Source organism: Nannobrachium achirus (assembly GCF_963921795.1).
Source record: "Nannobrachium achirus genome assembly, chromosome: 24".
Classification (NCBI taxonomy): domain Eukaryota; kingdom Metazoa; phylum Chordata; class Actinopteri; order Myctophiformes; family Myctophidae; genus Nannobrachium; species Nannobrachium achirus.
The window spans coordinates 47,240,156-47,312,244 of record NC_137831.1 but is presented as its reverse complement, the minus strand read 5'-3'; the positions used below and the strand labels follow the sequence as shown (position 1 = coordinate 47,312,244).

The following is a 72,089-nucleotide window of genomic DNA, read 5'->3' as shown; positions in this document are numbered from 1 at the left end:
GCTTGTAGAGCCGTGGGTGGTCCTGGCTCGTCCTACGCTAGCCAGCGAGCCATTTTACATGGTCCGACGATATATTCCATTAAAATGGTTTAAAATACATTTTTGAGACCCCCAATGTTCACCGAATGTTCAGCCCCGCTTCCGGAACGTTGTCCAGTGTGCCTATCCCGAACAGGTTCGGCTTTTTTAATGAAATAAATAAAATGATCCGAGGCCTTCTGAAGCCTGGGCCTAAATTTTCAATCCAGTGACTGAGATCCGGCCGCCCCCCGGCCGGCCGTTAGCGAGTAACGTCGCCGCGAATCGCCGCCGAATCCAATGAAAAACCACATCTTTGAAGGTCCATATCTCTGGATTGTGTTTTTAGGGAGGCGGCGCGAGGTTTATTTACGGCGAAATCGCCGAAAAATGATCTTTTAAATGAGAAAATGCTAATAGCTATTTTGTAGCCATTTTCATCCGGGACCTTTCCATGACGTGCACGAACGTGAGCACGCGTGTCACTGCAACGTGAGTCCCCGGATGCTAATGCGCTCGCCTATGGGATTTACCCTGGCATTCTTTGGTGCCCTCTAGGGGCTGGCACTGGAAGCGTTAACCACTTTAGCCGTATTCTATACCTAGGCTATTTGAAAATAACCGATCTACAAGCTCACAGAAAACGGTCTGAAACAGTCTGAAGCTCATGTCACAGTGTCATTTGCCCTTCGCTCCCCAGCAACAGCTGACCAGTACAATAAGTAATCTAAGTACAGTCAATTAATTTGATTGGCTTATAATTGCGCATAGCACAATGACATCATAAAAATATTAAAGTGACAGTACCCCTTTAGATGACAGTACCCCTTTAAGTAAATGTTTATGCTATAATACTTTTGTACTTTTAAAGTAAATTTTGAATTCCAGACTTTTACTTGTAACAGAGTATTATTATTTTGCAGTATTGATACTTTTACTTAAGTAAAAAGAAAAAAAGTACTTTTTACACCACTGGACTTTACTGTACCATCCTCAGTGCCCCGCTGCTGGCAGGCCTACATTCTTTTTGATGACGCAATGATGAAAATCTACGTGTGTTCCATGCTTGATTATTAATGTATTATTCATCATTAACCATGGCCCTGGGCGACAGCTAGATTAAGGCTGGAATAACCAACGGGGGATGCTGCCAGTCATAGCAATTTCCTATGTAAGGTCATGAAATATCAAAAGAAAAAAATGAATATGTTTGTAATGTGTTCCCTGGTGATTTATGATGACAAAGGGCTTGGCCAAGAATGGGGTTTTTATTGTGGCGCAGTGCTTCACTTCCTGAAAGCCCAGAACAGTGATAAGCCGTCGCAGAGGAAATGACCTCTGTCATTTTGCTGCTTGAGAGAGACTGCTAGATTCCCTGGTACATTCATTCCAACGGCAGCAGGGCAATAAGGGGCAGGGACATGCTGGGCCCCTGATTCAGCCCGGGGAAAAGAGTTGGAGAGGCCCTCATTGTGCGCTATAGAGAGAGAGATCTCTCTCTATAGCGCTGCTGCTACTCAATGAATTGCCATTTCAGATCATGACAAGTGACAAGCCAGTGGGCCAATTACTGTACATGAGTTATATTTCGTCGTTGTCGGGTGGAAACCTTGTCCAAAAACGTTTGTTTTGTATTTATCATTTAAAAAATGATTTAAACTAGTGAACACAGCCGATCTAGATCTGCTGTTTTCACTACTTTTGTGCAACGGCCTTGTATGATGAAGCAAGGCTTTGCTTTGCGAAAAAACGTATACATTTGAAACTTGGGAGATACGAGGTTTCTGCCCGACAGTGACGATTTACTTTGTTGGCCGCCCAGCCTCCAAAAATGGAACAAAGGCTGACATTTTATTTTAAATGTTTTCCTAACGGGAATGAACCGGCCGTTCGGGAGTTGTCCCACTTTTCCCAATGGCCAGCACGTCCCTGATAAGGGGATTTTATAAGATATTTTACCAATCTGCAAAGTAAATCGTTACCAAGAAATGTCTTCACCAATGTGTTTCTAAAGGTGTGTAATAATATGTACTAAAAGGTTGAAATTCAACTCCCGGGGGAAACTTCATAAAAAACGGATTTGTGTTTGTGTTCCATTAACTTTACTATACAGGAAATATACATTAAAAAAACAACAACATATTCTTTAGGTAGCATGTGAGGGGTCAAACTAGGGGTTTTTCATGATGCTGAATCCATTGCAAGCATTTGTTTTGCACGAAAAACATTCCGTGGGCTAAAAACTGACCCACAAAACTATGCTACTTAAAGCAGATTTATTTTTTGTATATTTCTTTCCTGTATAGTAAAGTTAATGGGACACAAACACAAATCATTTTTTGAAGTAGTGAAAGCGCTTCCAAGGAGTGGCTTTGTGTGTCCCGTGCGTCCAGGATTGAGGATTGGTCAAGCTTCACATGACAATTTGGCCCTCCAGATAAAATCATACATTCATTCAGAGTCCATAAAAATATAGTACTGAAGCACATAGAAAGTATAGATCTAGAACACAGAATGTATAGATCTAGAACACAGATTTTATAGCTCTAGAGGTTTCCCCCAGGAGTTGAATTTCAACCTTTTAGTACATATTATTATTACACTTTAGAAACACATTGGTGAAGAAATGTCTTGGTAACGATTTACTCTACATACGGTTCTAATGTTTAGGTTCAATCTTTTTTGGCTTGAGTTTTGGCTGAATCCAAGTAGGCCTACCCCCTTTAAAAAACATAAATAGTGGTAGGCCTATATGATGCTATGATAAACCCCCCGTTTCAAGAATATAAAATCACAAATAAGAAATGGAGTGAAGAGTTTCAAACGGTGCCTCCTGAGCACTGAGCAGATTTGTGGCCAAAACACAATCTGCTGGCCAAAACATTTCAGTCCAGTTTTCATGTCAATAACTGTAAAACTTTCAAGCAGATTCCCAGCAGGTGCCTGGTACTATGTCATTTGGGGTAGCAACTAGTTTCACACCAATTTCTCCATGTATCAGCATTAACTGGTCGTTCGTAAATGTTTTTTCCCCCTCCTAAAGGTCTTTGCACACTGCTGCGTTTTTCGTTGCGAAATGCGTTTTTCAGGGCAAGGAGAGAGAGAGAGAAGAGAGCAAGGGACCGAGTGGTGCGCGAAACGGGCGGCAGTGTGCAAACGTGACTGACATAACGTGAGGTTGATTTTTTTATTTGCGCGCTCCGAAATTCACTCCGACATTCGGCCCGAAAAACGCAGCAGTGTGCAACGACCATAATTCAATGTTTTTAATTCTTTATTAAACTATGAATAATATTGTGTCTTTTTTTGGGGCATTTTCTTGAGTACCCCCTGCAGTACCTCCGCGTACCCCATTTGAGAAACACTGGTTTAGAATATGAATTCAATTTTAAATGTTGAATAAAAGCATTTTTGAGCGGTGCTAACCGCTCAGAAATGTTCTGGCAACCGCAATGACAGTGTTTAACGTCTGGCTTTGTGTGTATGTCTGTATGAGTGTCTGTATGAGCGAGCACGAGACTGACATCACACAAGACTAATGTCATAGAAAGTATGCACCACAGATGATGTCACAGACAGAACGGCCCATACAAGGAGATATGCATGTGTGTCGTGTTTGATACCATGCAAATTGAGCACCGCGACATACTGTCCAAGATATCCAGCTTAAATAATATAAAAATCAAACCTCGGTTCGAAGTGAAGCGGTGGACAGATAAAACCTCTATTCTGAATGTATTTGGAGAGCTGGTATGACAGTTGGTATAATAGGTTTAAAAAATATATAGATTAAAACACATAGGCCTACATTAAAATAAGAATTTGTAATTAAATAAATACATAAATAAATATAATAATAAATAAATACAATAATAAATAAATACAAAAATAATTACCATTTTCTAATGGAGAAACTTTCTTGTTGCATTTATCATAAGGACAGCATTCATATATGCAATTATCTTGTTTAATCATTATTACTTTTTCAAAAAAGCCTATTCATTCTGGACTGATATTTTACACGTACGGGACAGGAAAAACCTGTTCATTCTGGCCTGGAGTGACCATATATGGACATAAGGTAACATACTTTGTGTTGTTGAAAAACCCTGTTCATTCTGGACTGAGATCACCATATACGGTAATTAAACGGACATTCTGTGGGACAGGAAAAACCTGTTCATTCTGGCCTGGAGTGACCATATATGGACATAAGGTAACATACTTTGTGTTTTTGAAAAACCCTGTTCATTCTGGACTGAGATCACCATATATGGTAATTAAACGGACATTCTGTTTTTGAAAAAGCCTGTTCATTCTGGACTGAAATGACCATATATGGGCGTGATACACACAAAGCCATTCATTGGAAGCGGTTTTCACCGCTTCAAAAACAAGACAGAACTCAAGAAGGGGACTTTCTATTAAACCCATAGGTTACAAGTGTGCAAATGGAGAGTATGTCTGCATCTTCGGTGACGAATTCCCTCCTCCAACCCCTGCAGTTCCTATTGCCCGTCGACCCGGGGAAGAACGACTACGAGATTACACCGAACAGCACTACCACCGGCCTCGTGTCCTATGATGAGAGCGTTAGGGCAACCACACTTGTAATTTCCCAGAATTGCACCTTTCTAGGGTTCCCACACATTTTACCAATACATTTCCAAAACCTTTCCAAAACATTTCCAGAATATTTAACCCAATTTCCAGGACTATAACAATAATTCAGCGCAATAACGAGTCGCTTACTCCTATATGTGCAATGCCCAAAGACAGGCAGTGTAGCAAAAATAAAGCGTGGATCGTGCACGATGGACAAGTCGATTCATGGTAGCAGTAAATGAGTTAACAAAATCAATAACCAAAAACAATGCATAGCCATTTTTTCCAGGACCTTCCAGGACCCTTGATCAATTCCAAAACTTTTCCGGTACTGGAAAAATATTTTTCTAACTTCAAAATATTTCCAGGAATTTCATGACCATGGGAACCCTGTAGGTAGGTAGATAGCTGTGTGTGTTTAAGCCCGTGGCCCAATCAGGGACCAGCACTTCAGGCAACGTCATCATTAACCGCCAATGAGGGACCAGCATTCCTGGTGATGTCAGTGGTGATGTCACTAGTTGGCACCTCGGCAGAGTGCAGTTCTAGTTTATACTTACATATCGTCGTTGTCGGGTGGAAACCTTGTATGTCCAAGACCGTTCGTTTTGTATTCATCATTTTAAAAATGAACTAAACTAGTGAAAATAGCAGATCTACAATCGGCTGTTTTCACTACTTTTGTATGATGAAGCAGGGCTTTAACTTGGTGAAAAAAATCGAACCTCAGTTCGAAGTGAAGCAGTGAATTCTTATTCTATGTGTTCTAGAGCTATGAAATCTGTGTTCTAGATCTATACATTCTATCTTCTAGATCTATACTTTCTATGTGTTTTAGTTCTATATTTTCAGAAATTCTGAATGAATGAATGATTTTGTCTGGAGGGCCAAATTGTCATGTGAAGCTTGACCAATCCTCAATTCTGCATGCACGGGACATACATGGGACAGACAAAGCCACACCTTGGAAGCGGCTTTCACCGCTTCAAAAACGTACAAACTTGAAACTTGGAGATACGAGGTTTCTGCCCGACAGTGACGATTTACCAGACAACTTTATTTTCTTTTCATATCGCGTTCATTTATAGGCAGAGGCAGTAGGAAAGCTAAGAGACTCTCTAACAGAGTGGATTATGAGACAATAGGCCCCTGGACACAGACTTGTAAAAAATGAAAAAAAGGCACTGCCAAAACCAAAAGCAACTATTTTGGCCTGCCAGCTGTCACAGGATGTAGAGCCAGCACTATATCAACTAAAACACATTAACCTGCCTCAATAGGATTTACAGCACACACACAATTAACAGCAACAGCATATTGTCGTTGTCGGGTGGAAACCTTGTATGTCCAAGACCATTCGTTTTGTATTCATCATTTTAAAAAGGAACTCGGTGCGAGGCGTTGTGTGCTCGTAGAGCGGCTGTTTTCACTACTTTTGTGCGACAGCCTTGTATGATGAAGCAGGGCTTAGCTAGGTGAAAAATACGTACAAACTTGAAACTTGGAGATACGAGGTTTCTGCCCGACAGTGACGATATTAACATAAGATATACAATTCCCCCGTCTCAAGTGGATTTGAACAAAATACGCTGCTCTGAACCACAAATAGCCTTGAGGCATTTTTATCCAGCTTCTAATGCTGCTTGCACTTGCTTTTAAAATGTCTCCCCATCACATACTGTAGTGCAGGGGTTCCAAACCTTTTTGTCTCAGGGCACCCCATGAATATTTGTTTTAATCCGAGGCACCCCTACATTATAATTTTCACTTCCAGTCCCAGCACCTAATATTTATAGCATATCGTCGTTGTCGGGTGGAAACCTTGTATGTCCAAAACCGTTCGTTTTGTATTTTTCATCTAGAAAATGTACTAAACTAGTGAAAACAGCAGATCTACAAGCTGTAGATCGGCTGTTTTCACTAGTTTTGTGTGCTTGTAGATCGGCTGTTTTCACTAGTTTTGTGCGACAGTCTTGTATGATGAAGCAGGGCTTTACTTTACCAAAAGACGTACACATTTGAAACTTGGAGATACAAGGTTTCTGCCCGACAGTGACGATATTTTAGTGATTATGTTGTGAGGAAAATGTTGAGATAATAGCCATTTTGGTTAGAACTGACTGAAAATTACTTTTTCAGTCAGTTAAAATGATACTAAATATTTTTTCAAGTGTCCAAATAAATTCCATATATTATCAAATTATCTCGCGGCACCCCTGGACTGCTCTCACAGGCCTCACGGCACCCCAGGGTGCCCCGTCACCCCAGGGTGCCCCGTCACCCACTTTGAAAACCCCTGCTGTAGTTGCAGGTCTACTCCGTCACTTACTTGTCAGTTTCATTGTGCCTTTGGTTCTTGGTGATGTCGCCACTGCACATCTCTCCAATTGGTGAAAAAGCAGGAAATGAAGTGATAGCGCCTGGTCCCCATGGTAACGTGACATTTCATCAATCAGGGCAGGCCAAATATCATCAGTGACCTGTGGTCATGCCTGCCAGGAATGATAAATACAATAAAATATTCAGCAACTATGTAAAGGGTTTCTCACACACTCGCACACGCGCGCACGCACGCACACACACACACACACACACACACACACACACACACACACACACACACACACACACACACACACACACACACACACACACACACACACACACACACACACACACACACACACAGACATTTTCTGGCAACCGCAATGACAGTGTTTATTTTTTCCCATAATTCCTTTCTGCTCCCTGAGGGCACTGAGGAGAGAGGAGTAGTACACCCCATAACTCCAAACATCGTATTCTCTCACCTTTGACAGGGAATTAACCTCAACTAATTTCAGACGTAGTAGTTCCAGCAAAACTTCAACAGGTGTATAAGTGTTGATTTGAGAGCTCACTCATAGAGAAATTGCTACTTATTCCAGGCGTTTCGGGCAGTATTTTTGATGGAATCGTGCACTTTACGATAAAAAGCATGACCTCAAGTAACATGTGAGGGGTCAAACTAGTTTTTTTTTTCGTGATTCTGAATCCAATGCAAGCATTTGTTTTGCATGAAAAACATTCCTTGGGCTAAAAACGGCCCCCATAAAACTATGATTTAGTGATGAGTCATCACTTTTCACAGTTTTGTGGGGGCTGTTTTTCGGAAAGGAATGTTTTTCGTTCAAAACAAATGCTTGCATTGGATTCAGAATCACGAAAAAACACTAGTTTGACTCACATGCTACTTAAAGGACAACTTTGTTTTTTTTACAAGGGTTCATATTCTAGATTGTAATTAGAGAAAAGAAAAAGTGAGTGTTAAAATGTTTTCATTTGCTTCGTTCTATTGTTTTATAGCGTTTACTGTGCTAAAATGTGGGGCATGCGTACGCATGGGGGCATGCGTACAAGTGGCTAAATATGTCTTTTTAGACACAATAAGCCAGCAGTTTCTTTATTGCTATTTACAGTTACACTTCTAGCCCCTAGAAGTTACACTTCTAGCCCCCACTTCTAGCCCCCATCCAACCATGAAAGGTTGCGTTGTATCTTGGGAATGGGCTTATTCTGTGTAAAATGACATATTTAGCCACTTGTATGCATGTCCCCAACCACTGAAATAAGAATCTATAAAACAATAGAAAGAAGTAAATTAAATAATTTTAACACTCATCTTTTATATTCTTTAATTACAATCTAAAATAGGAAGCCTTGTTGTAAAAAACTAAAGTTGTCCTTTAAAGCATATTTATTTTTTGTATTATTTTACTGTAAAGCAAAGTCTATGAGAGCCCAACTTTGATTGGCTCCCACAAGTTTCCCAAGACAAATCTGGGGTGTCCCTATATAACCAAAAATGTTCCATATGGCATGTTCTAACTGCGTTTCAAATTTCATGCTTTTATCATAAAGTGCACGATTTTTGCCCGAAATGCTCGGACTAACTGTATGAGTCTAGGATGGATGGATGGATGTCCCGCAAGCCATTATGGCTGTGTGTGCTAAACTAACTCTAATGGTATTGTGGGTTTTAAGTGAAAGGTGGAGGATCCTGGTGTTAGGGGTTGGAGATTGTGGTACGGCTGAGCTTTCACCAGACATTAACCCCCTCCCCTGAACCAGAACCAGATGGATGTTATCTAAAAGGAAGTGCTGCAATGACATTTATTCATTTTCATGAACTTGTCATTTGTCCAAAACTCTTGTCTACATAAAGGCCAAGATAAACTAGAAATACTATTCCTACGATAGTGTGGGCTCGCATGTAACACCATGTATGGGCACAAAGATCTACCCTTTGGCTGCACCTCATTGGCTAAGGGCCCTGCATTTGTACTGTCGGTACAAAGTGTCTTACGTCATTTTGAGGAGAACATGACTGATAGATTACGTAATTTTGAGGAGAACTTGACTGAGAGTTAACGTAATTTGGAGGAGAACTTGACTGATAGATAAATAATGGAGATAACATACATGTGCTCGCTTTCAACTGAGTACTATTGCTGTGTTGATATGGCGGTGTGATGCTGCATTAACTAGCATTGACTGTTATGTGCACTTCTTTGTTTGGCTCTTTGTTAAGTTGTGCTTTGAGTATAGCTTTTTTGTGTGACGTGTCACTTATGAGCGTTGAATGTTTTGTGGTCAGTTTTTGTATATATTCATCTTTTTTGCAATAGCTTTTCGACACTTTATGTTTATATTCTTCTTTTTTGTGCTTGCTCTTTGGACTGTACACTACAGTACTCTTTTTCTTTTTCTTACTTCTTTGTAACTTGTAACCTTAAACTGCTGTGCTGCCTCTGGGAAACTGAATTTCCCCCGATCTATAAGCTCACAACGATGCAACGCGTTGTGAGCTTGTAGATCTGCTATTTTCAAACATTTCGTACTTTTACTTTTGGTACTTAAAGTCAATTTTGATGCCAACACTTTCATACTTTTACTCAAGTAACTTTTGAATTCTGGACTTTTACTTGTAACGGATTTGCAGTATTGATACTTTTACTTAAGCGATAAACGTGAGTACTTTTTCCACCACTGATGATTGCGGTTGATGTCCACCAAATACTCTAACCAGCAGTTTATTTATTCACTGAGAAAGAGAGAGAGAGAGACAGAGAGAGAGAGAGAGAGAGAGAGAGAGAGAGAGAGAGAGAGAGAGAGAGAGAGAGAGAGAGAGAGAGAGAGAGAGATGAATTGATAGCGAGAGAGAGAGAGTGTGCCGATTGAGATGCACCATTGGGAGTTCACTCGGTGTAATTATGGTGATAACGTTGATTAGCAGACTGAATTCTTTTCCCACACATGAACAGCTGGGATTCGCATGGACACAAATCCCATCCCAATTGGACTCACATCATGATTCCATCTCTCTATTAGCCTACTCCCATATGGTTGCCATCACACAGTATACGTCCTATGTCTGTGTGTGCCACAGAGACACACGCACAGGTGTGCGCGCGCGCACACACACACACACACACACACACACACACACACACACACACACACACACACACACACACACACACACACACACACACACACACACACTAGGGCATTAACGAAAAAGTCGACTCAGTCAACTTCATTACACAAGTCGAATAGCAGATCTACATGCTCACAACGCGATGCGAGGCGTTGTGAGCATGTAGATCGGCTATTTTCACAATTTCTGCCTCTATATATATTTGACAATTTGGACAATGTTTAATTTGCCATTTCAGAGGTATTAAAAAGTCCTTAAATTGGAACTTTAGAAATGCGAAGACACCCTCTGTACACTTAAACTTTAGGTTGATTTGTTTACAGTTGAGTGAGAAAACAATGTTTCACATTAAGTTAATCATCTGGGGACCCCCAGAATAATTGGGGGGTTGTGTGTGATGTGATGACGTCATCAAGCAATAAAGTCGACTTCAACTCAACTTTTTACTGAGTCAAGTCGACTCGCAAAAATCACAAGTCGTTAATGCCTTAACACACGCACGCACGCACGCACGCACGCACGCACACACACACACACACACACACACACACACACACACACACACACACACACACACACACACACACACACACACACACACACACACACACACACACACACACACACACACACACACACACACACACACACACACACACACACACAAAGTGAAATTACATAGTATATAAATTAGTTAAATGACCAACCTAAGTTGATCAAAAGGAACTTTTGTTTTGAAATGACTACTTGGGAATAAATACTAGATAAAATACAAATAAAGTAATGCAAAGGCTATGTTTCACGCAAGTGACAAAAAAAAAAAAAAAGAAAATAGGATACAACTTGTATTCTGAATTTGAGGGACATGCGGATCCCAACCTTTTTTTCCTTTGACAGCTGACATGTTTTTTTCTTTCAGATTTCTTAAAAAAAAACACTACACTCATGTGACAAATAATAAAAAATAGCTGATAAAAGTTTGTAGATAGGCCATTTTTAACAATATTAACAACTAACAATGTTAGTGTGCTCCACAATGAGGTTACATGTGGGAGTTAAAAATGTTGGCCCCAAGCCTCCCCGCCACCCCCACAAGGGAGGCTTGGACCCCGGGAAATTCTACGTGTCATTCCTTTGACTATGAGCGTCGGCAGGTTAGCTACTCACCCGCATCATGGTTACTGAGGTTAGGGTCAGGGTTTGGGTTAGGTTTAGGCATAGAGCGATAGAGGTTAACATTCACCCACATCGGGAGGTTAGCATTTCACCAGGTTAACATTCGTGTCGAAAGAATGAACCGTCAAACAGATGCTATGTCGCAATATCGTCACGCTCCCGTTGGGAAAACACAACAGCACACATTGTAGAAACACATTTTGGGGCGCCCACTGGCCTACTGGTCCAGGTACTTACCACTTAGGCATTGCCACATAGGCATGGATGCCTGGCGGCGTCGCCGGTTCGATTCCCGATCCGGACGACCTCTTCCACATGTCACTCCCCGTCTCTCCCCCCATTTCCTGTCAGTCTCCTGTCCTATCAATAAAGACCTGTCAGTCTCCTGTCCTATCAATAAAGCCATAAAAGCCCCAAAACAAATCTTAAAAAAAACAACAACAAAATAATTAATGGAATTAAAATCTCTAGCATGTGTAGCGTGCACACACTCTCACAGACACACTCAAGGCTTCATTGGCTGCGCTGAAGTCATTTCCGAGAGAAAAGTGGATTGACCGCAAGTATGACGTACATCAGGGCTCTCCTTGTGTGGACCTGTAGTCCTGCATGTGTGCAATTTAGCTAAATGCCTCTCAGTGTGAGTGCAGAGGTGGTCTTGTGCCTATTAGCAGCTCGTTTATTGTTAGCTCGTAGTGCTTAACAGATGATTGGGGCGGAAACTGATCGGTGCTCCTGCTGTTGCTGTGAGACTTTTGAAAGACCTTTTACTGGATGTGCTATTTTGGTAGAAGTTGTAATAATTAACTACTGCTGGTGTTCTGGATACTACACTTTTTGTTTTCTTTTAACATTTAGTGCAGTCAGGAGCACACAGTGGCATGGCCTGTCAATGTTAAAGAGGCAGCGCCATAGTTTTGTACTTTTGTGTCTAGGAGGTTGACAGTACTTCATTAGACCTCCTGGTGTGGTTGTTAAGAGCAATTATGTATTCCCTTTGTATTTGTTTTTTTCTTCCTGGAGGCTGCCACCTTGTGGGTCAAAAGTGCCTGTCCAAAAACACAGATACAATTACATCATAGAATCAACCCCTCCCCTTTTACCATTCACCCAACACAGTGGGTGTGGCTAACTTCAGCTGGGTCACCACCCACCGTGACAACCAGACATACTTAATGAACTGGTGTACTGGTGTAACTAGTATAATCATAATAGCTGATAACCATGTTTTAGAGGGGGGGGGGGGGGGAATCATGGCACCCCATCTTTAATGAGAAAGAAAGGAATGGATTAAAGACTCACAGGGGCCCCTGGGCCAATTATCTTGTAGGGCCCCTTTAATACAGGCTGCTGTTTATGAGGGTTTATGAGGGTAAGTGGTAAATGGTGCATTTATATAGCACTTTTATCCAAGGCGCTTTACATAGATTGTGCATTACATTCACCCATTCAAACACATTCATACACCGATGGCTGAGGAAACCTTCATGCAAGGCACAAACCTACGCACCAGGAGCAACTAGGGGTTCAGAGTCTTACTCAAGGACTCTTCGACATTAACTCGACATTAAGGGTCCCTGGCATATCTTTTACAAATGGGGGTCCGCGGGCTAGTAAGTGTCAATTTGAGGGGGCGCGGTGGCGCAGTGGTTAGCACTTCGCCTCACAGCTAGAAGGTCCTGGGTTCGATTCCTGCCAGGGGATGCTGTGGGCGCTGGGGGCGTGTTCCTCCACCCGCGTCATCAGCGCCCACACCCTAGGTGGGGTTGGCGATAGGGCCTTTCTGTGTGGAGTTTGCATGTTCTCCCCGTGTCTCCTTGGGTATATGCCCTCACACAAAAAACATGCAGTAGTCCTGGTTTCTATACTACCTCCCCCTAGCCAGCCAGGTGCTCCCCAACCTCCCTGGCGCGGCAGGGGAGAGCAAGGGAACCAGGACTACAGATTAGGTACAGTAGTTGGCACCGGGTGAGAAAAATGGGTTGCAAAAATTTTGAAAAAAAAAAAAAATTGGGGTTCATTGACATGAAAACGTTTGAGAACCACTGATCTATAGCATGTGGGCAGGTTAAGGTTGCTTCCTTGATCTAATCAAACACATGGCCTATGCATAATCATCAATCTACCCGCTCATACATTATGCTGAGTCAGTTTTTTCCATGTTACAGTAAATCAGATCATGTTCAGTGCTTACACACACACGCACGCACGCACACACACACACACACACACACACACACACACACACACACACACACACACACACACACACACACACACACACACACACACACACACACACACACACACACACACACACACACACACACACACACACAGAGTAACAAAAACAAAACAAAACAAAACAAAGGTTTCAGTACCTATGCACACACAATACACAACAGCACGGTCCATAGATAGAGAATCTGATGTCATGGTTAAATCCCTTCTAATCATATCCATACATTTCAACATATAGAGACAACTAATGGCCGAGTTTCCCAAAGCGATTTTAGCCCATCGTAGCTCACGCATGGTCATATATAGAGACCAAGCATGTGAGTGACCGTCATGTTCCTGTGTTTACATGGGTTCAGGCAGAGCGACTTAATTACCCCCCTACACCAACATTCAGATTTCACAAAGTGCTTAATAAAGTCTCACTCCTGTCTAAATACGGTACAGCATTCTATAATTACCCGTATCCTCCGTGTTCTTTAATAAGAAGACTTTTTATCCGATCGCGTTCTGTTTTCCCATGTATTTCCTGGCGTTCCCCATGCGCACCAACCCAATTGAGATAAACAGACAGTGATCGCATAAAAAGCCTTCTTATTAAAGAAAACGGAGGATACAGGTAATTATAGAGAGCCATACCGTATTTAGACAGGTGTGAGACTTTCTTAAGCACTTTGTTTGTGAAATCTGAATGTTGGTGTAGTTGTAGGGGGCGAAATAAGTCGCTCTGCCCGAACCCATATAACACGGGAACATGACGGTCGGGGCTTGGTCTCTACGACCATGCGTGAGCTACGATGGGCTAAAATTGCTTTGGGAAACCCGGCCAATATGAGTCGCGCATTAGGTGACAGACTGGCAGTTGGTCTTTTAAGCCAAAGCTGCCATTTCTATCCACGACTTTCCAACGCCCCATAGTGCATTGCGCAGACGCTGTACCGAGCTTCCGGCGCCGCAGCCGAGTGTGATTTACAAGCTCACAATGGTTGCATCTGCGACGCGACGTGAGCTTGTATGTCTGCTGTTAAACCGGAAGTGTGGTCCAAACAGGTCCAAATAATCTCCAGTAAACTCCCGTGGAAACAGGGATCATTTAACCACGCAAATACCGAATGTCTTTGGAAGAGTCCAGGGACGTGCAGAGAATGTTAGAGAGGCAGGGGCTGAAATTTCTAAAAGGGCTTTTTGGTGAAAATATTGAAAATAGCAGACCTCCAAGCTCACAACGCATCACACTGCGACGCGTTGTGAGCTTGGAGGTCGGCCATTTTCAGTACTTGATACAACACTAAACTATAAGCATATAAAAGGCAATGTAGCATACGTACAGCATGGATTTCTACACAGAGGGGGCAATTCTTTCAAAATAAGATGCTGCATTCAAGTTCAGGAGAGTTTGGACAAGGCAATTCTTCAGAACGCTGCCTTCAGGTATGGCATGGAAAGAGGGGCATTTGCATTTCTTTCACCATAGTAAAAACTGCATTCATGGTCTGGAGAGGGCACTTTTTACAGACGGATAAAGGGGCAGGGGCTCAAGCCCCCTTTGATGTCGATGTGTGCACGTGCCTGGAAGAGTTGCCTTTGAATACAAAATTATAATAGAAAATAACACAATGCCTGCATGCTGAAACTAATACAGGCTCATCTGTCATGGTGTAATCTTTTAATAATGCTGGGCTCCTGTGGAAAAATTGGCCCTCTAAATCCAAACACAGACCGTGTGGAGAGTCTGTTCCAACTGTCATGGTTTATTCCAAGCCAATTAGCTCGGCCTGGCTTTTAGTCAAATGTTTCGAGGCCTGTCACTTCCAATTTGAAACAGAATTTGTTCGATACGTAATCAGCCAATCCAGATGTTTCGAAAGGGCAATGGAACCTAAAACTAAAATCTCATACAGCATGTGAGGACAACTTTGTGACCAATTGAACCCCAGTATTCATATTCTGGGGAGGGGCAAATATAGCTATCTACCAAGCTCACCCTATCCACGAGTTTCCTACGCCCCATAGTGCATTGCGCAGACGTCTGCAGCGAGCTTCCGGCGCCGATTTACAAGCTCACAACTGGTTGCATCTGCGACGCAACGTGAGCTTGTATGCTGTTAAACCCGGAAGTTTGGTCTCGATAGTCTCCAGTAAACTCCCGCGGAAACTTGTGGATAGACGGGTTTCTTGTTTACAAACATTGAGACTAAATGCACAGCTGACTGTATCATGTAACAAATTCCTACCAATCCCCAAACCTGTTGTTTTGGGGAGCGCTGGTTTCATTGGCTAATTTTGGTATCGACCCTGCGCACGCATCTAGTTCTTATCAGTGTAACGTGGACCAGAAACCCGTCCATGTCACAACGCAGCACCTTGTGAGCGTGTATATCGGCTATGAGTGAAATGTTGTGGTAAAAACAAAACATTAAAAAGCGAAAGCTCTATATCGTCACTGTCGGGCAGAAACCTCGTATCTCCAAGTCTCAAAAGTTTATTTTTCGTAAATTAAAGCCCTGCTTCATCATACAAGGTTGTCGCACAAAACTAGTGAAAATAGCCGATCTACAAGCACACAGCACCTCGCGCCGCGAGACAGATACAAAAAGTGATAGATACAAAACAAACGGTTTTGGACATACGAGATTTCCACCCGACGACGACGACATTTTGATAGAAATCATTGCTATAGTGTTCAGTAACAGGTCTCCCCGTCTTGTCTCTCCGCCAAGTGGGTCACCAACTTGAGGCAATCAGGAGAGTGTAACCATTTATCAGCTTCATAACGGAAAAAAAAACATTGCATGGATGCACCTGGGACGTACCCTCAGTGATGTAGCCCAAGCTCATCGGGGTTTCAGGTAGGGCTGCAAGCGAACCTTCGGGGATTCGAACGTTCGTTCGTTACGTTGGCAATCGAAGTTCGAAATTAATGGGTTCAGGTTTTTTTCTTTCTTTTTTCTTCTTTTTTTTTTACACGAAAAATAATTATCAGAATGTGATAGGCCTATTCAGAATATCACAGTAGTAGAGATAGCCAAATACAAAATAAGTTAGGCCTACCGGTAAACACTAACAGTTAATGGTGACCGTTATTGCGACCGTAAGGTCGCAGTTTAGTATGAAAACCTCCACCGGCCGTCCGTCGGTCACACGTGCGGTCGACCGCACGTCACACGTGCGGTCGACGTGTGATGAGGTCACGATGAGTCATCTATGCCCAAATATAGATTTCTAGGTCAGATGGCCCATAGAGTTTGTGATGTCAAACCTAGCAACCCAATATAAACAAACCTGATGTCAGACCTGAAGTATCCTTTTATACCCATATATGGAGATACAGAGATCTCCATATATGGGCATATTAGAAAGCCCATATATGGGCATATACGGATGACATCAGGGATATCCATATATGGGCATAAAAGGGACAAGGGCTTACAGTTAAGAGATCTCCATATATGGGCATATCAGAAAGCCCATATATGTTCATATACTGATGACATCAGGAATATCCATATATGGGCATAAAAGGGACAAGGACTTACAGTTAAGAGATCTCCATATATGGGCATAAAGGGACAAGGACTGTTACAGTAGATATAGAGATGTCCATATATGGGCATAAATGAACAAGGACTGACAAACACTGAGATCTCCATATAACCTATGGGAATATAAGGGACGAGGACTGTCAGCTTGTAGACCTATTTTCTAAATATTGTTGTACATTAAAAACTTGAAATGGGTCGTTCTGCATAGTACTTGGGATTTGTTGATGTAAATGTTCACATAGAGTGTAATAATTGGTAAAACAAACTTTTGGCCTATTTGTGGAGATAAGCGACCAACGGTCGCTTATCTCCCGATTAGGGAGTCTTACTGGTAGTAGTTATAAAATGCACCAGAACAGCTTGGAGCGATCAAGGACCGTCCTCCGCTCCAATTCCGCTCCTGTTTGGGGCCGCGAACCATTACAGCGCCTCGCTGACACACGCTTGTTGACAGTAGACTGCTCCGACGCAGCCAGTCACCAAGTCTAATCATCATCCGTGCAACTCCGCTATACATTGAGCCTGTTCGTCAACAAACTGCGCAACATTTTCTCCGATTGGGTTGGATTTTCCAAGTGTTAGCCTAGGTGTTAATGCGGCCACGCATCCACGCGTTTTCAATGGATAAAAGCGCATTTAAAACCTTTCCTACAATGTTTTAGCTGGTTAAAGGTACAGTACGTTCGATGGTTCGAACGTTCGGTTTTTATTCAATTGAACGAACCATCTAAGGTTCGATGGTCCGTTCGGAAAATCCCCCCGAAGTTCGAATCCCTAAAACAGGGCTAGATTACAGCCCTAGTTTCAGGTCTCGCAACATCATACCCCTCATCCAGGTGACGCAGCCGGGGTTGATCAAGTCCCGACTTACGTCCCAGTAGCTACCCACGGTCAGTCCTATTAGGGAAAGAACTACTCTGCCAAAACTAGGAAAGGAAGTCTGGCACTTGGAAGGACTAGGCTCTGTGGATTTACTCCTGTCCGGGCCCCTCCTATGTCTCACCAGGTCCACTCCTGCTCTCACCAGGTCCAGGACATGTGCGTTACACCAGACTTCAGCCCCACTGTGTAATGTTGTGTCCCCCCTGTATGTATTTCTATTATGTCTTTGTCATTGATGTTTTATGTGTGGCTGCAGCAGGGGTGAAAGCCCAAGCGAAATTTCCCTTGTGGACAATAAAGTTTACCTTACCTTACCCCAGACATTTCACTCAGGACTGGTGGATTCTTGAGCCGCAATGGTACCGCAAGCTCCACCTAGGCAACGGCGGTGCTGCAGGCTCCGCTTGCGGCTAGAATGGCCCTCCTAAAGGCCTAACCGTGCGTTTGTAGGGCTTCTTCCTCATGGAAGACACAGGCTATGGGGCTAACCCAACCTGCTCCCGGGTGCCGTCCACATTCCGGCTGTCACCCGTCTCTCCGGTGGTCACCAGACTATTCCTGGTTGTCACGTAGTCTATTCCTATGAGTCAATTTTAGTGTTCCAGTTCCGATTCCTCCTGCTCATTTTGTTGCAGATCTACAAGCTCACAACACTTTGCAAACGGAACAGCTCGTCTTCCTTACACACCTGTCAGTAGGGCTGTCACAATTATGACGATTAATACGTGCGATTAACGATTTAATTGTGTATTTGTCGTTGACAATTACATTTCTGTTTGGCCTTTAGGCTTTGAAGTTGCACCTGGCAATTATGACACATAACCTAAATATACAAAGAATCTACTGACATATATTTGACAACTTTATACTTAAAAAAAGAACATTGATAGTGGAAATAGCCGATCTACAAGCTCACAATGCGTCGCGATGTGACACGTTGTGAGCTTGTAGATCTGCTATTTCCAAAACTTTTTTTTTTCAAGTGTTTGAAACAGTACATTAACCTTTCTCAACATGGAAACGATTATGACGATTATGCGAAGTAATTGCGATTACCTCAAATAATTGCGATTAGACGATAATTAGGGGTGTAACGATACATTTTAATAGCGATTCGATACATATTACGATACATGGTTGACGATACGATACATGGACGATATTGGTTCATTCATGGCGATACGATACGATTCGATTCAATGATTTAAAATCGATATAGTAACTATTTAGCAAAGACATTAAATCTGTGTGAAAGTTGTGGATAGTGCAGGTTTTTAAGGGAAAAATTTATTATTATGGATATAAATAAGTAAACACAGTGATTATCTGCCAAATACATGGACATTGTATATTGACAAACCTGCACCTTGACATGAACCCAGAGATTACACACATGTATCCATAGACCTGTGTAGCTATATGGAAAGGAAAAACAATTAAACCCCTCCTTTTCATGTTTTCTTCTTAAAAATGCTAAATACAATGCACAAGTAGGTAGTATCGATGCAATCGATTCTTTGCACTGCCGATTCGATACGATACAAAATAAAACGATACGATTCGATTTGAGCTGTTTTCTTTTCAATATACTTCGATTTTTTAAGTTAAAAACGATATTTCGGTACAGGTACTATATCGTTACACCCCTAACGATAATGCAATAATTGTGACAGCCCTACCTGTCAGAGCACCTGTCAACTCAATCAGAACAACTCGTCTCTGTCACTGGAGGCAGCCAGGAACCCTGACGCATGGTTTCCACGGTTTGCCTTGGTCATTCTGGAATAGGACACGGAGGATGACCGGAAAATGCAGGATGGCCTTTCCAGGACACTGTGTGTGTGCAGGGGCATCACAAGGGGGGGAAAGTGGGACTGAGTTACTAGGGCCCAAGGTGGAGGGGCCCTAATTATTTTATGCTTTAACTATTGAAAAATAGCAGATATACAAGCTCACAGCGCGGCACCGAGTGCCGCGCTGCGAGCTTGTAGATCTGCTATTTTTGAAAAGTCGTGAAAATCTGTGCAAATCTTTGAATATGTGTTTTGTTTTAAGCGAACATTTGTAACTCAAATTTTGCTTCTGGGGGTCCCTGGAACTAAATATTTTGAGATGGGGGTCCCTGGCCAAATACATATCATTTTGGGGGTCCTTCAAATGAAAAAGTTTGAGCACCACTCACACAGAAACATAGGTTTTTCAAAAAACCTTGGAAGGATTTGAAATATTCAAAGACTTGCACACATTTTCAGGATTTTTCAAAAAATAGCAGATCTACAAGTGGCACTCGGTGCCGTGCTGTGAGCTTGTATATCTGCTATTTTTCAATAGTTAAAACACAAAAATGTGAGTGAATCCTTGTACACAGTGCCCAGAATTTGGTGCGACACCCGTGTGTGAAATGGTGAATAGATCTACTCCAACGCAAAATGTAATCGGTCGTTGCCGTTTTAGGGGCAGTCGTGACATTTCAGGGATAGTTACAAGGGGGAATGAGTTTTATAGCTGTGTTATCAGTTGTGAACGTGCTTTCTGAGGTCTGTGGAATAATTATAAAATGAAACGTGGTTGGTTTTCCAGGATAATTTGTGATATTCATTTTCCAGGTGTTTCCATAGTTGGAAATCCACTTGACAAAGATCAGATTTGGAGGGAACATTTGACAAATGTTCCACAATGTCATAAATCCAGTGTATTGAGGAAATTGTCTCCGGCCAGACTACCAAGCACCTAAGCTCAAAAGAGCATCGCAGCGAAGTGGTTTACTGGTGCCACTTAAAAATCGTCATTCATTTTCCCCATAGACTTTTACAAAAATATTTATAACAATTATGTTAAGCCTAGAACCAGGCCATCCAGGATGGAGGTGAATCATGACCATACAACCTTTGTTTCTATGAAAAGAACATTTTGAAAATCACTAAACTAAGGGTATTTATTAAATGTAGTATATCAAATAATTTATTATTAAAATATATTTTCACATAGGATCAAAGGTTTTATGGTCATGAATCGATTCACTGCAATCCTGGATGGCTTGGTTCTAGGCTTAACATAATTGTTGTAAATATTTTTGTAAAAGTCTATAGGGAAAATGAATGACGATTTTTAAGTGGCACCAGTAAACCACTAACGGGTAACCAATCCGTTCGCCCTCCCGGCCATTCACCCCCCAAAAAAACGGCGACCTCACGCTCACCGCGCTGACCGCACGGTGGGGCGGTTTTTATTTAATCTTTTACTGAGGATAAGATGAGAAATAAGTTTAGGGTTAGACAGTTTAGAGTTACTAGCCCTAAGCCTAACTGTAACCCTAAGTACTTTTACTCCACAAAAATGATTTGAAAACTTACAGAGGTTACGTTTAGGAATACCAAGCAGTGAGGCAGAGACCATGTACCGTAGACACCCAATGCGACGGCTGGGAGGGCGAACAGACTGGTATTCAACCAATGTAACCTGACAGCGTATCGCGGGTTCGAGTCCAGTTCCCGATGACCTTTGTCGAGGTCTTTCCCCGTCTCTCTCCCTCTTTCCAGTCCATCTTCACTGAAAACTATCAATAAAAGGCAGAAAAACCAATGATGTTTGATTACAAATTAAGAAAAGCCATTGTGAATGATACAATAGTATTTTTATTTTATGTCACATATACATACATATATCTCTACTGTCGGGCCGAAACCGCCTAACTCCAAAATGTTCATTTTCGGGAAATGGGGTTTTGACCGAAGGGCTTTTTACTACTTTTCATTGGTTCAATATTATTTTAACCAACATACAGACGTAAAGGGTGTTCAATAGCACATATTTATGAAAAAAAGAGAGGGCCAATCGAGTTAGCTGGTTTGGCAGAAAGTGTGGAGTTAGGTTTTGTCCCAAGCACTTTTTACTACTTTAGATTGGTTCAATATTATTTTAACCAACACTCAGATGTAAAGGGTGTTCAATAGCCCTGATTTATGCCAAAAAAAAAAAAAAAAATCCAAAATGGAGTTAAGAGGTTTTGGCCAGACAGTGACGATATATGTATGTACTGTATAATGCTGAAAGGAAGAACAAAAACAAAACATGTTCTTGTGCACGTCTTACAGCTTGGTCGAGAAGTATCCACAGGTTTACAAAACGTACCTTTCCGGTAAGTCAGAACAAGGCAGCCAACTTTAAATAAGTGTGGTCTATTCTAGACAATACTAAAACTGGAGAGGAGGGAATGAATGCAGCAGAAGACTTTATGAGCACATTTATGAGCTCATGCATCACGGTCAAGTTGAGGATGGCAGCGAGAGGTTTCATGAATCACAACATTATAAAAATAGAACATCTTACCCACTAATCAGGTAAACGATCTACTGACTGCGTGCCAATCATACGTCCAGTATACAGTCCTTGTAAACATCTTTGGAAAACGTGTGTGTGTGTGTGTGTGAGTGATTGTGCGTATGTGTGTGTGTGTGTGAGAGTGAGTGATTGAGTGAAATATGTGTGTGTGTGTGCGCGCGCGTGTGTGCATAATGTGCATGCGACAGATTACAAATACAATACAAAAATATATCCATTGGTATAAAAAACATAAAAAACTAATTCACAGTAGCGACAGCTTTTTTCCCCGGCTCTCTCCATCCCTTGTCTTATACCATGGCTACACGGAGCTGGATATTTCACATATCCCGGTTTTTCAGATATCCACATAGAAAAATATCTAGGTCCACACGGAGCTGGATATTTCATAAATCCCGGTTTTTCAGATATCCACATAGAAAAATATCTAGGTCCACAGACTCCACACGACAAAGATATCTAGGACTAACAAGCACACACACAGTAAAGTCTTCAGAGATATCCGGGTTCCCTGTCTACACAGATCCAGTGAATCGGATATTTTTCTATCTCTCCACTTATTTATCCGGTTTAAAAAATATCCAGCTTCGCGTCCGAAATATCCAGCTTCATGTGGCTGCAAGCCCCAACAGCACAAAAAAAGTCTAGATTCAGAAATATCCAGCTCCGTGTAGCCATGGCCTTATTCTCTCCTCTATATCTGCATGTACATATCTCTCGGTTTACTTTCCAACTCATATCCTGTATAGACGGTGTTTATCCAGACTGTTATAGAAGAGTCATTTTCCAGGATAATTTGATGCCCTCTGTGATATCAAATATTCAGGGGTTTCCATGGTTGGAAATCAACTAAACTCTTTGCGTGCGTGTCACATTCTGGCAGAGAAACTTCAAAATGCTCTGAAATGCTGTTCCTATTTGTCATATTAGTTGAGTCGAATCCGATACTTCCGTGACCGTGGAGAGCAAAGGTCTGTTTCTCAGTGGTTTTGTCAACTATGAAGGTTAAATAACAAATTGAGCTCCCATGAACCTCGCAAAAACGTGGGCAAAAAGTTTGACAGCCGCTGAAAAACAGCCCGACAATACTATGGTTTAGTGATGAGTCATCACTTTTCAGAGTTTTTTGGGGTCCGTTATTAGCCCAAGGAATGTTTTTCATGCAAAACAAATGCTTGCAATGGATTCAGAATAATTTAAAACACCAAGTTTGACCCCTCACATGCTACTTAAAGCAGGGGGGGTATTTTTTCCCTTATAGTATAGTGTATAGTAAGTGAATGAGACCAGGCCTGGAATTTCGTCATTTTAGGGGCAAGGCCACTTGACCTTTGGTGCACAAAGGCCAAATGCAATGGCAGGAAGGCCATCAAATGAAACAAGATTTTAGTCCATTGAAAACATTTGTTGAATTTAAGGGTTAGGGATGATAATCTAATCTGCAGTGAAATATATAAATGATGCTATTTACAATCTGTCACTGGAATGGTTAAAAGATGGGGGACTCGGGGGAGTTAAGATTTCAGAATATCAACAAAAAACACTGGTAGTTACATGACAAGAAAGAGACATCGGTGTCTACGGTCTACATATTGACCAGAAAGAGACAGAGGAGAAAGTGCTACATCAGCTGAGGCATTAAGGCCACTGTGGCCTCAGGTCATGCCATTGGTCTGAGGGGCACAAGGCCAAACTGAGGGGCAACGACGGCCATGGCCTTCATGGCCTCCATGAAATGAGACACAAACTTTCAGCGTCTGTCAAACATTTTGCCCGCATTTCTGCGAGGTTCATGGGAGCTCAATTTGTTATTCAACCCTCGTAGATGACAAAACCACTGAGAAACGGACCTTTGCTCTCCACGGTCACGGGAGTATCGGATTCGACTCAACTAAAACTGCTCAAAGAAATGAAGGGAACAAAATGTTCCCTTCATTCTTTGAGCTTTCTTTGAGCAGTACTACAGTATACTATACTCAAATAAATTCAAATAAATTAAGGGAACATTTTGTTCCCCTCATTTTTTTGAGCAGTATATATATGACAAAGTATGCAGTACTCTATTTAAGTGGATAAACACTTGAACCCTAGAGTCCCAATACTGGGCATGTCATAGTAGGTGAACATTTGGCATTAATAAGCCGCCATTCATCAAAAAATAGCCAATCAACAAGCTCACGACACATCGTGATGGGTTGTTTGTTTAGAGTTTGCAGTGTACATGAAGCCATTTTTGACAAATGGCGTAGCGTAGAGGGAAAACAGGAGCAGACAAAAGTTGTTAAACAAGATCTTTCTCCTGTTCTCATTCTGTGTCCTTCTCAGGGGTGTCACACCAAATTCTGGGCCCTGGGTACAAGGATTCACTCACATTTGCTGCTTTAACTATTGAAAAATAGCAGATATACAAGCTCGCAGCGCGGCACTCGCTTGTAGATCTGCTCATTTTGAAAAATCGTAAAAAATGGTGCGGAGTCTGAATATTTCAACGTTTTTTGGAAAGACCTGCTGAACAGTATGTCTATCTATGTCAGTGGTGCTCAAACTTTTTCATGTGAAGGACCTTCAAAACGATATGTATTTGGCCACGTATGCCCATCTCAAAATATTTAGTTCCAGGGACCCCCCAGAAGCAACATTTGAGTTACAAATATCCGCTTAAAAAAATACATATATTCAAAGACTTGCACACATTTTCACGACTTTTCAAAAATAGCAGACCTACAAGCTCGCAAGTGCCGCGCTGTGAGCTTGTATGTCTGCTATTTTTCAACAGCTAAAGTATAACATAATTAGCGCCCCTTCACCTTGGGCCCCTAGTAACTCAGTCCCACTGTCCCCCCCACTGTGACGCCCCTGGTCCTTCTCCTCCCGTCGGTCACAGCTCAGAGTGCACTGGAGCTGTGGATGGGTCGGACCCCCTGTCGTCTCCCCCTGTACCCTGAAGCACCTCCTCCTCCTCCTCCTCCTGGGTTTTGTCTTCTTTGCCGTCATTTCGTCCCGTGCCCCGCCGCCCCCTTCCCTTCTTCTCCTTGGTCTTCGACGTCCGCTGCTGGGCGTGGCCAGGAGCTTCCTGGTCCATGACCGACAGGAAGTCATAGAACGGAGTCACGGGCGCCCATCGCTCGTCGCCCATCGCTCCTAGAGGTTGAGGGAGATATGGCAATTAATTAATTTAACTCTTTTCTTGATTTTAATACTTATTCATATTAATTGGGTCCAGTGGTTCTCAACCTTTTCAGGCCGCGACCCCCAAAATAATCATATTTGAACTGGGGACCCCCCACCCTGACGAGCACTAAGAGTTGAGGCGTTACATTTTGTATAAAAGGGTTCTATTGTAAAAAATAGCCGATCTACATGCTCTGCTATAGATCTGCTATTTTCACAATTTCTGCCTCTAATATTTGACAATTTGGCCAATGTTTCATTTGGTATTAAAAGCGGTATTAAAAAGTCCTTAAATTGGCACTTTAGAAATGTGCAGATACCCTCTATACACTTAAATGTTATGTTGGTTTTTTACTGTTAAAGGGATATTACACTTTCAAAAAACTTTTTGTCATTGTATGGTCTAATCAGGCTTGTATGAACACCCTGAACAGTTTTTAATTTGCTTCATTCAGTATTAAGATATTTGATGTAAATGTTACCAGCTCCAACACGCCCAGGCCCTCTCCACACACACACTCATTGTAACTTCAAACTCCATTTTAACCATGATAGATTCATTGAAAACACTCATTATTTTTTCTGGTGACTCATAATACCCTCCTAATACGTGAGCAGACCTCAGGCGACCTCAGGCGATTCACAGCAAGGGGAAAAGCAGGCTGTTCCTCCTGAGAAGACTGAGATCGTTTGGGGTGTGCAATAGGATGCTACAGATGTTCTATCAGTCTGTCATGGCAAGTGTCCTCTTTTTTGGTATAACATGTTGGGGTGGCAACAACAGAGCAGGTGACACGTTTAACCTAAACAGACTGGTGAAGAAAGCAGGCTCTGTCGTCGGGTCCTCTCTGCAGGGGGTGGAGGAAGTAACCAGTGTGCGCACAGCGAGGAAGCTGGATTCCATCTTGGAGAACTCCTCCCACCCCCTCCATCTAGAGATCACCAGTTACTGGAGTAAGAGAGGAAACGACCGCTTTACCTACCCAGGACGGAGATGTGAGAGATTAGGAAAATCTTTTGTACCGGCTGCCCTTAAGCTGTACAACGAGACACATAACGGACGCTTGAAAAGGTCTCCCTTCCTAACTTAGACTGACGGAACCTTTGCCGTATTGACATTGACCTCTAAGGAACTATTGCTGTATTGACTTTGACCCAAAAGGACCGTCCAGGAAGAGTGCTCATGTGCGTCTTGCGGTGACACGCTTCCTAGTTTCTTCTTTTTTCGCACTGATTTTTTTTGACTTTGCACTATTAGTTTGTGTTGGTAGTTTCTGAGTATTTTTGCGTTGTTTAACAATGACAGTGAGATACTTGTTTGCACTAACTAGCATTGACTGCTATGGTCTTTTTTGCAAGACACTTTATGTATATATACTTATATATTATTCGCCCCCTCTATTGATGCACCTTCTCTTTATTGGTACTGTACTGCTCTTTTTTTTGTTCTCTTGTTTCTTTCCCTCTTATCTATTTTTTCTTACGTCTCTGTAACTTTGTAAATAACTGTATACTGCTGTGCTACTACTGGACAACTGAATTTCCCCCTTGGGATAATAAAGGTATCTATCTATCTATCTATCTTGTTTTTTCAATAACTTTTTTCATTTATTTTTAATAATTCTTTGGGAAAATGGAAAACATTAAATACAATAATATTTTATTGAAAATAAATGAAAAAAGTTATTGAAAAAACACGGTCTGCTCACATATTAGGAGGGTATTATGAGTCACCAGAAAAAATAATGTGTGTTTTTAATGAATCTATCATGGTTAAAATGGAGTTTGAAGTTACAATGAGTGTGTGTGTGGAGAGGGCCTGGGCGTGTTGGAGCTGGTAACATTTACATCAAATATCTAAATACTGAATGAAGAAAATTAAAAACTGTTCAGGGTGTTCATACAAGCCTGATTAGACCATACAATGACAAAAAGTTTTTTGAAAGTGTAATATCCCTTTAAGTGAGAAAACGATGTTGAACATTACGTTAATCATCTGGGGACCCCCCAAAATAATTTGGGGACCCCCCTGGGGGTCCCAACCCACAGGTTGAGAACCACTGGTGTACAGTATAATGTACACCCATGAATAACTAGAGAAGTGCGCTCCTCTGCTGCGTTGCTGGGCATAGGTCTATAGAGGCCCCTCAACATAGTAAAACATTGTTTCTGTCTGTCTCAACCAGTACATTACTAAATGAAAAAGAGAGAAAACAAATCACATCATTATTGAATGTTGGGTTTATCAACTTCTCATGCTAGTTAATAATGCATACGACTTATATAGCACTTTTCTAGGTACTATAGTTACTGTTCTTCGAGCAAGTGAGTTTATTTGTGTCAAGGCGCCTGTGTGGTTCATAGTTGGAGCAGAGAACACTGCACTTCATGATTCGTGGTATTTTCTGCAAAACAGGCTTTGAAAGCCAACCGTAATGGAATCCGAGTTTGAAGTTCCAATTCTACGTTAAAGTCGGCTCAAACTACCAAGTTACACCAAACAATTGAGTGAGTGGCTTTATTAAAAACTGACTTCAACAGTGAAATCGTTTAAAAGTCGTTTGGTGTTAAGGCCCGGCATAAACAATCTAAGCTTGCCTTGCATAAAAATAAGCCAGTAAGTAGATTGTTGGCAAATACCTAATCTAGCCTACCGGTAAACAAAACACATCTGTGGAGATTTAACAGAGAGAATGAATGGAATGTTGTAAGTAACGGTGACAGATTGGTTTTGGAGTGTCTGGCACATCACAGACCACAAGACGAGTACGAACGAGACCGTGCTGCCGGACAGGGGCGTCACAAGGGGGGGGAAAGTGGGACTGAGTTACTAGGGCCCAAGGTGGAGGGGGGCCTTAACTATTTTATACTTTAGCTATTGAAAAATAGCAGATATACAAGCTCACAGCGCGGCACCGAGTGCCGCGCTGCGAGCTTGTAGATCTGCTATTTTTGAAAAGTCGTGAAAAATGTGTGCAAAATATTTGAATATACTGTATGTGTTTTTTTTAAGCGAACATTTGTAACTCAAATTTTGCTTCTGGAACTAAATATTTTGAGATGGGGGTCCGTGGCCAAATACATATCATTTCGGGGGTCCTTCACATGAAAAAAGTTTGAGCACCACTGACATAGAAACATAGGTTTTTCAAAAAAACTCAGAAGGATTTGAAATATTCAAAGACTTGCACAAATTTTCACGATCTTTCAAAAATAGCCGATCTACAAGCTCACAGTGCGGCACTCGGTGCCGCGCTGTGAGCTTGTATATCTGCTATTCTTCAAAAGTTAAAGCACAAAATGGCAGTGAATCCTTGTACCCAGGGCCCAGAATTTGGTGCGACCCCCCTGCTGCCGGCTTCAGGCCTTCAACTATACTGGTCAAAGTTCAAAACGGTCAAAGGTTCATGACTTAACCCTTAAATTAACTAAACCATCACCATCATCATTATCATCATCAGTAGGCAGCAGCAGCAGCACTTAAGAGACCCTTTTATTATGAGAATTAGAAACCTCTCACGCATTCTTTTCACACGGAGTAATGCCTTCAGGTGACATCATCATAGTTCAAGAGAATCACTGCAGAGTAACTCTGGGAGTGTGCAAACGTACACAAAGGCACATGAGGGTCCATTTGATTACACTCTCAGAGTAGTGATGGGACGATACTCGTTATTATCGTGATGCAAAAAAAAATGCTCACAATAATTGGATCGCAGAGATCATAAAATTGTCCTCCACACTAGGATGAATTAGCGTTTGTTGAGCTGCAAATTCAAATGGGCCTTTAAAGAGCGCATTTGGTGCGCTATTATTTGACTCTACACAAATCGATTCTGCAAAAATAGAAGATCTACAAGCTGATTATCGAGATAATCACAACTATTTTTTGTCACAATAATCGTGACATGTCATTACAAATGGATGAATTAACTAGAGATGGGATGATATGAAAATGTCCTAATCACGATTATTGTGCCAAAAGAAATCGCGAGTTACGATATTATCGTGATAAATCAAAGTCCATAATCCGGGGGCGGAATATTTGCCAACAAATAGCCGATCTACAAGCTCACAACGCGTCGCAAAGACGTTTGATAGAGAGTGAAAAAAGGACTGTATCAAGTAAAAGTACCTTTTACCAATAGACCCTATTCACGGCCCGCCCACGCACGCGCACTCAGCAAATTTCTCAGCAACTTCCTGGTGCTGACGTCAGCTTTGAAGGGTAAACTAACACAGAAATCGCTGGACTTAAAAGCCAACAAATCATTATTTCGAACGGTAAAGTAAATTATAGCGCTTTGTGCCTTTTACTATCTCGTGTTCTTGATCATGCTAGCCATAATTTATACTTCACTATTCGGAAATTGCATTAAATTTGCGATTTCTGTGTTAACTCTATGGGCTTTTAGTAGGGTTTCCCCTTCAACCGTGACGTCAGCACCAGGAAGTTGCGAAACGTGAATTCCGTCAATAGAGGGTTTAAGTGGTACCGGATATGCAGCTCGGCAAATACAAGGTGAATTGATCCCGGTGCATGACGGAGGACGATATCACGATAAAATAAATCTCCACGATACGATTATCGTGAGTGTTTTTTATCGGGATAAACGTTAATATCGCTTATCGTCCCATCCCTAGAATTAACACCAAAGATTTTAGAAACACCTATTGAGAGCTGACTGTGGGTAGGGCTGTCACGATTATGACATTTGACATGACGATTATTTGTCCCTCAAATAATTGCGATTAACAATTTAATTGTGTTTTTGTTGTTGATAATTACATTTCCTTTTGGCTTTTAGGCTTTGAAGTTGCACATGGCAGAGATGACACATAACCTAAATATACAAAGAAATTACTGACACGCAGTACAACTTTCTACTTAAAAAATAACATTGATAGTGGAAATAGCCGATCTACAAGCTCACAACGCGTCGCATCGCGACGCGTTGTGAGCTTGTAGTAGATCTTCTATTTCCACTATTTTTTACTTTAAAAAAAAATCTATGAACATTTTTCAACATGGAAACGATTATGACGATTATGAAAAATAATCGCGATTATGTCAAATAATCGCGATTAGGCGATTATGTAATAATTGTGACAGCCCTAACTGTGGGCAGAGTGAAATCCCTCTCCTGGTGCAAACACATTTACGAGCCCCTGCTAGACGCTGAGAGATAGCAGACACCACCGCACGCGGCCATGACGTGATTAATGAATGGAAATTACCACAGCTATAGGCTCACATATCACTGCAAAATCCCTTTCATATTAGTTATAAAAAATGTAATTTGTGCTTGTTCATTTTTTTCCCACGTGAGGGTATTTACGAGCTTTAGCTTCGAGATTAAAATAGCAGACAGACTGCACCATACTTTCCACCTAATCTCCACTCACTAACTGACCAAGGTTTTTACTTGTCAAAGTGAATTTTGTGGTGTTGTACTGTGTATTATGGTAATATTGTACTGTCCTATTCTATTTTGAAGTTATGTGATTGTAACCCCTATTCAAGGGGAAGGGTGATCCACTTGCATGCGGGTCATATAGGGCAATTAAGCTGCTGGAGCATGGCATGAAAGTGCTAGAGAGGGTGTTGGAAAGGAGGGTGAGGACACAGGTAGAGGTGGATGAGATGCAGTTTGGCTTCATGCCTGGTAAAGGTACAACAGATGCAATCTTTGTCACCCGACAGATGCAGGAGAAACATCAGGAGAAGAGAAAGAGGTTTAACTTGTACTATGCTTTTGTCGACCTGGAAAAAGCATTTGATAGGGTGCCAAGAGAGGTAGTGAGGTGGGCCCTAAGGAAGTCTGGAGTGAAGGAGGGACTGGTCAAGGTGGTTATGGCTCTATACAGCAGAGCACGCACAGTAGTTCGAACGGGAACAGGAGACAGTGATGGGTTCGAAATGAGGGTTGGTGTCCATCAGGGATCAGTGCTCAGCCCATTGCTGTTCGCTATTGTGATGGATGTGGTATCGAGCGAAGTGAGAGGTGGACTACCATGGGAGCTTCTCTATGCAGATGACCTGGTACTGATGGCCCACACCAGAGAAGACTTAGCAGAGAGGCTTGCGGCCTGGAGGACATGCTTGGGAGTGAAAGGGATGAAGGTTAATGCGGATAAGTCAAAGGTCATGGTTGGTGGTGCTGGCCTGGGAGTTATACCGCAGTCAGGAGCATGGCCATGTGGAGTCTGTGGGAAGGGAGTTCAAGCCCCCCCAGTGCGGGGGCTGTCAGAAATGGGTCCATCGAAGATGCAGTGGTGTAAAAGGCAGCCTGCAAGCTGCAATTGCAACATTCCAGTGCAAGCGGTGCAGGGGAGAAGTCCCACAACCAGATGCAGCCGAGCAAGAGGGGCTTGTAGTAGACGGGGAGACGTATGCGGTGGTGGACAGTTTCTGCTACCTGGGAGACATGCTGAACGCTGATGGGGGGGTGGACCTAGCGGTGACCACAAGGGTGAGAAGTGGGTGGAAGAAGTTCAGGTAACTCATGCCATTTCTAACATCCAAGGCTCCATCCTTGAAGATGAAAGGGCAAGTGTACTCAGCCTGCGTCAGAAGTGGCATGACGTATGGAAGCGAGACATGGGCCCTGAAGGTGGAGCATGAAGACAAGCTGAACAGAGCAGAGATGAGGATGATTAGATGGATGTGTGGCGTGTCACTCAGGGACAGAAAGACCAGTGCAGAGCTGAGACAGAAGATGGGAGTGGAGGCTATTGCGGATGTGGTGAGGAGAGGCAGACTGCGATGGTACGGACACATAGTGAGGAAGGCAGAGAATGATTGGGTGAAGAAAGTTATGTTGTTTAACATAGAGGGGACAAGACCCAGTGGCCGGCCTAAGAAGACCTGGCAGACGACCGTGGTGGCTGACATGAAGGCACTCGGCATCGACCATGAGGTGGCCAAGGACCGTTCCCGGTGGAAGAGAGCCATATCGAGAAGCCAGTCCAACCCAGCGGTGCCTGGAAAGCGGACTTAAAACAGATGATGATGATGAACCCCTGACAGGATTGAATATATCAATGTGTAGCCATCTGGAGCAATTATTTCTAAATCTCTTTTAAATAAACAATACATTAAGTGAATGAAATGGAAAATAAATAATACAGCAAAAAAAAAAAAGTAAACATTTGATGTGCTTATAACAATGATTTGCATGTAGTTTCAAAACAAAGCCTTAAAAGTGTAGATCGTGGTCCCAGAGATGGAAAAGAAATAATCCTAACAAACGTCAAATTACTGTCCTCCAGAATCATTACTTATGGTCCAGTTTGTTTGTAACAGTGTTTTTTGCGTGAATGCCCTAGTAGAGTGTAGGGTTCCAAAGGGCTGGCTTTCACCCGCTGACAAGAACTGAAGGAGAGGTGGAGAGGACAACGTGGCACGTTGTTTACAAGCGACAGAATGCAACTCGGCATATCTTTAAAACCAACTAAGTAATGTAACATGAACTGTCTGCAATGTGTTGAAATATGACAGAACTTGTACTGAAAATATCTAATTTATTAGTACACACTGAATGCTGAGATGAGTACAGTTCAGATACATGATATGACACACTTTTACTTGTGAAATGAAGGCTGAGTGCATTCCAACAGTGTCCTCTTGGAAATCCCGCGTCCTGCGTCTGGGTAATCTAATTCCCCAACCTCACATTCTCTGCAGTAAGGGGACCCCCGCTGACATTTTCAAAGCACGCTGGCTTATCCCAGAAAGCATACTGGATACCGCTTGCTGTCTTAACTAATATAATATCGCCCTCGTCGGTTGGAAACCTTGTATCTCCAAAACCGTTCGTTTTGTATTTATCATTTAAAAAAAACATTTAAACTAGCCGATCTACAAGCCGATCTTAAACTAGCCGATCTACAAGCACACAACGCCTCGCGCCGCGAGGCGTTGTGTGCTTGTAGATCGGCTGTTTTCACATGTCTTGTGCGACAGTCTTGTATGATGAAGCAGGGCTTTACTTTATGAAAAAGAAAACATACAAATTTGAAACTTGGAGATGCGAGGTTTCTGCCCGACAGTGACGATATGTTAGGACAGCAAATCCTGCTGTATTTCCTGCTAGACAAAGTTCTTTGGATGACTACATTCTCACAGTGTCTCTCTCTCTCTCTCTCTTTCTCTCTCTCCCTCCCTCTCTTTATCTCTGTGTGTCTCTCCGTCCATCTCTCAGCCTATACAAAGCTGACAAGGTGACCAGGGTGAGACAGGCTAAAGATGGAGTGAGGTCATATGTGTTGATGTGGGCGAGCAGTAATTCACTGGGCCTGCTGCTAACATCTGTCAATGGTGCATTTGTCTGCGGCAGGGCTCGAGTTTCAGCATGTGCTCACGCCACAGAAGGAGAGACACAATGAGAGAGAGAGACAGAGAGAAAGAAAGAGTGAGAGACAGACAGTAAAAATGAGAGAAAGCCAGGGAGATGTACTGTATGCTGCTGAGTGTAGGGTTTTAGGCAATTCGCTGACTTTATTAACCAGAGCAAATCTCTGTTGTCCGGTCGAAACCTCCTAACTCCAAAATGTTCATTTTCGGGAAAATGAGCTCAAGTGGAGTTAGGAGGTTTTGACCGAAGTGCTTTTTACTACTTTCCATTGGTTCAATATTATTTTAACCAACACACAGACGTAAAGGGTGTTCAATAGCACATGTTTATGAAAAAAAGAGAGGGCCAAACAGGTGGAGTTAGCTGGTTTGGCAGAAAGTGTGGAGTTAGGAGGTTTTGTCCAAAGCACGTTTTACTACTTTCCATTGGTTCATTATTTTAACCAGCACACAGACGCAAAGGGTGTTCAATAGCCCTGATGTATGCAAAAAAAATCAAAAACCTCAAAAATGGAGTTAGGAGGTTTTGGCCAGACAGTGACGAAATTAAAACATTATGAGCTTGCGAGGCACCAAGTTTATAACAAACAAGAACAGAACCAAAGAAAATGTTGACAGCACAGCACAGTGTTGCTGAGATGTGATATTTTAAGACTGGAGAAATAACGTTGCTCAACTTAAAACAGATTGGAAGACAGTTCAGTTACTTCTAATAAGATGCACCACTTTCAACCAGTAACTTTGTTTTTAGAAAATGATGACAGTTGCACTTTACTTCCCCCTAGAGGGTAAAACATGAACTGCAACATGAGGTAAACAGAAATAATATGAGATAATAGGTCTCTTCTCCACCACTCTATTCAAGATCTCCCTTTCTTTTCCCCTTTTCACCAGTATTTTGTGTTCTATTATCTTTATCTTATAGCAGGGGTCTTCAACTGGGGGTCCCCAGAGTTACTACAGGGGGTCCTACAAATCTTTGAGTGATAGAAACTTTTTTTCTCCTTTTTTATATTAGACAGTTTCTCAGCCAAATCGCCTTCCATCGCCATTTTGAGGAGGCCCAGCCAGCCAGATCGCCAAACGTCGCCTTGGGGATCATTTTCTGATTTTTTTGGTATTTTTTTGACATTTTTTGAGCTATAAATGACCATTCTAGGTTCATATAAGCTTAAGCTATGAAAATGCGATGGAAATGACATCATCGATGACGTAACCCGGAAGTCGTTCGGCCATAACATAGCATAGGCCTTTCCACAGCATTGAACCAACACACAGACGTAAAGGGTGTTCAATAGCACATATTTATGAAAAAAGAGAGGGCCAAACAGGTGGAGTTAGCTGGTTTGGCAGAAAGTGTGGAGTTAGGAGGTTTTGTCCAAAGCCCGTTTTACTACTTTCCATTGGTTCATTATTTTAACCAGCACACAGACGCAAAGGGTGTTCAATAGCCCTGATGTATGCAAAAAAAATCAAAAACCTCAAAAATGGAGTTAGGAGGTTTTGGCCAGACAGTGACGAAATTAAAACATTATGAGCTTGCGAGGCACCAAGTTTATAACAAACAAGAACAGAACCAAAGAAAATGTTGACAGCACAGCACAGTGTTGCTGAGATGTGATATTTTAAGACTGGAGAAATAACGTTGCTCAACTTAAAACAGATTGGAAGACAGTTCAGTTACTTCTAATAAGATGCACCACTTTCAACCAATAACACTTTGTTTTTAGAAAATGATGACAGTTGCACTTTACTTCCCCCTAGAGGGTAAAACATGAACTGCAACATGAGGTAAACAGAAATAATATGAGATAATAGGTCTCTTCTCCACCACTCTATTCAAGATCTCCCTTTCTTTTCCCCTTTTCACCAGTATTTTGTGTTCTATTATCTTTATCTTATAGCAGGGGTCTTCAACTGGGGGTCCCCAGAGTTACTACAGGGGGTCCTACAAATCTTTGAGTGATAGAAACTTTCTCCTTTTTTATATTAACCACTTGAACCCTAGTGTCCATATTCTAAGAACTTTAGCCAAAAATAGCCGATCTACAAGCTCACAACGCCTCGCGCTGCAAGGCGTTGTGAGCTTGTAGATCGGCTATTTTTTGGTGTGGAGGGGGAAAAGAAGTACAGTGAAAGATCAAGTTTATTAACACCCAAGGAGCCAAACTCTTTCAGTAACGAGTTAAGGCCACTAGGTGTCACCACGCCAAAAGGAGTTGTCTCGTCCCTGAACGAGACAACGAAGGGTTAACTGTACGTGCAGCTGCCTGCCCTCTGAATGACCCGAGTCCATACGTCACCCCGTAGCAGAGAGAGAGAGAGGGAGAGAGGGAAAATGGCACGACCTGGCTACATTGATTTCCATTCTACTCTGAAACATAAAAAGCGCTTTATCTCTGAATGAGGTGAAAAGAACGCCAGGGAAGCAGAGATCTGATTGTTTTCACGGCGACACTATAACGCGATGGTCGGCTCCCGTTTGGATTTTAGTTTCGCGAGCGTTTGTACACAAAGGGATTATCTTCCTCAATCGTCAGTGGACACCCACGTGCACACGCACAAAGCTTCTGAGGCTCTTCAAAATAAAGCGTGAGTGAACGGCGGCAGCAGCAACAGCTAGAAATGTTATAAACCTGAGCAGCCCATGTGTTAAGTATTGACGGTTCAAGTGGTTAAATATTTTCAATTGCCATGAATCCAAAACACACTGATGATTGTGCTGCTAAACAATGAAACTATATGGAATCTGTGAAAAGGTTGTGGGGGTCCCTGCTTCATCTCTCTCTCAACTAAGGGGTCCTTGGCCTGAAAACGTTGAAGACCCCTGGCTTATAGCATATAGGGGACCGTAACTATGTTCCCCAGGTTCTATGTTCCCCACTAAACACCTAAACCTAACAACCCTAACCCTAACCGTAACCCCAACCCTAACCTCAGTAAAACTAATGCTGGTTAAAGGGGAAGACCACCCATTTTCAATATTGAACTATGTCATTAATATAACTTAGAGGAGAAAAAAAGGTTCCCCCCCTTCTGTGTTGCCTAGAACTGGAGGATTGATTTTGGGGTTTGTATTGTAAAGTATAACGGTGTGATGTCATCAAGTTGTACTTATTTTGGGGTTTGTACAATACAAACCCCAAAATCAATCCTCCAGTTCTAGGCAACACAGAAGGGGGGGAACTTTTTTTCTATTTCCACACAACTCCTCTAAGGTATGAAATAGTTCAATATTGAAAATGGGTGGTCTTCCCCTTTAACCTGTGGGGAACATAGGGTGGACCCCGCATATAGCCTACCCACCCCCCATCAACCCTCTTACCTGCTGGTGGTTCAGCCCCGTCCGCTATCCTCTGCAGCCACTGGATGATGGAGTGTGCCACTATGGGGGAGTTGGGGGGGTAGTGGTAGAGCTCCCGTCCCGTGGGCAGATGGGAGAGGACCAGAGCTGGCAGGGCGGGCAGAGAGCCCAGGTAGGACTCTAGGACCGAGGCTCCAGCTGGAGTATGACCTCTTCAGAAAGAAAGAGCAGGGAACCTATTTAGTGGTCAGCATTTGCATTTTCAGTCAGTCAGGCAATTAGTACTAGTAGAGCTTTTCCACAAACTGAACTTTTGTACTATAATCCACTGGCCCAACACCACACCACACCACTCCACACCACGCCGCCCACTTGTGCTGCTTATTGTCAAGAATGGAATGATCCAATATTACAGTGCAACATGGTTCTATTGTGAAAATAGCAGATCTACATGCTCACAACGCCTCGCAGTGAAAATAGCAGATCTACATGCTCACAACGCCTCGCTATGCGAGGCGTTGTGAGCATGTAGATCGGCTATTTTCACAATTTCTGCCTTTATATATTTGACAATTTGGACAATGTTTAATTTGTCCTTTTAGAGGTATTAAAAACTCCTTAAATTGGCACTTTAGAAATGTGCAGACACCCTCTATTCTATACACTTAAACTTAATGTTGGTTTGTTTACAGTCGAGTGAGAAAACAATGTTTCACATTAAAGGAGTAGTTCACCCCCAAAAATACTTTTTTTCTATTGATTATTCACACCATGGAGACTTGAGTTCAATAATATTTTTAGGTTTTTGTCGCATTCCGAGGACAGGGGATTAACCCATTTAGAATTATTGAATGCTTGAATTATTGAATGCTTTAGCTATTAAAAAATAGCAGATATACAAGCTCACAGCGTGGCACCGAGTGCCGCGCTGTGAGCTTGTAGACCTGCTATTTTTGAAAAAGTTGTGAAAATGTCTGCAAATCTTTGAACATAATGTATTTTCAAAGCGAACGTTTGTAACTCAAATTTTGCTTCTGGGTGGTCCCTGGAACGAAATATTTTCAGATGGGGGTCCGTGGCCAAATAAATATCATTTTGGGGGTCCTTCACATGAAAAGGTTTGAGAACCACTGACATAGTAGTCTCTCAAGAACAGACTGAGCTCCAGTTAAGTGAAAAGGAACTTTTCTTTGACGATGGCTGGCCAGATTGCTGACATAGAAACATAGGTTTTTCAAAAGACACTTATAGAATCGGGTCAAAATTCTAATTTTCACGATTTTTCAAAAAATAGCAGATCTACAAGCTCGCAGCGCGGCACTCGGTGCCGCGCTGTGAGCTTGTATATCTGCTATTTTTCAATAGTTAAAGCATAAAATAATGATTACACAATAATGTGTACCCGTTCTAAATAGGTTAAATCCCTCAGGCTGTACGTACAGGTGGATCCAGCAGGGCAGGTATCTCTCCGCTCCTCCCTCCGCCACTCCTCTCATCTCCTCCACCGCCGCCCCGTTCTCCCTCCTCCCTCGCTCGTCCTCCTCCTCTCCCACAAACAGCAGCAGGAGGGGTCTGCCCAGCGCCAGGTAGGAGGGCAGGCTGGCCACCGTCAGCTCCGGCTGGAGGAGAGAGGGGGGGAGGGAAAGTGGGACTGAGTTACCAGGGCCCGAGGTGGAGGGGCCCGCCTTTAGCCATCGGAAAAATAGCAGATCTACAAGCTCACAGCGCGGCACCGAGTGCCGCGCTGCGAGCTTGTAGATCTGCTATTTTTGACAAGTTGTGAAAATGTGGGCAAAATCTTTGAATATATGTATTTTTAAAGCGAACGTTTGTAACTCAAATTTTGCTTCTTTGCTGGGGGGGACTGTGGCCAAATAGATATCATTTTGGGGGGGTCCTTCAACATGAAAATATTTCAGCACCACTGACATAGAAACCTTTTTTTTTTTTTTTTCAAAAAACCTTAGAAGGATTTGAAATATTCAGACGCCGCACACATTTTCATGATTTTTCAAAAAATAGCAGATCTACAAGCTCACAGCGCGGCACTCGGTGCCGCGCTGCGAGCTTGTATATCTGCAATTTTTTCAATAGTTAAAGCACAAAATGGGAGTGAATCCTTGTACCCAGGGCTTTGGTGCAACACCCCTGGAGAGAAGAGACAGATTGGAAGATAGAGGAGGAGGAGGGTGCGAGAGAGAGGTGACGGAGATGGATGCAGAACGGAATAGGAGAGAGAGAGAGAGAGAGAAGGAAAGAGAGAGCGGGGGGGCAGGGTCATAAGTCAGAGAAAGAGCAGGATAAGAGAGACAGAGGTTGACGAGAAAGAGGGGGTGCAGAATAGGGATGGGACGATAAGCGATATTATCGTTTATCGTGATAAAAAACACTCGCGATAATCGTATCGTGGAGATTTAATTTATCGTGATATCGTCCTCCGTCATGCACTGGGATCAATTCACCTTTTATTTGCAGAGCTGCATATCCGGTACCACTTAAACCCTCTATAACTGGTAAAAGGTACTTATAATAGACGATCTACAAGCTCACAACGCGTCGCAACGCGACACGTTGTGAGTAGATGTGCTATTTTTTTGGCAAATGTTCCACCCCAGGATAATGGATGTTGGCGATATTTGGATTATCGTGATAATATCGTGATAATATCGTAAATCACGATTTCTTTGGTCACAATAATCGTGATATGACATTTTCATATCGTCCCATCCCTAATGCAGAAAGAGTGAAGAGTACAATATCCAAAGGCGTTGGTTCCACGCTAACCCAGCTGTGAACGTTTACTTTAGTGTTGCGCACAAGTCAAACACACACTGTGCGTGCACCACCACCCTCTGTGACGAAAGACTGGTTCGACCTTGGAGAAACCCTGTGCCGAGTGCAACCGTCGGTCTCCATATGGAGCTTGTTAGACGGGACATACCGCCGAGTGCATCCATATGCGAGCCAACAAAACGTCCTGGGAGTTTCATAAACATTCTTTATGTGGCCGTTATCCCGACGTCTGTTTACATACGGACGGAATCCCAGCGGCTCATGAAATTTGATCGCGAGACAAGGTTGGATTTCGGATTAGTTTGTCGCAATAGGGACAACATGTTTTTGTATCAGCACCAGCTGTCAACCCAAAAAAAAAAAAAACAAAAAAAAAAAAAAAAAACACTGAGTTACTAGGGCTCAAGGTGGAGGGGTGGAGGGGTGTACAGGTAGCTACTTTAGCTATTGAAAAATAGCAGATATACAAGCTCACACACCGCGCGGCACCGAGTGCTGCTATTTTTGAAAAGTCGTGAAAATTTGTGCAAATCTTTGAATATATGTATTTTTTAAGCGAACATTTGTAACTCAGATTTTGCTTCTGGGGGGTCCCTGGAACTAAATATTTTGAGATTGGGGTCCCTGGCCAAACACATATCATTTTGGGGATCCTTCACATGAAAAAGTTTGAGCACCACTGACATAGAAACATAGGTTTTTCAAAAGAAACCTTAGAAGGATTTGAAATATTCATAGACTTGCACAGATATTCAAGATTTTTCAAAAATAGTAGATCTACAAGCTCACAGTGCGGCACTCGGTCGCACTGTGAGCTTGTATATCTGCTATTTTTCAATAGTTAAAGTACCCAGGGCCCAGAATTTGGTAAGACACCCCTGCACACACACACACACTCGTTTTTGCTACATACTGAGGACATTACATAGACTTCTATTCATTTTTATGCAAGTCCTGTGGCCTTACCCTAACCTCTATCCCTAAACCTAACCCCTAACCCTAACCCTAAACCTAACCCCTAAACTTTGTGAGGACCCGGCAAATGTCCTCACTTTCCATAAATGTCCTCACTCTGTTGGTTAAAAACTCTGTTGGTCCTCACTCGGTAGTAAGAACGGGTACACACACACACACACACACACACACGTACCAGGCTGTGAAGCAGGGCAGAGCGTATGTGTGTGGCCAGCTCTTCAGGAGACGACGGGATGGAGATGGAGGAGGGGAGTGTGTGTGTCCTAGAAGATCCAAATACCAGCACCACAGGAAGATCTACATCGTAGTCCACAGCCCTGTACACACACGCACACACGCACGCGCACACGCGCACACACACACACACACACACACGCACTCACATTATGAGTACATCACGTCTTAAGCGTTATACTTAGTTAGGGCTGTCACAATTTTTACATAATCGTCTAATCAAATCGCAATTATTTGACGTAATAGCAATTATTTTTCATAATCGTCATAATTGTTTCCATGTTGAAAAATGTCATATACTGTATTTAAAAAGAATGTCAAAAATAGTGGAAATAGCAGATCTACAAGCTCACAACACGTCGCATTGCAACGCGTTGTGAGCTTGTAGATCGGCGATTTCCACTATCAATGTTATTTTAATTGTCAACGACAAAAACACAATTAAATCGTCAATCGCAAATATTTGAGTAAGTAAAAAAAAGTAAAATGTCATAATCATGACAGGCCTATACTTAGTTGTACACAGTGTCACGCACAGGACATCGCAGATCTACACAACACTATTCCTGCTGCCAGGCGTTGTGAGCTTGTAGATAGGCTATATTCGGTGTGCATCACTATGTGCACCCCAGTGCACCCCACACCATGGAGACTTGAGTTCACTAATATTTTTATTTTTTTGTGTTTTTGTTGTTGACAATTACATTTCTGTTTGGCTTTTAGGCTTTGAAATTGCACATGGCAGATATGACACATAACCTAAATATACAAAGAAATGACTGACATATTTTAGCATCATATAAGTCATCATGCAAAAAACAATAAAATAAGATCTGGTTGCCCCAGAGGTGAACTTGCCCTTTAAGGTCCCTTCACACCAAGCGCTATACTGTAACTATAACGATAACTATGAATATATTGCATTGTCTTTATACGTATAGTATAGATGAGACCGACCCAAGACTGTGCTAAAACGTGGGTTGGATGAGAATGCACCGACTCGTCCGACTGTGTATGAGTGTGTTTCTCCGGCAGACACGCTTAATTTTCTTAAATCGTTAAAACTCTTCCCCTGCATTTATAGTGCTTATAGGGTGCGTTCGGAAATGCGCACTCAACGCACTGGTGTGCCATGTTGTCGTTTGTTTATTCGGTGCACTTGGTGCGTTGTCGTTCGGAAATCCAGTGCGCGGCACACCGGGTATGCTGAGTGCACGCACTGACCGACCCTACTCAGAAGATGGGATTTGGCGGTGTGGTGCGTCAGTGCGGTGTTTTGATTGGTTGGTTTTCATGGCGGTGTCTCGCACTTCTCAGCTGTGAACAATGGCGTAGGAAATGATAACAAAATGCACCATTTGCTGCTTTATTAGTCCTTTGGGCTTTATTGTTACACACGCATCAACGTGTAAAATAACATCAGGTAGGCCAGTTATGAATTTAATTACCTATCAACGGCAACGTTACGTTAGAAACTGCTGCTTTTAACACTTTGACAGCCTTATGGAGATGCCCATATTAAAACCGTTTTATACCAGACATCTGAGCAAGGTCACCTTCCCTAGTCACCGCTCGTCCATCGATAGCAAATGGCTCCTCTGACATGAAGCGGAAGTGACGTCAGGTCCTTTCCCTGCTATAGCTTCCCTGCGCCAATCCATTTTCTTTTTAGGCGTTAGCGTTAGTATAGATGGAGTGCTGGGGGCTAAGCTAGCGAAAATTTTCATATCGACAGTAGAGTCACACTTGGATTATTTGAGCCCACATTTACGTGAACGGATCGCGCACGCGAAACACACGGGGAGAAGATGCCTCGGCCGAAACCGCCACTCTAAACCAATGCAGATTGAGGAATTTCGCTGGGGACTGTGGTGAGAACGGGGATCGTGTGATGCTTATGGGGGATGAAGACTATGTGATATAGCGCTGAAGGTCTTGTAAAATGAATGCAGTTCAGATCATAATATAATAATAGAAATTTCACGGCTAATCTACCAACAAGCCATTCTATTTCGGCTGGTGAAGTGTTAAGAAAGTTTTCCGACTGAAAAAGCGCACAGCTGCCTCTTATCTGGTCGTTCGTAAATAAGCCACACTGAATACACTCTACAACGTCACCGCCCACTGCACTCACTACACTGAGCACACAACCCGGTGCGCATTTCCGAATGCACCCATAGTGTCAGTGTTGGTACTTGCCCTGTATATGACTTCAATCTCTGTAATGGGTTTCATGAGTCCACTCCACTCACATCCCTCTCTGAAGCACATATTTCAATTAGAGGAAATTACCCCCAGTGCCATCAAGCTTATTAACTCATACCCTGCCAAAAAAGACGTTTTCTATAATAAAAACGTCTTTTTAACTATGGCCTTCCCTGCCAGACGTCTTCTGGACGTCTTTTTGAAAAAAATAATTAATTTTTTTTTTTTTTTTTTTAAATTGAAAAAAATAAAAAAAATAAAAAATTGACCTCCAACAGTGTACTAGGCATGATCGCGATCGCGAAATTGCATGTTTATAATAAGAATAGAGAGGACACCAGATATCCCCGCCCGTCCACTTAGCGCATGAGGCGTTTTCACCCCTCCTTCCGCGTAGTAAAACCGTGACGTAGTTGGGGCCACTGTGACGCATTTTTCGTCATAGCTTGTGTTCATGGACGCGCCCGGGGCTCAAATTCATGAACGAGCTCTTCCGGTATGAACGCGCGTCAATACAAAGAAGCCTATGCGCGTTCATGTGGTTAGTAGACCCAACTGCAGTACCTCAAAACGGCCACCATGTCCATTTGGTTTCAGGGCGCCCCCAGGGTTCTGGGGGCTTGGTTTAACCCCCATACCAACCCCATCTTTCAAACATGGCAGCCATGTTTGTTTACATTTGAAGAAAACATAAGGGCTGCCTTCTCCTGAATGCCTGAACGGATTTCCAAGCAGATTTTTTTGTTTAAAAGCTGTGAAAAGCATGCACATGCATAGTGCATGATCTGTGCACGAATGTGTGCACCAGCGTGCACACTATTTTTTTAACCCTTTGTTGGTGAAACGGCAATATAAGAGGTCCCACTTTAAATATGGCACCGACTGAGTTAAGGCATTGGTTATATACCACTATTACAGTAGTTTCAATTATATTGCTGCAATTATGTTTTTGCTAGTGTAAAACATGTACCATCTAATTTCACCTGGCTTATGATCAGGGACGTGCTAGGCCTCTGATTCAGCCCGGGAAAAAGAGTTGGAGAGGCCCTCATTGCGCGCTATAGAGAGAGAGATCTCTCTCTCTATAGCGCTCTCTATAGCGCTGCTGCTACTCAACGATTTGCCATTTCAGATCATGACAAGTGACAAGCCAGTGGGCCAATTACTGTACATGAGTTATATTTCGTCGTTGTCGGGTGGAAACCTTGTACGTCCAAAACCGTTTGTTTTGTATTTATCATTTTAAAAATGATTTAAACTAGTGAAAACAGCCGATCTACAAGCACACAACGCCTCGCACCGCGAGGCGTTGTGTGCTTGTAGATCTGGTTGTTTTCACTACTTTTGTGCAACGGCCTTGTATGATGAAGCAGGGCTTTGCGAAAAAAATTACAAATTTGAAACTTGGAGATACAAGGTTTCTGTCCGACAGTGATTTATTTTGTTGGCCGCCTAGCCCCCAAAATGGAACGAAGGCCGACTTTTTATTTTCATTTTTTTCCTAATGGCCGGACTGGACCGGCCAGGAAGGAACCGGCCGTTTGGGAGTTGTCCCGCTTTTCCCAATGGCCAGCACGTCCCTGCTTATGATATACTGTAGTTCTGGCTGTGGTGTCGTTGCAGGCTGTAGACAAAACACTCAGAGTGGGTGCGTTTATATGCACATTCAGAATGCCATTCAGAATTAACTTATTCCGAACAGAGCTTCATACCCAAACGTTTACATGGGACCTGAATACAAGTATCCCTCATTCCACTGTCGTTTACATGACCAAAGGATTCATTCGGAATAGAACTTTGGGCATGCGCAAAGTAGGCCTACTTCAGGTCGGAGAAGGGGGGGGGGCAGTTCAGACAGCAGTTCATTCCGAATGGAGCGTTTATATGACAAATGTATCCCGATTGAAACGGCATAAACCACCTCTTCAGACCAGAATGAAAATTCATTCGGGTCAGACCGGAATGGCCATTCCTAAACGTTTATATGAGCATTTCTATTCTGAATGAGCAGTCATTCAGAATATAAGTGGAATACATCTGTGCATATAAACGCACCCAATGTGTAGTACATGAGAGTGAATCAAACCGGTTCTGCGAATAAGCGAGTGCAAACAGGCACGTGTTAAGCACTACTATACTTACCATCGTTCTGCAAGTCCATCTGTCAGTAAAGCTGTCAGCACTTCTCCCCTTAGTGACTTAGCTGCTTCAATGAAGACTGGTACATCTAGACGGACAGACAGACAGACAGACAGACAGACAGAAGTGGCAAGTCAAGTAACTGTAAAAGCCTACTTCAGACTAAAGGTTTGTGACGAGATGAAAACGTTTAAACCTTATAGTAAGACGGTGTCACTTGCAGAAATAGCCGAAGTTCACAAGGCATTGCATCTGCGACGCGTTGCGAACATGCAGATCGACTACAGTGAAGAATAACCAGCATAATAACACCTACATCTTAGGGGTGCAGGAAAAAAATCGTTTTGAATTCGAATCGCGTTTCTAACATGGTACGATTCAGAATCGATTCTCACGTTCCAAAAATCGATTTTCTATTGGATATTATGTTGTGTTTGTACAAGTTAAAAGAATGTGTGCAAGCATGAATAAATCAGACATGTAGTCTTGGATTTACCTTTGTGTGTTTACATTATTGCAATAAGTTGATAAAATGTGCTCTGCTTTCATGCCAGCAGACTGGAGCAGATCCTGATATATGAATTGAATAGATAATCGTTTTGAATCGAGAATCACTTTGAATCGAGAATCACTTTGAATCGAGAATCATTTTTATTTTGAATCGAGACTCACTTTGAATCGAGAATCATTTTTAAATCGGAAAATAATCATTTCTGAATCGAATTGTTTGGATTTGAAAGAATCAGGGGAAAAAAATCTAATAGTGACTCTGTGTCATCGTTTTTTTTAAAAGCAGGCTTTCTAATGTTCCCACGTCTTTGACGTCTTTGACAGGTCGGCTAATTCCACTATCAATGTTCTTTTTTAAGTATAAAGTTGTCAAATATGTCAGTAATTTCTTTGTAATTTTAGGTTATGTGTCATATCTACCATGTGCAACTTCAAAGCCTATAAGCCAAACAGAAATGTGATTGTCAACGACAAAAACACAATTAAATAGTTAATCGCAATTATTTGAGTGACAATTAATCGTCATGTAAAATGTCATGATCGTGACAGCCCTAGACATAACAAACTCGCCCTGTACACACACCCCCCTGTACAGCACCTGTATCCGTGTGCGTCCTGAACAGCCCCAGCAGCCTGTCAGGCCTGTAGTCAGCAAGGTACGGTAGAGGCACCTCCTGGAGAAATGACGTCGCTTCCTCTTGGGAGGCCAACAGGACAGGGGAGGCCAAACGACTCCTGAAGAGCGAGACCACACACACGTGTATGAACAGTAGCAGGGGTGTCGCACCAAATTCTGGGCCCCCCGGGTACAAGGATCCACTCACATTTTGTGCTTTAGCTATTGAAAAATAGCAGATCTACAAGCTCACAGCGCGGCACCGAGTGCCGCGCTGCGAGCTTGTAGATCTGCTATTTTTGAAAAATCGTTGAAAATTTTAGCAAATCTTTGAATATTTCAAATCCTTCTAAGGTTTTTTTTGAAAAACCTATGTTTCTATGTCAGTAGTGCTCAAACTTTTTCATGTGAAGGACCCCCAAAATGATATGTATTTGGCCACGGAGCCCCATGTCAAAATGTTTAGTTCCAGGGACCCCTCAGAAGCAAAGTTTGAGTTACAAATGTTCGCTTAGAAAATACATATATTCAAAGATTTGCACACCTTTTCACGACTTTCAAAAATAGCAGATCTACAAGCTCGCAGCGCGGCACTCGGTGCCGCGCTGTGAGCTTGTATATCTGCTATTTTTCAATAGCTAAAGTATAAAATAATTAAGGCCCCTCCACCTTGGGCCCTAGTAGCTTAGTCCCACTTCCCCCCCTTGTGACGCCCATGAACTGTAGTAACGTAACACAAACACACACAAAATCAGTGTTTCACTGGAACGGCTCATTGTTTCCAGTTGGATTAGGAGACAGGAAAGACCAGCGTAAACACGTGTGTGTTGTTTGAACAGCTTATTTGCATGTGCGCGCGTGAAACTAACTGTGTTCCTTTCGTTTCTGTATTTAGTTATGCATTCATAAATCCAAAACCAATATATCAGTTTGGATAAACTACAAATATAAGACATTTTTTTCTTTAACAATACATTGGTCAAAACATCAGTAATCAGTGGGGCTAAGACTCTCCAAAATAGGTATCGGATCCTAAGATCTGTTAGCGGACTCTGTTACTTAGGGTCTGTAATGCATGCGTAAACAACAGGGACCAAATGTGGTTCACATTAAGGCTGGTGAACATGAAATGAATGGAAATTGGGACTATGGCAGGGGTCTTCAACAGGGGGTCCGGGACCACTAGGGGGTCCTCAGAGTTACTACAGGGGGTCCTCCAAATCGTTGAGTGATAGATTTTTTTTTTATCCTTTTTTTATATTAACCACTTGAACCCTAGCGTCCATATTCTGAGAACCTTAGCCAAAAATAGCAGATCTACAAGCTCACAACACCTCGCAGCGCGACCGGCCATTTCCGGCAAAGAGCTTTGGTGTAGAGGGGAAAACGTTGAAGACCTCTGGACTAAGGTGTTTATGAACTTCGTATTCCATAACTGTATCTCTTTAAAGGTGATACACCATGCATTTAAAAAGTACTTATGTCATATTGTTTATGTCCCAAAAACGTTTTTCAAAAGGTTTGAGGCTAAATTACCACTCCTGAATAGAGAGCCTCTCTCATTTTTGAATGGCTCTCAGAGCATTTCAGCTGCAGTACCACCTTTGGCCTGAACTGCGCCCCCCCCCCCCCCCCTCCCCCCTGTTTTGAGAACCCGTGGGATACTTTTAACCTTCGCCTTCTCAAAACCAGAGAAAGACACAGCGGTCAGAAATGGGACTTTGTGAGGATAGAAGGTGCTGGTGGGACCCCAAAAAAAGGTTTTAAAATAGTTAAAGTGAAATTTCATGGTGTATCACCTTTAACGTGAGTTGTTAGCAAGAACTCACAGCATTATGAAGCGATGCAGCGCCTCACTACCCAGCATGCCATTGTAGCGCTGAGCCGCGTCCTGGGGGCGGAGCAGCAGCACGCTGGGGAAGGCTGTGATTGGCTGGAAGGGAGCAGGGCGGGAGCCGCCCGACTGCGCGGCGCAGAGGTGCGTCCACTCTCCGCAGTCGACCACGCCCAGCTGCACGTCTGGAACCTCTGAGTCTGAACGGACAGTTTCAGAGAATCATCAATTCATCGATATCAATGTACTTTCAATCTATCAATCATCCATCCATCTACCTACCTACCGTACCTATCTAATAGGGGTGTAACGATATAGTAACTGAATAAAAAAAAAACGATTTTAATTTGCAATGATATACTATATAGATATGCAAAAGCATAGAGAAGTGCTTTGTATTTAGCAATTTTAAGAAGGAAAATTAAAAGTACCTTTCCATTCCATAGCTACTCTTGGTCTAAATGTGTGTAATCTCTGTGTTCATGTCAATATGTGGGTGTGTCCATAAGTGTTGAAATATAATGTCCATGTATTTGCTAGAGAATCACAGAGTTTACTTATTTTTATCCATAATAATAGGTGGGGCGGCATAGCTCAGGGGTAGAGAAACCGTTATTAGAGCGCAAAGGGTTCCCAGTCCGAATCCGGGCTCCCCCTGAGTTAATGTCGAAGGGTCCTTGGGCAAGACTCTGAACCCCTAGTTGCTCCCGATGAGCAGGTTGGTGCCTTGCATGGTTTCCTCCGCCACCGGTGTATGAATGTGTGTGTGAATGGGTGAATGTAATGCACAATCTATGTAAAGCGCCTTGGATAAAAGCGCTATATAAAAGCACCATTTACCATTTATAGATGTTTCCTTTAAAACATGCACTATTGACATGTTTCACAGAGATTTAATTTCTTTGCTAAATAGTTACTATATCGATTTTAAATCATTGAATCGTATCATATCGCCATGAATGAACCATGTATCATGATGCATATTGTATCGTTACACCCCTATTATCTAACTATCCATCTATCCAGACTCCCTAAAACGGGAGATAAGCAACCGTCAGGTCGCATACACAAACTTTGGAAGGCAATGGTAGCCAATCAGTAGGGAATATGGGAAATGGGACAGATCCATGTTGATGACAGTAGACTGTAGAGATGCTGTGTACTGCTTTGCGTGATTTTAGGGCAAAATCTGTAGGAGCAGTGTCCAAAAATGTGTCTTGCAAGAATCGGCCTCATGGTGGCGCTAGATGGGACAGATCCATGTTGATGACATGACTTTAGAGATACTGTGTACCGCTTTGCGTGATTTTAGGGCAAAATCTGTAGGAGCAGTGTCCAAAAATGTGTTTTTTCAAAAATCGGCCAGATGGTGGCGCTAGATGGGACAGATGCATTTTGATGACATGACTGTAGAGATTCTGTGCACTGCTTGGCGTGATTTTTTGGGCAAAATCTGTAGGAGCAGTATCTAAAAATGTGTCTTGAATCGGCCTCATGGTGGCGCTAGAAGAAGAAGAGGGGCATGTGAGAAATGCCAAGGAGTGTGTGTGCATGGATCGGGCAACGGTGGCGGAGATATGAGTAGGGGAAAAGTGTGACGTGTGACGTGAGACGTTACGTAGGGACGGACTGACTGACAGCCGTGCTAATGTTTATGTATAAATTAACAATAGATCAGTTTTCAAATGGTTCTCAGTTGATTCCAAGGCCAAACTGCCACTTAAAACACCCCCATGAGAAAAAGTGAAATTAACTTGCAATACACTCTCGTGTCTTGAAACGAAACAAAATGAAACCTGCAGAGATACTGGTTCTGCTGTGGTGATACAGTATCTTTACCTGCCAGTCTCTCTGCCACCTCAATGAAGGAGCTGAGAAAAGCCATGGAAACTGCATCCCCTGGTGGTCAGAGGAAGCCATTATATCAGAGCTTTGCAACAGTTTTCTATTGTACATATTATTTAATTTGAATTATAATTGAGTACCTGAGACAAATAACAGTCTAAGTCCATATTTACTTTTTTTTTGTTTTGAATATAGGTATTTTTTGAATTACCAGACTGTAAACCACAAATTAGTCATTTTTAATCTGTTAAATTGCTAATGCTTAAACTGCTCATTTTGTTCAATTGTCTGTTTTAATGTTATCTGCTCCCTTGGTCTGCTGAATATTGCTTGTATGCTGTTGTTCCACAAACTGTTCCATAAGCATTATGTCTTATAATTCCTAATATAAATGAGTTAAGTAAAAAAATCTAATTCAACAAAATGAGGGGGGGTTGCCATTAAACGAAAGAGGTATTTCTTACATTGATGCTCCTACATATTATCATGCAAGCACCAGTTAAAGTTACTTTCCATCCCTCATATACTGTATGCACAGTGCACATCCCATAACCCACACACTGCACATCATTTTGGAGCTCATATCTTTGAACGGGTAAGGGCTAGCAACTACAAATACATGAAATCAGCACATCACACAAACAGTGGGGACCCAGGAAACACTGTCCAAGTCAAGCTCTGTCTTGAGTTGCACTTACATTTGAGGTAGAAGAGTGCCACCGTGAGGCCGCTTTGAGCTACAGCTTCATGGAAGTTGTCAGAGGTTAGATGGGTAACATAGTCCATGTCCAGAGAATGGCCTCTGTTTCTGTACACAGATTCTCCCACTTCATCGTCCAACATATCTAACAACGGAAAGACAGACAGACAGACTGACAGTCTCTTCAAATGCTTGTTCATACTAGGTCATTCACCAAATATTCGAATATCAAAGTCACTATTCGACGTTGTTCACCGAAGTCGAATATATATATATTTTTATTGTTTTCTCTTTAAAAAATATATAGTTTATAAAGCTTGGCTAGATAGGAAGTCATAAGAATGAGTTGTCAATGCCCCTGGTGGATGAATTTGTTAATGCTCTATGCCAGGGGTTCTCAAACCTTTTTAGACCTTGACCCCCAAAATAAACATATTTGAACTGGGGACCCCCACGCTGACAAGCACTTGGAATTGTAGGTATTACATTTAATGTGACTCGGTTCCACAGATAAATATTGTGAAAATAGCCGTTGCGAGGCGCTGTGAGCATGTAGATCGGCTATTTTCACAATGTTCGCCTCTTGCTTACTTAATATTTGACAGTTTGGCCAGTCCTGTCGACTATTCGAATACTTTGAGGTCGAATAATTCGAATACCAAAGATCACTATTCGTGAATGCCCTAGTTCATACTTGAACAAGTATATTTACACTTGCTTAATAAGGTGGAAACCGTTTTTTTTGGCAAGCCAGAGAAATTAGGAAATAATAAATAGCAATGTAATTTTTCCAAAAAAATAACCATTTTCAAAATATATTTTTGGAGTTTTTTTTCCCTCTCATTGGGCTGTCACGATTATACATTTTACATTACGATTAATTGTCACTCAAATAATTGTGATTAACGATTTAATTGTGTTGTTGTCGTTGACAATTACATTTCTGTTTGGTTTTTAGTCTTTGAAGTTGCACATGGTAGCTATGACACATAACCTAAACATACAAAGAAATTACTGACATGTTTGACAACTTTATACTTAAAAAAGAACATTGATAGTGGAAATAGCAGATCCACAAGCTCACAACGCGTCACAGTGCTTGTAGATCTGCTATTTCCAAAAATAATTACGTAAAAAAAAAATGAACATTTTAACATGGAAACGGTTATGACGATTATGAAAAATAATCGCGAAGTGTGTCACATAGACGATTATGTAATAAATCGTGACAGCCCTAATAGCAATGTCATTTTTCCAAACAATACCCATTTTCAAAATATATTTTTTGGAGGTTTCTCTTCTCTCACCTATCTTTGACCACTTTCCCTCTTCCTCCTCTTCCTCATTGTCCTCCTCCTCTTCGTGTGGCTCCTCCTCCTTGCCCTCTTGGTCTGTGAAGTCTGTGAAGAGTTCCAAGACCTCCTCAAGGTTGGTCAAGGTCAGATATTTCACCTCTGACCCCTAGGGAATAGGAATACACAGTACTGAGGGTAAACATGTTAATATCGACACACACAGTAATACTTAGTCAACATACAGACAGTTACTTCTATGGAGAAGTAGCAACTTTACCTGCAAAGGCAGCCTGTAAGCAGCATTATATTCCTGAGGAGTTTTCACTGCAGGACTCTCCCTGGAAAAAAATAAAAAATAAATAAAAAAAATAATAATAAATAAAAAATAAAACACGCACCGCGCGCGCACACAGAGAGAGAGAGAGAGAGAGAGAGAGAGAGAGAGAGAGAGAGAGAGAGAGAGAGAGAGAGAGAGAGAGAGAGAGAGAGAGAGAGAGAGAGAGAGAGAGAGAGAGAGAGAGAGAGAGAGAGAGAGAGCGCGCAATGTACAAACTTAATGAACCACTGTCATAACCCTGATTACACACTGGAAGTTACCGCCAAAGCCAGCTTCGTAGCACAGTGTATGCATTGGTGTAAACTTGTACTTAGTTACTTTACACTGTAAAGTAACTAGGTACAACAAAAATGTACATAAGTACCGTACTTAAGTATGGTTTAGAGGTATTTGTACTTGAGTATTTCCAATACTTTTACTCCAAAACGTTTATTTGAAAACTTCAGTTACTATTTACTTTGCAGATATAAATTACAATATTATAAAACATAAAAACAAAAACCACTTTAGCCCCATTTTATACCTTGGCTATTTGAAAATAGCCCATCTACAAGCTCATGATGCGTAGAGTGATTGAGTGTGTGTGTGTGTGTGTGTGTGTGTGTGTGTGTGTGTGTGTGTGTGTGTGTGTGTGTGTGTGCGTGTGTGTTATCTATTCATGGTCATTGGTCACTCACCTGTGTACCAACACCAGCTGAGCCAGGCCGCGGAGCCTCCAGGCCAGAGTAGTGGCTGTGTCCAGGTCCAGGTGCTCCGTGCTGGGCTGTGAGAACAGGAAGAGCAGGGGGGTGTGGAGGTGGGGAGCCTGGGACAGGTGGACAGAGGACGGGTCCTCGTACACCTCAGACTGGGGCCATGGAGGGGTGAGACATGTGGGTGGAGGGCAGAGAAAAATGAAACGACAGTGTTAGTTTATGCAGGACACGTTAGGGCATTCACCAAATATTAGAATATCAAAGTCACTATTCGACGTCGTTCACCGAAGTCGAATATTCGATTATTTCTTTCTTTCTCTTTACATAAATATATAGTTTATGAAGCTTGGCTAGATAGGAAGAATTTGTTAATGCTCTATACCAGGGCTTCTCAAACCTTTTTAGGCCGTGACCCCCAAAATAAACATATTTGAACTGGGGACCTCCACCCTGACGAGCACTTGGAATTGTAGGTATTACATTTAATGTGACTCGGTTCCGCAGATAAATATTGTGAAAATAGCCGATCTACATGCTCACAACGCCTCGCAACGCGAGGCGTTGTGAGCATGTAGATCGGCTATTTTCACAATGTTTGCCTCTTGCTTACTTAATATTTGACAGTTTGGCCAGTCCTGTCGAATATTCGACTATTCGAATACTTTGAGGTCGCCCCGCCCAGCTATAGTCAGCTGTCAGTCAGCTCTGTTCTCATATCTCATTATCATATCTGCTGGTCATTACGTCACATGTCTGCCATACTCCAATCAAAGCTCTCAATCAGTAGGGAAGGCTCCTTTAAATACGGCTTGAAAATGTTGAAGACCCCTGCTTCATACAGCATGTCAACAAACGATACAAGGTGCGTCCACCGCGAGGTTTACCACTAGCGGAGCTTCCATGAGCTGCAGGAAGGAGTAGAGGCTGAGGGTGGTCAGGGGTTTCCTCATAGGGGTCAAAGGGCATCGGTCAGAGGTCATGGGGACCACGTGGCCTCGGTGAACCCTGCAGTGGAGGAACCACACGCCTGACGAGCGAGACGGACCCACTCTGAGAGGTATGAAGGGACGAGAGAGAGAGAGAGAGAGAGAGAGAGAGAGAGAGAGAGAGAGAGAGAGAGAGGAGAAACAGAAAGAGGGCAATCCATCAGAGCAGGGGTCTTCAACAGGGGGTCCGGGACCCCTAGGGGGTCCCCAGAGTTACTACAGGGGGTCCTCCGAATCTTTGAGTGATAGAAACTTTTTTTTCACCTTTTTATATTAACCACTTGAACCTTGCGTCCATATTCTGAGAACTGTAGCCAAAAATAGCCGATCTAGCAGATCGGCTATTTTCAGCAAAGAGCTTTGGTGTAGAGGGGGAAAAGAGCACACTAAGTACAGAGTGAAAGGTCAAGTTTATTAAGTATTGACGGTTCAAGTGGTTAAATATCTGATGACACACATTGACATGAATCCAAAACACACTGATGAGTGTGCTGTCAAACAATGAAACTATATGCAATCTATGAACAGGTTGTGGGGGGTCCCTGCTTCATCTCTCTCTCAACTAAGGGGTCCTTGGCCTGAAAACTTTGACGACTCTTACACAGGAGAGTTAGAGAGGGGGGGAGGAGGAACGGCAGCACAAACCACAAGGTAGAAAGCATTAGACATAATAGAATGAAACTGGATTGAATCAAATAGAATTGAACTGAATAATATAATGAATAGGGCTGTCACAATTATTACATAATCGTCTAATCGCAATTATTTGACGTAATCGCAATTATTTTGACATAATCGTCATAATCATTTACATTGAACGTTGAAAAATGCTCATATTTTCAAAATATCTTCAAACGTAGAGGAAATAGCTGATCTACAAGCTCACAACGCGTCGCATCGCGACACGTTGTGAGCTTGTAGTTCGGCTATTTCCCCTACCAATGCTTTTTCAAGTATACAGTTGTCAAATATGTCAGTAATTTCTTTGTATATTTAGGTTCTGTGTCATATCTATCATGTGCAACTTCAAAGCCTAAAAGCCAAACAGAAATGTAATTGTCAACAACAAAAACACAATTAAATCGTTAATCGCAATTATTTGAGAGACAATTAATCGTCATGTAAAATGTGATAAGCGTGACAGCCCTAATGATAAAATAGATTAGACTGTAATCTACCCCAGGTGGTCCAGTAGGGGTCCTCCAGTGGTCAGTACAAACTGGTATTTGGCTCCGTAAACAAACACAGTCTCCATCAATGACCTGTGTTCTGATGAAGAACCATCAATCACTGCCATTGATAATACAATCAAACCAATCAATAATAATCACACAATCAATGACCACTATTCTAATCAATACTACATCAGCCTTCCTAGCATTCTTCTTCCCCATTTCTTACATCAGGGATCTTCAACAGGGGGTACGGGACCCCAGAGTTACTACAGGGGGTCCTCCAAATCTTTGAGTGATAAAAAACCTTGTTTCTCCTTTTTTATATTAACCACTTGAACCCTAGTATCCATATTGTGAGAACTTTAGCCAAAAATAGCAGATCTACAAGCTCACAACGCCTCGCGCTGCGAGGTGTTGTGAGCTTGCAGATCGGCTATTTTCGGCAAAGAGCTTTGGTGTAGAGGGGAAAAAGAGCAGACTAAGTATGGAGTGAAATGTCAAGTTTATTGACGGTTCAAGTGGTAAATATCTATAAGCACAAATTTACGTGAATCCAAAATACACTGATGATTGTGCTGTCAAACAATGAAACTATATAGACTCTATGGTTGTGTCGCGATGCGACGCGTTGTGAGCTTGTAGATCTGCTATTTTTTGGCAAATTTTCCGCCGCAGGGTAATGGATTTTGATTATCGCGATAATATCGTAAACCCTGCTTCATCTCTCTCTCAACTAAGGGGTCCTTGGCCTGAAAACGTTGAAGACCCCTGTCTTCTATCATTCCTCTGTCCGTGCGTACCTGGTGTTCCCAGCATCTGGATGTATCCCAGCACCATGTCTGTCTTTCCTCTGGAGGTTCTCTCCAAGGCCTGCAGGTCGGCGTCTGACTGCACGTACCTCACCTCCTCAAACAGAATGGCACTGAGACAGAGACAGACATGACAAGGGTTGACGCTAAGGTCTCAGAGGCACTTGCCCGTCAGGCAAGTACAGGTCATGTTCCACTTGCCCAAAGGTCATGTCCACTTGCCCGAAAAAGTATTATATAAAATGATAGGTAAAATCTGAATTACCGTTCAATTTAACACTTTACTTTATTTACTTTCTGGAGCTGTGAGATAAAAAGTTTCATCCCATCCCATTTATCCAAATGCCTAGAGCTACAGTATGATTGACTGTCTCTGGGTTCACACTAGTTGTGAAAACAGCACATTATAAGCAAACAGTGCTCTTATTTTACATTCCCCAGACCAGAAGACAGAGTGCTCTGACCACGTTCAGTTGTGTTTAGACAGATATCTGGTCTTGTGTTAATAAGACGATTGTGTCCCCTCTCAAATGAACACTTGCCCGGCCGGGCAACCTGAAAGCAAACTTCACCTGCCCTAAAGTTGTATTTACCTTCCGGGGGCAGGTGGGCAAGCCTTAGCGTCAATGCCTGGACATGTGATACATAAAACATGTAGTAGGACATTACTGTCCTACCGATAGGCTTTTTTTGTGTCCAACACGATAACCGATTCCAAAGAGACAGTCACCGATAACCGATGCATGGTGCATGGTTATGGTGCATGATAAATGCATGGTTTATCACCTTTAACTCATTGAGTGCCACCCTAGTCACCACTAGAGGGCGCCCAGTGGCCATAGAAAATCCCATAGAGATATGCTGGTATATGCAGAAGCCCTGCAGCCATGACTTGCCTGAACACTTTCCTTTGTGCATGTACAGGAAGAGGATGAAGTTAGCTTGAAGTTAGCTATTGGCTACCAAGCATTTTAGAAGCCTTATTTTCGTCAACTTAGCCATGATTAAACCTTGCACACCTCATGCATGGGAAAAAAACAGAGAAGAATGAGCTCTAAAAAATCCAATGCAATCCTGGATTGCATTGGAGTGGATTTGTGCAGTTTGTTCACAGCTTTCAAACAAAAAAATCCGATTGGAAATCCGTTCAGGCATTCTTGAGATAATCGCCATTATGTTTTACATGTTATGTAAACAAACATGGCTGCCCTGTATGTTAGATGGGGTTGTATGGGGTGGAACATGCAAAATCGCGATTGAAATCATGTTCACTAGATTTGATGGGGTCCAAAAAAAAAAAAAAAAAAAAAAAAAAAAATTGTTCAAAAAAAAAACTTTTTTTTTTTTTTTTTTTTTTTTTTAAAGCCGAACTAGTTCGGGATCGGCACTCTGCGATACGCTAATAAAGCCGAACTAGTTCGGGATTGGCACTCAATGAGTTAAAGACTTAACGTTTTTTTTAACTAGTCAGTCAAGGTGTCTGAGAAAAAGAAAAAACGAATTTGAACAATTTTTTATTCTCAAATCTGGGTTGAACGTGATTTGTAGAGCTGCCTCTGGTGTTGTAATTGTGGACATCCTTGACGTTTAGGAAGTATTTCGTCAGGTACACGGGTATCTTGGTGGTGTAGTGTATCTTGTACACCAGGGGCCAGTTGCACCACCAGAACGTAAGTTCTGCCCTAAGTTAGGGAGTAAAGTCCTTACTAAGGCTTAGTAACAACTAGTTAGTTTGTAACTAAGTGAGTTACTAACAGGTGTTGCACCACGACTTCTTAAGGCATAACGTAACTAGTAATGCGTAGACTGTTCCTAAAGTAATGTATAGTCGCATAAAATGACGTCATAGCTCCCAAATCCAATGAAAACGAACTGTTTCTAGTAAGGAAATAAAGCTTGTATCGTCTTTTGTCAACAGAGAGCTCTGTCTCTCCACTGGCATGTACACAAGTCACTGATATGCGTGCACAGGGCGAGCGCATCCCTGCGCAGCGCACTGCCCTGCAAACGGATTGTATCACAAATATATTGGCCTCATACATTTTCCCCCGTTGTGAAGTAACGCAGGGCAACGCATATTTGGAGACACAGGGGAAGAGAGCGCACCGTTCAATTCGCTGTTGTGCTGTATGCAGTGGTTGAAAAGTACTCAAATGAATTAAAAAAGTATCAATCCTGCAATATAGAAATACTCTATTAATAGCAGACACATCGTGAGCTTGTAGATCGGCTATTTTCAAATGGCCGAAATGTATATTGTGCTTAATGTATGTTTTAAACAGATGGGTCGTTTCATTGTTGAATTAATTAAATAGCCGATATAATGCTGTCTGCCACGTTAGTAGTGTAGTAGCTCTACTCCCATAGAGATAGGTTACTTAGTAAAGACTTAGTGCTGCCCAAGGGGTGGTGTAAATATTTAGTTGTTACTTAGAGATACGTAAGAACAAATTTGTGTGGTGCAACACCTGACATTTTAGTAATGCGTAAGTCTTGACTTAGAAGCCATTTACGTTACAACTAGGCTACGTTATAACTTAGTAACAGCTGGTGCAACCCCGCCCAGGCCCCTTCCGAGAAGGAAGGCCAAGCAGGATCCTAATCAGTTTGTTTTGGGCAGCTTGGAGCTTTGAGTCTTCAGAGTCCAGATTTTTGTGTGTTTTTTTTGTTGTCTTTTTGTTTCTTGTATGTTTTTGTTTATGTTTTGTATGTTTATTGAAATGTATAAAGGTTTAATAGACATATCGTCGTTGTTGGGTGGAAACCTTGTATCTCCAAGTTTTAAATTTGTACGTTCTTCCGCAAAGTAAAGCCCTGCTTCATCATACAAGGCTGTTGCACAAACGTAGTGAAAACAGCCGATCTACAAGCACACAACGCCTCGCGGTGCGAGGCGTTGTGTGCTTGTAGATCGGCTGTTTTCACTAGTTAAATCAATTTTAAAATGATAAATGCAAAACGAACGGTTTTGGACATACAAGGTCTTCACCCGACAACGACGATATTATTAACTTTTTCCCTGCCAGATGTTATTTATTATTGGGTTTTGTGCCAGCAAAAGCACCTTACCTTTGCGATGTTATAGACAAAGATGTACTATTTTTTTTTTTTCATTATTATTTTTTAATTTTCTCCTTAGAGGTGTACCGTGGCTCTACCAGCAGTAGAGGGCAGCCTCATGCAAGAATTAATGTGAAAATGGTCTCAGTAGGCTCCTGTTCATCAAGGCCGCTCAGTCGCTACAGAGCAATAGATCAAGAGGAAATCACATGGAAGTGTTTTGTTACTCCATTGATGCTAATGTCCAGTGGGTTTTTGAGGATACTTTTACGGGAGCTGTTTCAACGGTATACACCCACGCGACCCCTCATCAGTTTACAGACATCAAACCAAGGTACAAAAGAACGAGCCAAAGAACGTACAATTGGCGTTGCTCTTCTGTCAAAAATGGGGCGAACGGGAACGTTCAAAGCGTGGATAGAGTTAATAAAAAAATAAAAAAAGAAAAAGAAAACTTACAACAGGATATGAGAGACTATGGCGTTGACATCAAACACAGTGTCCAGGTCAAAGCTCTTCAGCACTTCACCAGCCCTGAGAGACAGGAAGAAAAACACATACTTGTAAGGCAAGTAGGGATGGGACGATTAATGTGACAAAAGAAATCGCGATTTACGATATTATCGCGATAATCAAAATCCATTATCCTAGGGCGGAACATTTGCTTTTGGATTAAAAATTCTAATTTTCAAGATTTTTCAAAAATAGCAGATCTACAAGCTCGCAGCGCGGCACTCGGTGCCGCACTGTGAGCTTGTATATAGCTATGTTGCAATAGTTAAAGCATAACATAATACAGAATAATGTGTACCCGTTCTAAATGGGTTAAAGCCACTGTGGCTTCAGGTCATGCCATTCTTTGGAGGGGCACAAGGCAAAACTGAGGGGCAAGAACGGCCATGGCATTCATGGCCTCCATGAAATTCCTGCCCTGCTCACAAGTAAATATAAATAAAGCATTATTCAAAAGAATGTTAGAAATTTTCAAAAAGTAAAAGAAAATCCATGAAGTAAAATTATTTGATTAAATAGTGAGAATAGACAATCTACTGTATTTTTTTAAGTTTGTGTCCTGTAAACCAGGGGTTTTCAAAGTGGGTGACGGCCGGGGCACCCTGGGGTGCCGCGACGGCAGTCCAGGGGTGCCGCGAGATCATTTGATAATATTTGAAATGTATTTGGACATTTAAAAAATATATTTAGTATCATTTTAAACTTGAGTTCTAACTAAAATGGCTATTATCTCGCTTTCCTCGCAACATAATCGCTAAAATATGCTATAAATATAAGGTGCTGAGAGTGAAAATTAGGAATATAACAATGTAGGGGTGCCTCGGATTAAAAAAAATATTCATGGGGTGCCCTGAGACAAGCAAGTTTGGAAACCCCTGCGGTAAACGTTTGGGAACCCTTGGTACAGAATATTTCATACACAGAGGTAATGCAAGGTGCCTTTCATAAGGCATAACAAGGTATCCTTCCACACGTAGGAGTCTGCCCAGATCCTTATCCAAGCCTCCTTTCTCCACGATTAAGACTATTAAATTCCTCCTTGCTTGTCTGCTGGCAAACCCTTACAACCGATCCAGTGTGCCACGGCACAGCGGGTCTTGAACCACCCACACAGTACGAAGCCATGAACTACAAGCAGGGTTCCCACACATTTTTACCAATTTATTTACAAAACTTTTCCAGAATATTTCGAGGACTATGTGACAATAATTCAGCTCAATAACGAGTCGCTTACTCCTATGCGCTGTGCCCAAAGACAGTTAGTGTATGCCAGTGGTTCTCAACCTTTTCAGGCCGTTACCCCTGAAATCATATTTGAACTGGGAACCCTGGCACCCTGACGAGCACTAAGAGTTGAGGAAATTTGTATAACACGGTTTTCTTGTGAAAATAGCCGATCTACATGCTCACAATGCTTCGCGTTGCGAGCGGCTATTTTCACAATTTCTGCCTCTAATATTTGACTATTTGGCCCATGTTTAATTTGTCATTTCAGAGGTATTAACAAAATCAATAACCAAAGACAATGCATAGCTATTTTTTTTCCAGGACCTTCAAGGACCCTTGATAAATTCCAAAACTTTTCCAGTACTGGAAAAAATATTTTTCGAATTTCAAAATATTTCCAGGAATTTCATGACCGTGGGAACCCTGTACAAGGCAATCAAGGGCATGGGCACCCCTTCTCATGAGCACAGGTGGAGTGGGCACTAGGGATGGGACGATAAGCGATATTATCGTTTATCGTGATAAAAAACACTCACGATAATCGTATCGTGGAGATTTAATTTATCGTGATATCGTCCTCCGTCATGCACTGGGATCAAATTAAAAGAAAATATATGCATTACATCCACTGATGTGCTGATATGACAGAATAAATATCTTTACATTTCATAGTAGGCATGCATCTACTGCAGGGGTCTTCAACAGGGGGTCCGAGACCCCTAGGGGTCCTCCAAATCTTTGTGTGATAGAAACCTTTTTTATCCTTTTTTTCTATTAACCACTTGATGTGTCCATATTCTGAGAACTTTAGCCAAAAATAGCAGATCTACAAGCTCACAACGCCTCGCAGCGCTTGTAGATCGGCTATTTTCGGCAAAGAGATTTGGCGTAGAGGGGAAAAGAGCAGACTAAGTACAGAGTGAAAGGTCAAGTTTATTAAGTATTCACAGTTCAAGTGGTTAAATATCTGTAAACACAAATTGACATGAATACGTGATGTCAAACGATGAAACAATATGGAATCTGGGGGTCCCTGCTTCATCTCTCTCTCTCAGCTAAGGGGTTCTTGGCCTGAAAACGTTGAAGACCCCTGATCTACTGTGTATGTTTTAGATGAGCCACAAAGCAATTCTGAACTACTGTAATGAGGCTGTGTATCCAGCAGATGGTGCTGAACACTCACACAAAATACATGACCAGAAAACCTCAAATGAAAGCCCATGAGACAAGCAGCTCATCTATGCTTACAGTATACAGTACTAGAAGTTTGCGGCCCGAAAGTTCGGGCCGCTGTGCGGCCCTCACCGCCATGTTGCGGCAGTGTGGTGTGTGTAATGGCCAAATATGTTTTTTTTGAGAAAAGATAGTTTTTTGAGAAAAAATAGTTTTTTGAGAAAAAAAATTTTTGAGAAAAAAAATGTTTTGAGAAAAAAAAAAATTGAGAAAAAAAATTTTTTTGAGAAAAAAAAATTTTGAGAAAAAAAATTTGAGAAAAAAAATTTTTTTGAGAAAAAAACATTTTTGAGCAAAAACATTTTTTGAGAAAGAACATTTTGAGAAAAAAAAATTGGGAAAAAAAAAAGTTTTGAAAAAATAAATGGTGATGCGATGACGTGGTGTATACGGATGTTACTGCGATTGAGGTGAAAGAGAAAAGTGGAAAGTTGTGAGCTAACTATTAGCTATTTGTGTGTGTTTGTGTGTGTGTGTGTGTGTGTGTGTGTGTGTGTGTGTGTGTGTGTCAGGCTGGCCAGAGAGCAGTGAACACATTGCTGTCTCATATATTAGTGAACAGTGCCCCCCAGTGGCGACAGGGGGCGAATCAGGCTTGTTTCAAGCACGGACATGAATCAGGCTTGCTTCAAGCATGTCCGTGCTTGAGAAGTGGGCTATACAGTATGTAGATTGAGTCTGTTTCCCGTTGGTCAATCAACTTTGTTATACAGATTATAACCAGTAAAAAAGGTAAAACTAGAAAAGGTGCACTTCTGGGAAATTGCAAGTGTAGTTGCACTGACGAGAGGAATCCACTGGGAAATGAATTCCGTCCAACCATTTATATTAGCAGTCGCCACCCTTGCATTTGTAAAACAGAAAAAAATAAAATAAAAAAAAACTTCCAGAGCTTGGCAAAAATGGCAAATGAAAACACATTTTGCATCAACATACAGTATTTGGTCTGCAGAGGAACACAACAAAACTAGAATAAATATTTTTGTCTCAGGGCACCCCATGAATATTGTGTTAATCCGAGGCACCCCTACATTATAATTCTCACTCCCAGCACCTTATATTTATAGCATATCGTCGTTGTCAGGTGGAAACCTCGTATGTCCAAAACCGTTCGTTTTGTATTTATCATCTATAAAATGTACTAAACTAGTGAAAACAGCAGATCTACAAGCGCACACCGCCTCCCATTGCAGAGCTGTTTTCGGCTGTTTTGCGCGGCGGTCTTGTATGATGAAGCAGGGCAAAAGACATGAGGAGATACGAGGTTTCTGCCCGACAGTGACGATATTTTAGTGATTATGTTGTGAGGAAAATGAGATAATAGCCATTTTGGTTAGAACTGACTGAAAATAACTTTGTACTTCAAGTTTAAAATTTCAAGTGTCCAAATAAATTCCAAATATTATCAAATGATCTCGCGGCACCCCTGGACTGCTGTCACGGCAACCCTTGGGTGCCCCGTCACCCACTTTGAAAACCCCTGGCCTATAGCAACCACACTAATAACTGCTAACTCTAGTCTAGTGAGAAAGGCGAGCGCTACAGAGGCTGTTTTGCGGTCCTCGCTGATGGTATTGCTGGTTGGCATGTACTGTATTAGTATCTATGCAACTTACCTGAATAAATAGGCTTTCTTCATCAACTCTCCTGTGCAGAATTTGTCCACTTGCTCTTTACTGCAATTCACCTGCAGAGAACCATTACTAAAACATCATCCATCCATCCATCATCAAACCATCAATTATTTTACAGTGGTAGAAACAACTTTAGATGCATTGACCCTTACTTAAGATGTTATTAATTAGAATTAGAAAATACAGCGCTACAGTAGAGAACCAAAGTCTGCTTTGAACTAATCTCAAACAGTAGCCTAAATACCACAGTAATGGAGCCATGTATGAGGACGCGCACACATGCACATGCAGTCACCGCTGGAAACCTACAGTAGGTGTTAAAGTAAGCCTATCCATATGAATAGATAGGGTACTTGGGCTTGTGAATCTAGGGGGGGATGCGCTGCACACCACTCACTGGTAAACCTGGTAAACTTGTTATGCAAATAATCATTTTGAGGCTATATGGCGCGTCGTCACTCAAATCTATTGGGACGCGTTCTAGCATGCAAACACACAACTGTGGGGAAATTATTGTCCGGACGCTGTGGTGGTACGTCCAGCCTCCAAAGCACTACTGAGTGCATCCCCTCTGTATATTGCCCCCAGACCCAGACCACGGAAGAGGTGGCAGTTGCTAAAATAGTAATTATAACTACTGTGGACCCTGTGGATGAAATAGTGCTGGTTTTGAGCAGAATGGTGCTCTTGGGGTTTAGTTAGTATATATATATTAAAATTAACATCAGTTCTTAGGCCGGGCCACTTGCATTAGGGCTGTCACGATTATGACATTTTACATGGCGATTAATTGTCACTCAAATAACTGCGATTAACGATTTAATTGTGTTGTTGTCGTTGACAATTACATTTCTGTTTGGCTTTTAGGCTTTGAATTTGCACTTGGCAATTACGACACATAACTTAAGTATACCAAAAGATTACTGACATATTTGACAACTTTATACTTAAAAAAGAACATTGATAGTGGAAATAGCCGATCTACAAGCTCACAACGCGTCGCATCGCGATGCATTGTGAGCTTGTAGATCTGCTATTTCCACTACTTGTTCTAAGTGTTTGAAACTATATTAAGATTTCTCAACATGAAAATGATTATATCGCAAAATAATTGCGATTACCTCAAATAATTGTGATTACCTCAAATAATTGCGAATAGACGATTATGTAATAATTGTGACAGCCCTAACTGGCATATGTGCTTCATTAGGACTTCAACTAAGTAACCTTAGCAACAGATATCCCATAGTCCAGTAGAGCCTCAGCAGACTTCTCCAGCTGGACCAGGAACAGGGAGATGTCAGGAGACACTGGACAGAGACATGGAGAGCACCACAGTTAAGCCCCATCTTCACAAATAATGTTAACACAAATCTCAAATGGCACAATTTTCTGATCTGCGGCAAATTAGATATTAATTTGAGGATCCTTCACAGGAAAAGGTTTGAGTCATCTGATAAATTTCAAATTTCATAAACATATTAATTCCGTAGTCAAGACCATCTTTTTTCAACTCCGTCTCCTCGCCAAAGCCAAGCCATATTTACCCCAAAAAACAGTTAGAAGTGGCAATACACGCATTCATCTCCCAAAGGCTCGATTACTGTAATTCCCTATACAGCGGCATAGACCAGTCATCCCTCAAACGACTACTACTGGTCCAAAACGCTGCCGCTCGCCCGTTGACCAGCACTAAAACAACGGGAACATATAATACCGGTTTTAGCCACACTTCACTGGCTCCCAGTAAAATTCCGCATCGATTTCAAAATCCTCCTTTTCACATTCAAATCCATAAACAGTCTGGCCCCTATATATCTCTCAGAGCTCTTGAAACCCTACGTCCCCAACAGAGCCCTGAGATCTGCCGATAAGCTGGTTGAGCTGGTTCCCCAAAAAAAACAACCAGAGGGGCCCGCGCTTTTGCTGCTGCAGCCCCCAGCCTGCCTTTTTCGATCAGGTCTGCGACATCCATAAGCATTTTTAAATCTCAGGTTAAAACTCACCTTTTCTCACTAGCTTTTAATCTCCCCTGAGGTCTTTTACTGTTTGCTTTTATACTGTATATGTGTGTTGTGTTCTTTTTGACATTTGTTATATGTACATGCTCATGCTTTTATTGTTTGCTCCTTCTCTGTACAGCACTTTGGTCAATTTCGGTTGTTGTAAACGTGCTTTATAAATAAGGTTTGATTTGATTTGATTTGATAAAGACCACGGTTATACATCACATTTACCACTGTCTACCTGCAGCAGCCTACACCATTTAGGCCTGAACACATTATGACGCAATATTTTATGCTTTAACTATTGAAAAATAGCAGATATACAAGCTCACAGCGCGGCACCGAGTGCCGCGCTGCGAGCTTGTAGATCTGCTATTTTTGAAAAATCGTGAAAATCAGAATTTTGACCCGATTCTAAAAGTGTTTTTTGAATCCTTCTAAGATTGTTGGAAAAAAACTATGTTTCTATGTCAGCAATCTGGCCAGCCATCGTCAAAGAAAAGGTCCTTTTCACTTTAACTGGAGCTCAGTTAGTCTGTTCTTGAGAGACTACTATGTCAGTGGTTCTCAAACCATTTCATGTGAAGGACTCCCAAAACGATATTTATTTGGCCACGGACCCCCATTTCAAAACATCTAGTTCCAGGGACCACCCAGAAGCAAAATTTGAGTTACAAACGTTCGCTTTGAAAATACATATATTCAAAGATTTGCACACATTTTCACGACTTTTTCAAAAATAGTAGATCTACAAGCTCGCAGCGCGGCACTCGGTGCCGCGCTGTGAGCTTGTATATCTGCTATTTTTCACTGGTTAAAGCATTCAATAATTCTAGGCCTAAATGGGTTAATGTCCTTCTCATCGCCGTTGCTTGCTCCCCTCGCCAACCTGCCGCCCTGGGCATCTGCCCCGCTTGCCCCCCCTTTGACCGCCCCTGCCTATTGGCCAGTGGCTACAGCATTGCACCATAACAAGTCATGACAATAAATTCACAAGTGAATCTGCTCTGCTGTACATATCACTAGGAAAGTTCCTGCAGCACATCAATGCTGATCTGATATTTCAACAAAAAAGGTTGAAGGGGTACAGACTACAGAGTGAGTGTGTGTGTGTGTGTGTGTGTGTGTGTGTGTGTGTGTGTGTGTGTGTGTGTGTGTGTCTCTCTCTCTGTGTGTGTGTCTGTGTGTGTGTGTGTGTGTGTGTGTGTGTGTGTGTGTGTGTGTGTGTGTGTGTGTGTGTGTGTGTGTGTGTGTTGTTTGTTTTTGTTAGAGCTATATTTTTGATTACCATGACATTTCAGTAAGTCTTTTACTTATAATGTGATTACACAGAGTTCTCTATTATTGTTGACAGGAATATTTTTTATTAGAGTCAGTGACAGTGACATTTCAATAAGTTGTTTATTTATTACACTAAAGTGATTACACTAAAGTTTGCTCATTATTGTTGAGAGTGCAGGGTGACATTTCAATCAGTCTTTACGTATTACGTGATTAGGGCTGGGAGAACAAAATCAAATATCATGACATTTTTGACTAAATACCTCAGGTATCAATAGTGTTTTTCAAATGAAAAACAAACACTACTAAGTATAAATCAGATCTACAGTACATGTATAAGCTCACAACGTCTGAGCTTGTAGACTGATTGATTGAGGAGGAAGCCCAGCCCAGCCCATATGGAAACACAAAACCAACATAAACACCAAAGCTACATACAGGGTAAATTACATATACCAGGGTTCCCACACATCTTTACCAATTAATTTCCAAAACTTTTCCAGGATATTTAACCCGATTTCCAGGACAATAATTCAGCTCAATAACGAGTTGCTTACTCCAATGCGCAATGCCCAAAGACAGGTAGTGTATGCCACTGCCAGTGGTTCGCAACCTTTTCAGGCCGTGACCCCCGAAATAATCATATCTAAGAGAGTTGAGGAATTTTGTATAACACGGTTTTATTGTGAAAATAGCAGATCTACATGCTCACAACGATGGACGCTTATTTAACTCTTGAGAGAGTCAAATGTTATGATCCCAAGAGTTAAATTATTGCGACCGAAGGTCGCAGTAAGTGAAACGGCACACGCTGACTCCGTCCGTCTGGATGTATACACGTTTTTTTAAGGTCTATGGATCATGCTCTGACGTCACTGTGATGTCAGGGGAACCATTCTAACAGAATGGGTTTGCCGCTCTGACATCATGCTCTGGCTTCACTGTGATGGCACACTAAAAGAATCCTTTAGTGGCATCAAAGCCCATATCTAACAGGACATCATCATATGGGAAGGCCCATATATTGAGGCCACATCGGCCACATTAACAGAATTCATCCTTCTACAGACAGGGATCTCCTGTATGGGCGTTAAAGGGTATGATGTCACATAACAAATAACTGAGTAAGCATGTTTGGGCTCTCACAGCATATCTCCATATACAGTACATGGATCTCCATATACGTGTACCAGGGGTCTCCATATGGGTAACTGGTCCGATACATCACTGGTCAGATGGCCAAGACATGGCGTGACCTCGCCCGCTTGTCGCCCTGGGGCGTCTTACTAGACAAGAAGTCTACTTAAAGGCCCAGTTCACCTCTGCGACAACCAGATCTTATTTTATTGTTGTTTGGGACAATATCAACACAATCCTGAGTTATTTTTTGTGTTCAATGCATCATCATTCATGCTGAAATACTAAAATATCTAAAAAAAACAGATTGAACACAAAAATTGTGTTTGTGTTGATCTTGTCCCAAACAACAATAAAATAAGATCTGGTTGTCCCAGAGGTGAACTGGGTCTTTAATTAGAAAATGTAGAAGAATTGTAATTTTCAATGTTTGCCTGTTATCTCTCCTATGGTACCAACATCAATACAGCATGGAATTGTGGACAAAATCTTTATCCAACGATAACAAAATATTGCATGTTTTGAGAGGCTCTTCAAATGGTGGTCCGTGGCTCAAATGCCAAATCAACAATGGACTTTGATATGAGACGTGTTGAAAACACCTACATGTGACTATAGTAAGATTGACTAGCTTACTGTACCTTGATGCCCAAAGTAGACAAAGAGGGTCTTCCCAGAATGAGCTTTCTCACTAAAGCTGGCTGCCGTGTATTCCATTAGCTCTGATGTGTTCCCTGTGCATTGTGACAGCGCTGGACCCAGCATGACCATCACTAATACACACATCCATGACATGGTGAACTGCAGAACCACTTCCTTTCGCTGTGTTCTGTGTGGAGAAAACTGTGTGTTATTAGACTGTAAGACAGGGGTCTTCAACAAGGGGTGCTACAGGACACTACAGGACAGGACAAAAATAGCCGATCTCCAAGCTCACAGTGCGAGGCATTGTGAGCTTGTAGTTCGGCTATTTTTGGCAAACTAGCCCTTACCCGTTCAAAGATATGAGCTCCAAAATGATGTGCAGTGTGTGGGTTATGGGATGTGCACTGTGCATACAGTATATGAGGGATGGAAAGTAACTTTAACTGGTGCTTGCATGATAATATGTAGGAGCATCAATGTAAGAAATACCCATTTCGTTTAATGGCTACCCCCCCCATCCCCACCCGGGTGCGCACACACCCGCCTGCCTGCACACACACACACACACACACACACACACACACACACACACACACACACACACACACACACACACACACACACACACACACACACACACACAGCTGGTTAAACATGTCGCCTCATGCTAGATGCAGAATAGATTAGCCTCAAGCTAGATGCAGAATAGATAGTAGATACACCATAAAAATGCTAATATACAGCATACGATTTGTGAAAGTGACAAACGGGCTTCACAGTTATGTCAGGTGTGTTCATATGCTTATGGTGATGCGATTTCAGATCAATTGCTCCAGCCACTGAGGAGAAACGCTGTGACAGACAGACAGACACTCACTCAGACATTCACAAAATTATAGTATAGATAGCTTTGGTGTAGAAGGGAAAAAGAGCACACAGAGTGAAAGGTCATGTTTATTAAGTATTGACAGTTCAAGTGGTTAAATATCTGAAAACACAAATACAATGATGATTGTGCTGTCAAACAAAAAATGTTGTGGGGGTCCCTGCTTCATCTCTCTCTCAACTAAGGGGTCCTTGGCCTGAAAACGTTGAAGACCCCTGCTGTAAGATGTGGGCTAAAATAAAATATCATCCATGGAATGCCTCCATTCAATTTGTTCTCTCAAAAAGTTTGTACTTTGTTAAAGACAGATTCTGAAGGAACCACTTATCGAATGGGTTCCCAGATTACATTGTAAGTACCAATCTGGTACAAAGTATGTACTATTAGTGTATACTGTATGCTCTATGCAAGTTAATAGTGATAATAGGCCTATCTATACTATAATTTTGCGAATGTCTGTCTGAGTGAGTGAGTGTCTGTCTGTCTGAAACAGCGTTTCTCCTCAGTGGCTGGAGCAATTGATCTGAAATCGCATCACCATTAGCCTTACATTAAGTCGCTCCTGTAGAAGTTTCTGCATTGATGACGTTATAAATGTCATCAATGCAGAAACTTCTACAGGAGCGACTTAATGTAAGGCTACATCACCATTAGCATATGAACACAGTCACCTGACATAACTGTGAAGCCCGTTTGTCACTTTCACAAATCGTATGCTGTATATTAGCATTTTTATGCTGTATGCTGTATCTATTCTGCATCTAGCATGAGGCACATCTATTCTGCATCTAGCTTGAGGCAAAATGTTTAACCAGCTCTGTGTGTGTGTGTGTGTGTGTGTGTGTGTGTGTGTGTAGGCAGGGGGAGGGGGGGGACAGTATCTCTGTAGCCATTAAACGAAACGGGTTTCTTACATTGATGCTCCTACATCATGCAAGCACCAGTTAAAGTTACTTTCTATCCCTCATATACTGTATGCACAGTGCACATCCCATAACCCACACACTGCACATCATTTTGGAGCTCATATCTTTGAACGGGTAAGGGCTAGTAATAATAATAACAACTATGCATTTGGAGCCATTTACCTTTTTGAAATTAGAATGCAGACCTTACTATTTAGTCAGTAGTCAGTCAACCATAGGCTATACACTTTAGTTGGGATCACAACATAACTACTGATAAAAAAGAGGCCTACATTACCTAGAAACGTGAAGGAAAGATCCAACCTCAATATTAGCAGACGTTTACATTGATGTTAGTGGATCATGTAGGCTACACTGTCACACTAAAATAATACAATGATAAACAGTGCACTTCTAATTTGACCATCTTACTGACGTAGAATGGCCTAATACTGTTAACTGAAGCTTATTTTTTGCGCAAATGTATGAAATGTCTTCACAAATAAATGATATTTCATCAACTGGCCATCAAAAACAAAGATGTTTAATGTGTGAGGCTGTGAGCGTATCTCTTCCTGAGCCACAAAAGCCACGTGCTCCAACTGTCCAATCAGATGGTCGTATGTTTTTGACTTGATTTAAGCTCCAATCACATGCAAGCAAGAGGGCGGATACTTCTTCCACAGCTGACATCATCTCTGTCCAACCGGGTGAGTTGATCTGTGGGGGCTGGGCGGGGCGATGGCCAATGGGCTGGCGTATCGGTTACGTGGGCGTGGTTACGACGCTCTCTTTGGAGATTCCCACGGAAACTGGGCTCGGTGGCCCCACAATGGATCCTATATTATTCACTTAGCGGAAAGCCTGGTGATGCGAGGTTAATTATTCACTAGAACAGTCTCAGAGACGTTTTACCTATGCGTTTTACTGAATATTGTTAAAAAAAAAAGAAAAAAGAAGAAGAAAAAAAAAAAAGGATAGGCCTATATAAAAAAAAACATAGACTACTTGGGGGGAGTGGGACTGAGTTGCTAGGACCCAAGGTGGAGGGGCCTTAATTATTTTATACTTATCGCTATTGAAAAATAGCAGATATGCAAGCTCGCTGTGAGCTTGTAGATCTGCTATTTTTGAAAAGTCGTGAAAATCGTTTTGGGGGTCCTACAAATGAAAAAAGTTTTAGCACCAATGACATGGAAACAGGTTAAAAAATACAAAAAAAAAAAAAAAAAGATTTTTCTAAAATAGCAGATCTACAAGCTTGTAGCGCAGCACTCGTTGCTTTCCCAGTCTAAACTGGGG

General features: G+C 42.0%; 1 protein-coding gene across 1 annotated transcript; it reads right to left on the bottom strand.

The window, feature by feature from the left end:
- Nucleotides 1-25,159: 25,159 nt before the first annotated feature.
- On the bottom strand, nucleotides 25,160-71,252 carry txndc16 (thioredoxin domain containing 16; the record flags this gene model as incomplete). Its single annotated transcript, XM_080720602.1, has 20 exons — nucleotides 71,086-71,252; nucleotides 68,993-69,180; nucleotides 65,155-65,237; nucleotides 63,910-63,980; nucleotides 59,780-59,854; nucleotides 56,252-56,373; nucleotides 55,455-55,545; nucleotides 54,175-54,340; nucleotides 53,273-53,442; nucleotides 52,536-52,596; nucleotides 52,271-52,424; nucleotides 50,962-51,108; nucleotides 50,258-50,317; nucleotides 48,414-48,618; nucleotides 46,567-46,703; nucleotides 45,462-45,546; nucleotides 41,056-41,197; nucleotides 38,553-38,731; nucleotides 37,134-37,324; nucleotides 25,160-25,422 (listed from the first exon to the last, which is right to left on the bottom strand). The coding sequence occupies exons 2-20, from the start codon at nucleotides 69,144-69,146 to the stop codon at nucleotides 25,160-25,162; spliced, it is 2,556 nt and encodes an 851-aa protein (XP_080576728.1). The 5' UTR covers nucleotides 69,147-69,180; nucleotides 71,086-71,252.
- Nucleotides 71,253-72,089: the final 837 nt, after the last annotated feature.